Source organism: Meles meles, chromosome 6 (genome assembly GCF_922984935.1).
Source record: "Meles meles chromosome 6, mMelMel3.1 paternal haplotype, whole genome shotgun sequence".
NCBI lineage: Eukaryota > Metazoa > Chordata > Mammalia > Carnivora > Mustelidae > Meles > Meles meles.
This window is the reverse complement of record NC_060071.1, coordinates 152,888,815-152,960,903: the sequence shown is the minus strand read 5'-3', so window position 1 is coordinate 152,960,903 and position 72,089 is coordinate 152,888,815. Positions and strand designations below refer to the sequence as shown.

At 41.6% G+C, this 72,089-nt stretch overlaps 2 long non-coding RNA genes and 1 gene segment (V, D, J or C); all 3 read left to right on the top strand.

Annotated features, from left to right (window-relative positions):
- Positions 1–41,592: 41,592 nt before the first annotated feature.
- On the top strand, positions 41,593–47,340 carry LOC123943820. Its single transcript, XR_006818685.1, has 3 exons — positions 41,593–41,610; positions 44,941–44,943; positions 47,212–47,340. It is a non-coding gene; the product is annotated as an uncharacterized LOC123943820 (long non-coding RNA).
- An 18-nt stretch (positions 47,341–47,358) lies between these two features.
- On the top strand, positions 47,359–69,596 carry LOC123943819. Its single transcript, XR_006818684.1, has 3 exons — positions 47,359–47,476; positions 58,291–58,296; positions 69,585–69,596. It is a non-coding gene; the product is annotated as an uncharacterized LOC123943819 (long non-coding RNA).
- Positions 69,597–70,998: 1,402 nt separating this feature from the next.
- The window catches only part of LOC123943709, a 23,976-nt gene continuing 22,885 nt past the window's right edge, over positions 70,999–72,089 (top strand). Inside the window, 2 exon segments of the V gene segment in view lie at positions 70,999–71,112; positions 71,213–71,523. Coding sequence covers positions 71,067–71,112; positions 71,213–71,523 — 357 coding nt within the window.

Below are 72,089 nucleotides of genomic sequence, written 5' to 3'. Positions count from 1 at the left end.
ATGAATGAAAAGGGAGAGGTCACAACTAACACCAAGGAAATAGAAACAATCATCAGAAATTATTACCAACAGTTATATGCCAATAAGCTAAGCAACTGAGATGAAATGGATGCATTCCTGGAAAACTACAAACTCCCAAAATTGAACCAGGAAGAAACTGACAACTTGAATAGACTGATATCTAGTACCGAGATTGAAGCAGTGATCAAAAACCTCCCAAAAAACAAGAGCCCTGGACCTGACGGATTCCCTGGGGAATTCTACCACACCTTCAAAGAAGAAATAACACCAATTCTCCTAAATCTGTTTCAAAAAATTGAAGCAGAAGTAAAACTTCCAGACTCTTGTTATGAAGCCAGCATTACCCTGATCCCCAAACCAGGCAAAGACCCTACCAAAAAGGAGAATTTCAGACCAATATCACTGATGAATATGGATGCAAAGATTCTCAACAAGATCCTAGCAAAAAGGATCAAGCTGCACACTAAAAAGATTAACCACCATGATCAGGTGGGATTCATCCCTGGGTTGCAAGGTTGGTTCAACATTCGCAAATCAATCAATGTGATAGAACAAATCAATAAGAGAAGAGAGAAGAAACACATGGTCCTCTCAATGGATGCAGAAAAAGCATTTTAAAAATTCCAGCAGCCGTTCTTGATGAAAATGCTTTAAAGTACAGGGATGGAGGGAACATTCCTGAACTTCATAAAATCTATCTATGAAAGAGTCAGAGCAAATATCATCCTCAATGGGAAAAAGCTTGCAGCCTTCCCGTTGAGATCAGGAACATGACAAGGATGCCCACTCTCACCACTCTTGTTCAACATAGTATTAGAAGTTCTAGCAATGGCAATCAGACAACAAAGAGAAATAAAAGGTATCCAAATTGGCAAGGAAGAAGTCAAACTCCTCTCTTTGCAGATGACATGATCCTTTATATGGAAAACCCCAAAGACTCCACCCCCAAACTACTAGAACTCATACAGCAATTCAGTAACATGGCAGGATACAAAGTCAATGTACAGAAATCAGTGGCTTTCTTATACACCAACAATGAAAACACAGAAAGGGAAATTAGAGAATTGATTCCATTTACTATAGCACCAAGAACCATAAGATACCTGGGCATAAACCTAACCAAAGAAGTAAAGGACCTGTACTCGAGGAACTACAGAACACTCATGAAAGAAATTGAAGAAGACACAAAAAGATGGAAGACTCTTCCATGCTCTTGGATTGGAAGAATAAACATTGTTAAAATGTCTATACTACCTAGAGCTATCTATACTTTTAGTCCCATTCCGATCAAAATTCCACCGGTATTTTTCAATGAGCTGGAGCAAATAATCCTAAAATTTGTATGGAATCAGAAGAGACCCCGAATTGCTAAGGAAATGTTGAAAAACAAAAACAAAACTGGCGGCATCACGTTACCCGATTTCAGGCTTTAGTACAAAGCTGTGATCTCCAAGACAGCATGGTACTGGCATAAAAACAGACACATAGACCAGTGGAACAGTGTGGAGAGCCCAGATATGGTCCCTCAACTCTATGGTCAAATAATCTTCGACAAAACAGGAAAAAATATACAATGGATGAAAAGACAGTCTCTTCAATAAATGGTGCTGGGAAAACTGGACAGCAATATTTAGAGGAATGAAACTCGACCATTCTCTTACACCATACACAAAGATAAACTCGAAATGGATAAAAGACCTCAACGTGAGACAGGAATCTATCAGAATCCTAGAGGAGAACATAGGCAGTAACCTCTTCGATATCAGCCACAGCAACTTCTTTCAAGATATGTCTCCAAATGCCAAGGAAACAAAAGCGAAAATGAACTTTTGGGACTTCATCAAGATTAAAAGCTTCTGCACAGCAAAGGAAACAGTCAACAAAACAAAAACGCAACCCACTGAATGGGAGAAGATATTTGCAAATGACAGTACAGACAAAAGGTTGATATCCAGGATCTATAAAGAACCTCTCAATCTCAATACACACAAACCAGATCATCATATGAAAAAATGGGCAGAAGATATGAACAGACACTTCTCCAATGAAGACATACAAATGGCTATCAGTCACATGAAAAAATGTTCATCATCACTAGCCATCAGGGAGTTTCAAATTAAAACAACAGTGAGATACCACCTGACACCAGTTAGAATGGCCAAAATTATCAAGACAGGAAACAATGTGTGTTGGAGAGGATGTGGCGAAAGGGGAACCCTCTTCCACTGTTGGTGGGAATGCAAGTTAGTGCAGCCACATTGGAGAACAGTGTAGAGATTCCTCAAGAAATTAAGAATAGAGCTTCCTTATGACCCTGCAATTGCACTGCTGGGTATTTATCCCAAAGATATAGATGTAGTGAAAAGAAGGGCCATCTGTATCCCAATGTTTATTGCAGCAATGGCTACGGTCGCCAAACTGTGGAAAGAACCAAGATGCCCTTCAACGGATGAATGGATAAGGAAGATGTGGTCCATATACCCAATGGAGTATGATGCCTCCATCAGAAAGGATGAATACCCAACTTTTGTAGCAACATGGACGGGACTGGAATAGATTATGCTGAGCAAAATAAGTCAATCAGAGAGAGTCAAGTATAATATGGTCTCACTTATTTGTGGAGGATAACAAAGAACGTGGAGGACATGGGGAGATGGAGAGGAGAGGTATTTGAGGGAAACTGGAAGGGGAGATGAACCATGAGAGACTATGGACTCTGAAAAACAACCAAAGGGTTTTGAAGGGGCTGGGGGGTGGGAGGTTGAGGAACCAGGTGTTGGGTAATACTGAGGGCACGTACTGCATGGAGCACTGGGTGTAATGTCAAAACAATGAACACTGTTATGCTGTAAATAAACAAATTTAAAAAGTATAACAAAACTTGGGGCCTCACATTGCCTGATTTCAAGCTTTACAACAAAGCTGTGATCACCAAGACAGCATGGGACTGGAACATAAACTGACACATAGACCAGTGGAACAGAGTAGAGAGCCCAAATATGGGCCCTCAACTCTGTGGTCAAATTATATTGGACAACCTGGGAAAAATATCCAGTGGAATAAAGATGGTTTCTTCACAAATGGTGCTGGGAATATTGGACAGCTATGTGTAGAAGAATGAAACTCGACGAACCTCTTTCAGTATATAGAAAGATAAACTCCAAATGGATAAAAGACCTCAGCATGAGAAAGGAATCCATCAGAATCTTAGAGGAGAATATTGGCAGTAACCTCTTCAACTTCGGCCACAACACCTCATTTCAAGATATGTCTCAAAAGCCAAAGGAAATAAAAGCAAAAATGAATTTTTGGAACTTCATCAAGACCAAAAACTTCTGCACAGTGAGCTGGTGGTGGGTATTATGGAGGGCACAAAATGCAAGGAACACTGGATGTGGTACATAAACAACGAATTCCGGCACACTGAAAATTAATTTTAAAAATTTATTATTTTTTAAAGGGTATGTGCTATCGTGAGTGCTGTGAAGTGTGTAAACCTGGTGATTCACAGACCTGTACCCCTGGGGATAAAAATACATTATATGTTTATAAAAAAAAATTGGAAGGAGAGGCAAACCATAAGACTATGGACTCTGAAAAACAACCTGAGGGTTTTGAAGGGGCGAGGGTGGGAGTTTGGGGGAACCAGGTGGTGGGTAATGGGGAGGGCACGTATTGCATGGAGCACTGGGTGTTGTGCAAAAACAATGAATACTGTTATGCTGAAAAAAATAAATAAGTTTAAAAGACAAAAAAAAAAAAAAACTTCTGCACACCAAATTAAACAGTAAACAAACAAAGAGGCAACCCACAGAATGGGAGAAGATATTTGTAAATGAGAATACAGATGATGAGCTGATATCCAGTATTTATAAAGAACTCCTCAAAATCAACACAAACAAAATGGATAATCACATCATATAATGGGTAGAAGACATGAACAGACAATTCTCCAGTGTAGACAAACAAATTCCTATCAGACACAAGAAAAAAATGTTCATCATCACTAGCCATCAGGGAGATTCAGATCAAAACCACATTGAGAAGACACCTTACACCACTTTGAATGGCCAAAATTAACAAACAGTAAACAATGTGTGTTGGAGAGGGTGTGTAGAAAGGGTAACACTCTTGCACTGTTGGTGGGGGTGCAAGTTTTTGCAATCACTTTGGAAAGGAGTGTTGAGATTCCTTCAGAAATTAAAAATGGAGCTTCCCTATGACCCTGGAATTGCACTTCTGGGTATTTACCCCAAAGATACAGAGGTAGTGAGAAGAAGTGCCATCTGTACCCCAATGCTCATAGCAGCAATGGCCACGGTCGCCAAAATTTGGAAAGAACCAAGATGCCCTTCAACATACAATTGGATAAGGAAGATATGGTCCATATGTACTATGGAGTATTATGCCTCCATCAGAAATGGGGAATACCCAACTTTTGTATCAACTTGGATGGGACTGGAAGAGATTATGTGAGTGAAAAAAGTCAAGCAGAGAGAGTCAAGTATCATATGGTTTCACTTACTTGTGGAGCATAAGGAATAACACGGGACATGGAAACTGGAGAGCAGAAGGGAGTTGGGGGAAATCCGATGAACCATGAGAGACTGTGGAATCTGTGAAAAAAACTGAGGGTTTTGGAGGGGTGGGGGTGGAGGGTTGGGTGAGCCTGGTGGTGGGTACTATGGAGGGCACATATTGCATGGAGCACTGGGTGTGGTACAAAGACAATGAATTCTGGAACACTGAAAAGAAGTTTTTGTTACAAGTGGACATATTGTGCTCTGTGTCATCTTTGGAACGCTGCCCATCATAGGAAAAGATAACAAATATCATGGTATTGTCATGTATTTGACTCAGCAATAGAAGCCTTAGAAATAAAGGTACATTTAATACAATTACAAAATTATATATTCTAGAAAATTAAAGCTAGTTTAAGGTAACATGAAGATCAATAGTAATGTGGGGACAGTGTGAAGAGCAAATGAGGAAGGAACAATTGCAAAGAAAATACAGGAAATTTTGTGGAAAACGGAATTGCTTGCTCTGGATAATGCTGATTCTGAATACAGGGTTTACCTACACTGTGTGCACTCATCCTGTGTCAAGTACATGCATCACAGCTATTGCAGATAATCCCAGAGATGACTTGGGAGGAATGTAGAAATAATGAAATATTACAGACTTGAAAATAGAACTGCACAAACACTAATTCTTTATGTATTTTGGAGAAAATCTAAAAGAAGCAAAATCATCTTGTCCCCATCACAGCAGGGGTTCCACCTTCCTCATGAACCTGCCCACTCTGTCCTGTAGGTGATTCAGAGGACAGCAGCTCTGGCGGGGAGGAGCCCAGGCCAATTCCTGGGGCTCGCACCCCACACATGCTCTTGGACACATCACAACCTCTATAATTCTGGGTGTACATTCAAAACTCTGTCTGGCATAATATGAAACAAACCCCAAGATGTGGGTGAATGTGTAAAAAGAGCATCAGAGACCAAGTGTGTACTCTGGAAAATCATATAATAAATAAAATCATTTTTCCCAATTCCTGTCAATGCAAAAAAGTCACAGCAGTCACACCTGCTCTGGTCACTGCCCTCTCCATCAGCTTAAATTCCAAGCTGGATATATAGTCAGAGGTCATACAAATAGGGCCCTCCCTCTGCTGATTAAAACAGCCCAGCCCAGGGGCACCTGGGTGGCTCAGTGGGTTAAAGCCTCTGCCTTTGGCTCGGTTCATGATCTCAGGGTCCTGGGATCGAGCCCCTCATCGGACTCTCTGCTCGGTGGGGAGCCTGTTTCCCCCTCTCTCTCTGCCTGTCTCTCTGCTTACTTGTGATCTCTGTCAAATAAACAAATAAAATATTAAAAAAAAAAAACAGCCCAGTCCAGACCCTGCAGCTGAGACAGGAGCCCCAGCCACAGTATTTCCAGGTGATTGCATTCACTAATCAGGACAGAATAGAGAAAACTCACCATGGAGTTTGTGCTTGTCTGGGTTTTCCTTGTTGCTCTTTTATTTTTTTTTATTTTTTTTAAAGATTTTATTTATTTATTTGACAGAGAGAGATTACAAGTAGGCAGAGAGGCAGGCAGAGAGAGTGAGAGGGAAGCAGGCTCCCTGCGGAGCAGAGAGCCCGATGCGGGACTCGATCCCAGGACCCTGAGATCATGACCTGAGCCGAAGGCAGCGGCTTAAACCACTGAGCCACCCAGGCGCCCCTTTGTTCCTCTTTTAAAAGGTAGTTTATAGGGTGCCTGGGTGGCTCAGTGAGTTAAGCCTCTGCCTTCAGCTCAGGTCATGATCTAGGGTCCTGGTATCGAGCCCTGCATCAGGCTCTCTGCTCAGTGGGGAGCCTGCTTCTCTCTCTCTCTCTCTGCCAAACTCTCTGCCTACCTCTCTGCCTACTTGTGATCTCTGTCTGGTCTGTCTGTCAAATAAATAAATAAAATCTTTAAAAAAATAAATAAAAGGTAGTTTACAGAAAATAAGGGACCTCAAGTGTGAGAGTGGATACGAGAGAAACAGTGGTGTGTGACAGTTTCCTTACCAGGATGTCTTGTGTATGCAGGTGTCCAGTGTGAGGTGCAGCTGGTGGAGTCTGGGGAAGACCGGGTGAAGCCTGGAGGGTCCCTGAGACTCTCCTGTGCAGCCTCTGGATTCACCCTCAGTAGCTGCAGCAGAAAATCTGCCAAAGAACAAAAACCTCCAGATAACAAAAGCCTGAAAAACCAGTTTCCACAGAGCCAAGCCCCTTGATATGTCATAAGGTCACTCACCCCAAGAAAAATTGACTAGAAAAAAAGTGGCAGTCTCCTTTATCAGAAGAGGAGCCAAAAGAAAAAGAGGACAAACACCGGAGGGACTCCATAAAATGTTAAAACCCCAATATCAGGGGGAAACAAGATATTAAGTACCTGGTATTGCCCCCAAACCTGTATATTTCATAGATACAACTTTTCATTAATTTTTTTATTTCTTAATTCGTTCTCACGATTCTTGTTTAACCTGCTTACCATTACAACTAGAGGATTAATATAATATATTCCATAATAACATTTTCTTTAGCTTTATTTTATTTTTTCAGTGTTCCAAGACTCATTGTTTTTGCACCACACCCAGTGCTCCAGGCAATACATACTTTCCTTAATAACCCCCACCAGGCTCAACCAACCTCCCGCCCCCCCCCCCGCCCCTCCAAAAGTCTCAGTTTGTTTCTCCGGGTCCACAATCTCTCATGGTTCATTTGCCTCCCCGATTTTCCCCAATTCACTTTTCCTTTCCTTATCCTAATGTCCTCCAAGTTATTCCTTATGCTTCACAAGTAAGTGAAACCATATAAAAATTGACTCTCTGCTTATTACACTCAGCATAATCTGCTCCAGTCCCATCCTGGTTTATACAAAAGTTTGGTATTCATTCTTATTGATGGAGGTGTAATATTCCATTGGACAAATGGACTATATCTTCTTATTTTTATTTTTATTTATCTTTTTAATTTCTTGACAGTGCTCCAGAATTCATTGTTTATGCACCACACCCAGTGTTCCAATTATGTGCCCTCCATCATACACACCACCATGCTTACCCAACCTCCTACCTCCCTCCCCTCCAAAACCCTCAGTTTGTTTCTCAGAGTCCACAGTTTCTCATGGTACATCTCCCCCTCCAATTTCTCCCAATTCCCTTCTCTTCTCCATCACCCCATGTCCTCCATGTTATTCCTTATGCTCCACAAATAAGTGAAACCATATGATAATTGACTCTGCTTGACATATTTCACTCACAAAATCTCTTCCGGTCCTGTCCATGTTAATACAAAAGTGGGAGATCCATCCTTTCTGTTGGAGGCATAATACTCCATAGTATATATGGACGATATCTTCTTTATCTGTTTGTCCATTTAGGGTATCTTTGTTCTTTCCAAATTTTGGTGACTGTGGCCATTGCTGCTATGAACATTGGGGTACAGGAGGCCCTTCTGTTCACTACCTCTATATCCTTGGGATACATACTCAGTAGTGCAATTGCAGGATCATAGGGAAGATTTATTTTTTAATTTCTTAAGGAATCTCCACACTGTTCTCCAAAGTGGCTGCACCAATTTGCATTCCCACCAACAGTGTAAGAGGATTCCCCTTTCTCCACATCCTCTCCAACACACGTTGTTTCCTGTCTTGTTAATCTTGGCCATTCTGACTGGTGGAAAGTGGTATCTCAATGTGGTTTTAATCTGAATCTCCCAGATGGCTAATGATGATGAACATTTTTTCATGTGTCTGGTAGCCATCTGTATGTCTTCATGGGAGAAGTGTCTGTTCATGGCTTCTGCCCATTTTTTGACATGATTATCTGTTTTCTGTGTGTTGAGTTTGAGGGGTTCTCTGTAGATCTTGGATATCAGCCCTTTGTCTGTACTGTCATTTACAAATATTTTCTCCCATTCCGTGGGTTGCCTTTTTGTTTTGTTGACTGCTTCCCTTGCTGTGCAAAAGATTTTGATCCTGATGAAGTCCCAAAATTTCATTTTCGCTTTTGCTTCCTTTGCCTTTGGAGACATATCTTGAAAACAGTTGTTGTGGCTGATGTTGAATAGGTTACTGCCCATGTTCTTCTCTAGGATTTTGATAGATTCCTGCCTCATGTTGAGGTCTTTTATCCATTTTGAGCTTATCTCTGTGTACGGTGTAAGAGAATGGTCGAGTTTCATTCTTCTACATATAGCTGTCCAGTTTTCCCACCACCGTTTTGTGAAGAGACTGTCTTTTTTCCACTGGATATTTTTTCCTGCTTTGTTGAAAGTTATTCGACCACAGACTTAAGGATCCATATCTGGGCTCTCTACTCTGTTCCACTGGTCTATGTGTCTGTTTTTGTGCCAGTACCATATTGTCTTGGTGATCACAGCTTTGTAGTAAAACTTGACATCAGGCAACGTGATGCCCCCAGTTTTGTTTTCCTTTTTCAACATTTCCTTTTTGATTCATTATCTTTACTGGTTCTGTGTATATTTTAGGATTATTATTCCCAGCACTTTGAAAAATGCTGATGGTATTTAGATCAGGATGGCATTGAAAGTATAGGTTGCTCTTGACAGCGTATTATGACATAGATATATGATATGATATAGATATATAATAGATATATTATATGACATGGATATATTAATGATATTTATTCTTCTGAACCATGAGCATGAAATGATTTTCTATTTCTCCTTTCTCCAATTTCTTTCATTAGTGTTCTGTATTTCCTTGAGTAGGGATCCTTTACCTCTTTTGTTGGATTTATACCAAGGTACCTTATGATCCTTGGTGCTATTTTTAATGGAATCGATTCTCTAATTTCTTTTTCCACGGATTCATTGTTAGTTTATATAAAAGCAACTGATTTCTATGTATTGAGTTTGTATCCTGTCACATTACTGAATTACTGTATGAGTTCTAACAGTTTGGGGGTGGAGTCTTTTTGGTTTTCCACATAAAGTCATGTCATCTGCAAAAAGAGAGAGCTTAACTCTTTGACCATTTATTTTTTTCTTTTTGTGGTCTGATTTCTGTTGCTAGACTTCTAGTACTATGTTGAACAATAGTGGCGAGAGGGGGCATCCTTGTCATGTTCCTGATCTTGAGGGGAAATTTCTCAGCTTTCCCCCATTAAGGATGACATTTGTTGTGGGTTTTTCATAGATGGAATTTATGGAATTGAGGAATGTTCCCTGTATCCCTACACCCTGAAGAGTTTTAATCAGGAAAGGATGTTGTATTTTACCGAATGCTATTTCTGCAACAATTGAGAGGAACACATTGTTATTCTCTTTTGCTAATTTGTTCTATCACATTGACTGATTTGGAAGTGTTGATCTTGCAGCTCAGGAAAAATACCACTTGTTGTCATGGATAATCCCTTTAATGTATTATTGTATGTTATTAGCTAGGAACTTGTTGAGAATCTTGGCACCTATATTCATTAGGGTTATTTGTCTGAAATTCTCCCCTTTGATAGAGTCTTTGCCTGGTTTTGGTCTCAAGGTAATGCTGGCCTCATAGAATGAGTCTGGAACATTTCCATCTCTTTTTATTTCTTGAAAAAAATGTTCAGGAGAATAGGCATTATTTCTTTTTTGAATATTGGTAGAATTCCCCACAGAATCCAGCATGTCCTGGACTCCTGTTTTGGGGAGGTTTGTCATCATTGCTGCAATCTTGTTACTGGTTATTCATCTATTCATGTTGTCAGTTTCTTCCTGATTCAGTCTAGGAAGTTTATAGGTTGCCAGGAATGCATCCATTTCTTCTAGGTTGCTTACCTTATTGACATATAGCTGATGATAATAATTTCTGACGATTGTTTCTATTTCCTTGGTGTTAGTCATGATCTCTCCCCTTTCATTCACAATGTAATAATTTGGATCCTTTCTCTTTTCCTTTGGATAAGTCTGGCCAGTGTTTTATTGATCTTATTCTTTCAGTGAACAAGTTTCTACTTTCATTGATATGTTCTACTGATTTTCTGGTTTCTAATTCATTGATCTTTGCTCTAATCTTAATTGTTCCCCTTCCCGTGCATAGGTTAGGCTTAATTTGTTGTTGATTCTCCAGTTCCTCAAGGTGCAAACGTAGTTGGTGTATTTAGGATTTCCCTCTCTTTTTTTTTTTTTTGAGTGAGGCTTAAATGGCTAATTATTTCCCCATTCTGACCACCTTTACCATGTCCCATAGGCTTTGGACTGATGTGTTTTCATTCTCATGGGTTTCCATGAATTGTTTAAGTTCTTCTTTGACTGCCTGCTTGATCCAAACATTCTTGAGTAGAATGATCTTTATCTTCCAGGATTTTGAATTCCTTTCAAACTTTTCCTTGTGTTTGCACTCCTTTTGAATATATTATGGTCTGAGAATATGCAGGGAGTATTCTCAGCCTTTTGGTATCCACTGAGACCTGATTTGTGACTCAGTATGTGGACAGTTCTGGAGAAACATCCATGAATGCTTGAGAAGAATAAGTATTCTGTTGTTTTAGGGTGGAATGATCTGTGTATGTCTATGAGGTCCAACTGGTCTAGTGGGTCATTCAAAGCTCTTGTTTGTTGATTTTATGCTTAGATGATGAGTCTATTGTTGATACTGGGGTGTTGAGGTCTCCTAAAATTAGGGTATTACTAACAATATGTCTTTTTGTTGTTGTTTAGGTTGGCTTATGTTGTTGACTGCTCCCATGTTGGGGGTATAGATGTTTACAACTGTTAGATCTTCTTTGTGGATAGACACTTTTAGCATGACGTGATGTCCCTCTGCATCTATTATTACAGTCTAGCTTAAAATCTAATTTGTCTGATATGAGAATGGCTACCCCAGCTTTCTTTGCACTCATTGTCATGAAAGGTGGCTCTCCATCCCTTCACTTTCAGTCTGGATGTATGTTTAGGTTCAGAATGAGTCTCTTGTAGATAGCATGAGGATGAGTCCTGTCTTCTTATCCAATCTGCAACCCTGTGCCATTTTATGGGATATTTAGGTCGTTCATGTTGAGAGTGATTATTGAAAGATATGATTTTACTGTCATCATGTTGCTTGTGAAGGCCTTGTATCCATAGATCATCTCTATAAACTTCTGTTCTATAACACTCTTGGCATCTTTCTCATATTTTGGACCCCTCCCCAAATTTTTCCTGTAGTTCCTCTTAGTGGTTACGTATTCTTTCAGTCTCTATCAGTCTTGGAAGTTCCTTGATTCTCCATCCATTCTAAGTGAGAACCATGCCAGATAAAGTATTCTTGGCTGCACATTCTTCACATTTATGCCCTGAATATATCCTACCAGCACTTTCTGGTTTGCCAGGACTCTCTGGACAGGTCTGAAATTATTCTGCTTCTCTTCCATCTGTACATAAGATTCCTTATGTACATAATTTCCCTTAAGATGGTTTCCTTGATTTTAGAGATTTGCGTATTTTACTACTACATGCTGTAGCACTGGTTTATTTTCCTTGATCTTGGGAGGGGTCTTCTACGTCTCTAGGACATGAGTGCTTATATCATTCCCCAGATTAGGGATGTTCTCAGCTAGTATTGGCTCAAATATATATTCTAGTCCTCTCTCTCTCTCTACACCCTAAGACATCCCAATAACTCTGACATAGGTATGTTTTGGGGTCATTTTTTTCTTGAACTCTGTTTTCATGGATTCTAAGCTATGTTTTCCATGCCTCCTCCTCATCCTTCTTTTCTATCAGTTTGTCGTCTACATCAATAATCCATTCTTCTGCCTCATTTACCCTGCCTTTTAGAGTATCTAGATTAGAATGGATCTTACTGATAGCATTTATATTTTTTATTTTTTTATTTTTTTATTTACAGCATAACAGTGTTCATTGTTTTGGCATCACACCCAGTGCTCCATGCAGTACGTGCCCTCCCTATTACCCACCACCTGGTTTCTCAACCTCCCAACCCCCCGCCCCTTCAAAACCCTTTGGTTGTTTTTCAGAGTCCATAGTCTCTCATGGTTCATCTCCCCTTCCAGTTTCCCTCAACTCCCTCTCCTCTCCATCTCTCCATGTCCTCCATGTTCTTTGTTATGCTCCACAAATAAGTGAGACCATATGATACTTGATGCTCTCTGCTTGACTTATTTCGCTCAGCATAATCTCTTCCAGTCCCATCCATGTTGCTACAAAAGTTGGGTATTCATCCTTTCTGAGGGAGGCATAATACTCCATTGTGTATATGTACTACATCTTCCTTATCCATTCATCTGTTGAAGGGCATCTTGGTTCTTTCCACAGTTTGGCGACCGTAGCCATTGCTGCAATAAACCTTGGGGTACAGATGGCTCTTCTTTTCACTACATCTGTATCTTTGGGGTAAATACCCAGCAGTGCAATTGCAGGGTCATAAGGAAGCTCTATTCTTAATTTCTTGAGGAATCTCCACACTGTTCTCCAAAGTGGCTGCACTAACTTGCATTCCCACCAACAGTGTAAGAGGGTTCCCCTTTCTCCACATCCTCTCCAACACTTTTCCTGTCTGGCTAATTTTGGCCATTCTCACTGGTGTCAGGTGGTATCTCACTGTTGTTTTAATTTGAATCTCCCTGATGACTAATGATGATGAACATTTTTTCATGTGTCTGATAGCCATTTGTATGTTTTCGTTGGAGAAGTGTCTGTTCATATCTTCTGCCCATTTTTTGGTATGATTATCTGTTTTGTGTGTGTTGAGTTTGAGAAGTTCTTTATAGATTGTGGATATCAGCCTTTTGTCTGTACTTTCATTTGCAAATATCTTCTCCCATTCCGTGGGTTGCCTTTTTGTTTTGTTGACTGTTTCCTTTGCTGTGCAGAAGCTTTTGATCTCGATGAAGCCCCAAAAGTTCATTTTCGCTTCTGTTTCCTTGGCCTTTGGAGACATACTGATAGCATTTTTAAGTTCTGGCAGATCATCTATCACTTATGTCCTTAGAGAATCTATGTTGCCATTAATGGTTCTCTCCAACCTAGCCATTGTCTGTATAACTGTTACACTGAACTGTATTTCTGACATGCTGCTTATATCCATATCCATTAGTTCTTTGGCAGAGGTCACAGTCTCCAAATTTTTCCTCTGTTGGGTACTCCTCCTCCTAGTCATTCTGTTGAGGAGTGGTAGAGGGAATATACAAAGCCCAGGTTATTGACCACAACCCAAGCAAAATGCACCTGTTTTATAGGGACCTTAGGGTTGTAGGCTTCTGGTTCTTTCACCCTGTCTTATAGGGAAGGGGTCCTCTGCAATTTTACTCAGGCAAATCTTATGGGTCAGGGTTGTTCTGCCCCTTGTGGGTGGATGGACTCAATGAAAGCTCGTTTTGGGGGGCTTTTGTTCTCTCAAAATTTTCTGTGATGGCTTTCTGTTTCACTTCGGAGAGTCAGCAGAAATAATTGTATTCAGGCTTCTATATCAGAACTGAGAGATCAAAATCTGTTCTCCAGAAAGTCCTCAGGCCACACTGACTCCATTTTTGTCTGTGCTGCTAAAAAACACAATGTCCTGGATTGTGCAATCCACAGCAGCATTCCCAACACTTGCTACAATGTCCAGGCACATCTCTGCCCTTTGTGCTTCTAAAACAACCAGCCACCCCAAGTTTGCATGCAAGACACTGCAGATCCATGTTTCAGAGAGGGGGCTACGCTAAAGTCCTTTCTCTGTTGCTACTGGTCTGTAAGTCTGCGTGCAACGAGCAGCACAGGAAAATTTTGCACTCCAGGTTCGCAGGAGTTTGGACGCTTCCTCCCTCTTCCATTTACCTTCTGTTCTCTACCCACAGAATAATGGCTCAACACTTCATATCCCAAAACTGGCAACCAGAGATATCCTGTAGGTATAGATCCTGATATATCTTCTTACATCTCAGATTGATTTTGTGGGTTTTCAGAGTTCTCTAGTATGTCTCCAACTCAATTCAGGGGACCAATTTAAATAAGGTCCCCTATTCCTCTGACATCTTGTCCACTTCTAGAATCAACATTTTAAAAAACAAGTATGTAGAGCACTAAATCCCCTTCTTACTGAGTTCAGTAGATGTTGTCCAGGACCATTCAAATCTTAGGAAAAGTTGAGATTTATTTTCTGGGGATGTTCTAAACTTCAAAATACCAGGCACTTGCCCTGAGCCCTAACCCTTAGTCCCTAAACCCTAATCATTAAATCTAAACATAACTCTAACACTAATACTTAAACATAACACTCTGAAGGAAATGAATAATTAAATACAAATTCCCATCTGTGAAACTGAGCTTCTGAAAGCAACTAAATAACCCCAGTCTTCATAGCAGCAATGGCCACAGTTGCCAAACTGTGGAAAGTACCGAGATGCCATTCAACAGACAAATGGATAAAGATGATGTGGTCCATATATACTATGGAGTATGATGCCTCCATCAGAAAGGAAGAATACCCAACTATTGTATCAACATGGAAGGACTGGAGGAGATTATGTTGGTGAAATAAGTCAAGCAGAGAGAATAAATTATCATATGGTTTCACTTATTTTTGGAACATAAGGAAAAACTTGGAGGTCATTAGGAGATGGAATGGAAAAGTAAATTGGGGAAAATAAGAGGAGAACATGAACCATGAGAGACTGTGCATTCTGAGAAAAAAAAATGAGGGTTTGGGAACGGAGTGGGTGGGAGGTTAGGTGAATCTGATGCTGGGTATTAAGGAGGGCATATATTGCATGAAGCTATGAGTGCGATGCATAAACAATGAATTCTGGAACACTGAAAAAATTTAATTTAATTTTAATTTTAATTTATTTTATTTTTTTATTGGTTTATTTACAGCATAACAGTGTTCATTGTTTTGGTATCACACCCAGTGCTCCGTGCAGTACGTGCCCTCCCTATTACCCACCACCTGGTTCCTCAACCTCACAACTCCCTTCCCTTCAAAACCCTCTGGTGTTTTTCAGAGTCCATAGTCTCTCATGGTTCATCTCCCCATCCAGTTTCCCTCAACTCCTTCGCCTCTTCATCTCCCCATGTCCTCCATGTTATTGGTTATGCTCCACAAATAAGTGAGACCATATGATACTTGACGCTCTCTGCTTGACTTATTTCCTTAAGCATGATTTCTTCCAGTCCCATCCATGTTGCTACAAAAGTTGGGTATTCATCCTTTCTGATGGAGGCATCATACTCCATTGGGTATATGGACCACATCTTCCTTATCCATTCATCCGTTGAAGGGCATCTTGGTTCTTTCCACAGTTTGGCGAACATAGCCATTGCTGCAATAAACATTGGGGTACAGACGGCTCTTCTTTTCACTACATCTGTATCTTTGGGATAAATACCCAGCAGTGCAATTGCAGGGTCATAGGGAAGCTCTATTATTAATTTCTTGAGGAATCTCTACACTGTTCTCCAAAGTGGCTGCACTAACTTGCATTCCCACCAACAGTGGAAGAGGGTTCCCCTTTCTCCACATCCTCTCCAACACACGTTGATTCCTGTCTTGCTAATTTTGGCCATTCTAACTGGTGTTAGGTGGTATCTCAATGTTGTTTCAATTTGAATCTCCCTGATGGCTAGTGATGATGAACATTTTTCCATGTGTCTGATAGCCATTTGTATGTCTTCATTGGAAAAGTGTCTGTTCATATCTTGCACCCATTGTTTGATATGATTATCTGTTTTGTGTGTATTGAGTTTGAAGTGTTCTTTATAGATCCTGGATATCAACCTTTTGTCTGTACTGTCATTTGCAAATATCTTCTCCCATTCCGTGGGTTGCCTTTTTGTTTTGTTGACTGTTTCCTTTGCTGTGCAGAAGCTTTTGATCTTGAGGAAGTCCCAAAAGTTCCTTTTTGATTTTGTTTCCTTGGCCTTTAGAGACATATCTTGAAAGAAGTTGCTGTGGCTGATATCGAAGAGGTTACTGCCTTTGTTCTCCTCTAGGGTTCTGATAGATTCCAATCTCACGTTGAGGTCTTTTATCCATTTCGAGTTTATCTTTGTGTACGGTGTAAGAGAATGGTCGAGTTTCATTCCTCTACATATCGCTATCCAGTTTTCCCAGCACCATTTGTTGAAGAGACTGTCTTTTTCCATTGAATATTTTTTCCTGTTTTGTCGAAGTTTATTTCACCATAGAGTTGAGGGTCCATATCTGGGCTCTCCACTCTGTTCCACTCGTCTATGTGTTTGTTTTTATGCCAGTACCATGCTGTCTTGGTGATCACAGCTTTGAAGTAAAGCTTGAAATCGGGTAACGTGATGCCGCCAGTTTTGTTTTTGTTTTTCAACATTTCCTTAGCAATTTGTGGTCTCTTCTGATTCCATACAAATTTTAGGATTATTTGCTCCAGCTCTTTGAAAAATACCGGTGGAATTTTGATCAGAATGGCATTAAAAGTATAGATTGCTCTAGGCAGTATAGACATTTTAACAATGTTTATTCTTCCAGTCCAAGAGCATGGAAGAGTCTTCCATCTTTTTGTGTCTTCTTCAATTTCTTTCATGAGTGCTCTGTAGTTCCTCGAGTACCGGTCCTTTACCTCTTTGGTTAGGTTTATTTCCAGGTATCTTATGGTTCTTGGTGCTATAGTAAATGGAATCGATTCTCTAATTTCCCTTTCTGTATTTTCATTGTTCGTGTATAAGAAAGCCGCTGATTTCTGTACATTGACGTTGTGTCCTGCCACGTTACTGAATTGCTGCATGAGTTCTAGTAGTTTGGGGGTGGAGTCTTTGGGGTTTTCCATATAAAGAATCATGTCATCTGCGAAGAGAGAGTTTGACTTCTTCCTTGCCAATTTGGATACCTTTTATTTCTCTTTGTTGTCTGATTGCCATTGCTAGAACTTCTAATACTATGTTGAACAAGAGTGGTGAGTGTGGGCATCCTTGTCGTGTTCCTGATCTCAATGGGAAGGCTGCAAGCTTTTTCCCATTGAGGATGATATTTGCTGTGGGTCTTTCATAGATAGATTTTATGAAGTTCAGGAATGTTCCCTCCATCCCTACACTTTGAAGCGTTTTCATCAGAAACGGATGGAGAGGACCATGTGGTTCTTCTCTCTTCTCTTATTGATTTAATCTATCATATTGATTGATTTGAAAATGTTGAACCAACCTTGCAACCCAGGGATGAATCCCACCTGGTAGTGGATAAACTTTTGAATGTGCTGCTGGACCCTGTTTGCTAGGATCTTGTTGAGAATCTTTGCATTCATATCCATCAGTGATATTGGTCTGAAATTCTCCTTTTCGGTAGGGTCTTTGCCTGGTTGGGGATCAGGGTAATGCTGGCTTCATAAAAAGAGTCTAGAAGTTTTCCTTCTGCTTCAATTTTTTGGAACAGCTTCAGGAGAATTGGTTTTATTTCTTCTTTGAAAGTTTGGTAGAATTCCCCAGGGAATCCGTCAGGCCCTGGGCTCTTGTTTTTTGGGAGGTTTTTGATCACTGCTTCAATCTCATTACTAGATACCTGTCTATTCAGGTTGTCAATTTCTTCCTGGTTCAATTTTGGGAGTTTGTAGTTTTCCAGGAATTCATCCATTTCATCTAGGTTGCTTAGCTTATTGGCATATAACTGTTGGTAATAATTTCTGATGATTGTTTCTATTTCCTTGGTGTTGGTTTTGATCTCTACCTTCTGGGCTTTCTCTCTTTTCTTTTGGATTAGTGTGGACAATAGTTTATCGATCTTATTATTCTTTCAAAACCCAGCTTCTAGTTCCATTGATACATTCTACTGTATCTCTGGTTTCTACCTCATTGATCTCTGCTCTAATCTTGGTTATTTCCCTTCTTACATGTGGAGTTGGTTTTGGTTTGTTGTTGATTCTCCATTTCTTTAAGGAGTAGAGACAGCTGGTGTATTCTGGATTTTTCAATGATTTTGAGGGAGGCTTGGATGGCTATGTATTTCTCGCTTAGAACTGCCTTTGCCGTATCCCATAAGTTTTGGACCGAAGTGTCTTCTTTCTCATTGGTTTCCATGAATTGTTTAAGTTCATCTTTGATCTCCTGGTTGATCCAAGCATTCTTAAGCAAGGTGGTCTTTAGCTTCCAGGTGATTGAGTTCCTTCTGAACTTTTCCTTGTGATTGAGTTCCAGTTTCAAAGCATTGTGATCTGAGAATATGCAGGGAATAATGTCAATCTTTTGGTATTGGTTGAGTCTTGCTTTTAACCCAGTATGTGGTCTATTCTGGAGAGGGTTCCATGTGCACTTGAGAAGAATGAGTATTCTGTTGTTTTAGGTTGGAATATTCTGTATATGTCTATGTGGTCCATCTGGTCCAATGTTTCATTCAATGCACTTATTTCTTTTTTTTATTCGTTTATTTGTTTATTTACAGCATAACAGTGTTCATTGTTTTGGCATCACACCCAGTGCTCCATGCATGCAATGCTCTTATTTCTTTATTAATTTTCTGCTTCGATGATCTGTCTATTTCTGAGAGAGGCACATTAAGATCTCCTACTATTATTGTATTCATATTAGTATGACCCTTTATATTGATTAATAGTTTTCTTATGTAATTGGGTGCTCCCATATTGGGGGCATATATATTCACAATTGTTAGATCATCTTGGCGGATAGTCCCTTTAAGAATGATGTAGTGCCCTTCCTTATCTCTGACTAAAGTCTTTAGTTTAAAATCTAATTTATCTGATAAGAGAATCGCTACCCCGGTCTTCTTTTGAAGCCCATTGGCATGAAAGATGCTTCTCCATCCCTTCACTTTTGAAACTCGACCATTCTCTTACACCATACACAAAGATAAACTCGAAATGGATAAAAGACCTCAACGTGAGACAAGAATCTATCAGAATCCTAGAGGAGAATATAGGCAGTAACCTCTTCGATATCAGCCACAGCAACTTCTTTCAAGATATGTCTCCAAAGTCCAAGGAAACAAAGTTGAAAATGAACTTTTGGGACTTCATCAAGATCAAAAGCTTCTGCACAGCAAAGGAAACAGTCAACAAAACAAAAAGGCAACCCACGGAATGGGAGAAGATATTTGCAAATGACAGTACAGACAAAAGGATGATATCCAGGATCTATAAAGAACTTCTCAGACTCAACACACACAAAAGAGATAATCATATCAAAAAATGGGCAGAAGATATGAACAGACACTTCTCCAACGAAGACATACAAATGGCTATCAGACACATGGAAAAATGTTCATCATCACTAGCCATCAGGGAGATTCATATTAAAACAACATTGAGATACCACCTGACACCAGTTAGAATGGCCAAATTAGCAAGAAAGGAAACAACGTGTGTTGGAGAAGATGTGGAGAAAGGGGAACCCTCTTCCACTGTTGGTGGGAATGCAAGTTAGTGCAGCCACTTTGGAGAACAGTATGGAGATTCCTGAAGAAATTAAAAATAGAGCTTCCTTATGACCCTGCAATTGTACTGCTGGATATTTATCCCAAAGATACAGATGTAGTGAAAAGAAGAGCCATCTGTACCCCAATGTTTATTGCAGCAATGGCTACGGTCGCCAAACTGTGGAAAAAACCAAGATGCCCTTCAACGGATGAATGGATAAGGAAGATGTGGTACATACACACGATGAAGTATTATGCCTCCATCAGAAAGGTTGAATATCCAACTTTTGTAGCAACATGGACGGGACTGGAAGAGATTATGCTGAGCGAAATAAGTTAAGCAGAAGAGTCAAGTATCATATGGTCTCACTTATTTGTGGAGCATAACAAATAACATGGAGGACATGGGTAGATGGAGAGGAGAGGGAGTTGAGGGAAACTGGATGGGGAGATGAACCATGAGAGACTTTGGACTCATAAAAACAACCAGAGGGTTTTGAAGTGGCGGGGGTGGGAGGTTGGGGAACCAGGTGGTGGGTAATAGGGAGGGCAAGTACTGCATGGAGCACTGGGTGTGATGCCAAAACAATGAACACTGTTATGCTGTAAATAAACAACAACAACAAAAAATTCTCGGTGTCGGTGAGGAAGGTTATTTTGATTCTTCCTGAATGTATCTTGATGTGTTTGTTAAGGGACTCAACTTTCCTAAGTTACAGGGGTTTAGAAACTGGTTTGCCTATATGGTTAGCATTGATTGGGGTAAGGGGATTACCTTGAAGTTTAACTCTATATTTATAGCAGAAAATAAAAATTAAAAAAATAAACTAGACTAAACTAAGTTAAAATTTAAAAAGAATTTAAAAAATAGAAAAGCAAAAGAAAAACACGGGTGTATGTATCAAAAAGTTCAGGTTAGAAGGTTATTAAAGAATTTGATGTACTGGACATCTCAGTGTGGTGGTAAATAGGTTAAAAATTATCTGTATGTATAAAAAAAAAGAACCAGAATATTGGTAAAGATTTAAAAGTAAAAGTTGTATTTATGAAGTAGTGGTGGTTGTTCTCTTGTAGTCTTCTTTTTTTTTTTCTTCCTTCCTGGTTGGTTTTCTGGGGGAGGGGCCTGCCACGTGTGTTTTCAGGCAATGATGTTCCTTGAGTTAGGTCCTCCTGCTCCCCTCAAAGGGGTGGGCTCTGAGGAAACTGTTCTTTTCAGGCTTTTGTTCCCTGGGGGTTTTTATGTTCTGTCTTCTGCTTTCTCTCTCCTTGACAGCTTTTGATGGTGTTTGGAGTTTTAGAGGAGAACAAACTGCACCCCGACCTCCCTCTCAGAGAGAAGCCTCAGAATGTTTTGCAAGAGCTGCTAGCCGAGTGGGTTCTGAGTCACTGTCCCTGGGGTTGCAGGAGCTCCTCATTGTACCCAAAACCAGGGCAGTGGTGGCTGTCTGGGCAGCTCCAGACCGCCAGAGAGGTTCCAAGCAGAGACCACACACTGAGATTTTCCCGCTGTCCAGGGCTAGGAATGTCTGTTTTTTCCGGATGCCAGAGCTCCATGCTAGTGCCTATGAGCACCTCTCCCAAGGGAGGGTGTGGGACGCGGGTGTTTCAGGATTGCCATCTGGCCAGGTTCCCAGCCCCTCATGGGAGCCATACCCCACTTGTTCTCGGGCGCACTATCATTCAGGAGCACTGGGGGCTCTGGGATGGAGACCTGATTTCTCTGCCGCACTCTCTCTGGCTCAGCACCAGTGGAGTCTCTCCTGGGTCCAGGGACTTATGTCCCTGACCCTAACCGCCCAGGTTCCCACTATTTCCCCCTGTGATCCTTTGCTCTTTGTTTTTTGAGTGCTTTCAACCAGACTCCATTTAATGCTGGTCCCCAGACGCAGGGCACTCTTGTATTGGGGTATTACTTTCCAATTGGTCACCTCTGGTGGCTCCCTCCCACTTTTGTTTATCTTCAGATGTCAGTCTGACGCTCCCAGTCTGTTTTACCTGCCACTGGCATCTTCTGCTTCTGTAGAGATCCAGACGTGTTAATTCTGATCTCAGGCTGATTTCATGGGTGGTCGGAGTTCTTTGGTAGGTAATCAGCTCACTTTAGGGTACAGGTTGAAAGGGTGCCTCCTCCTGCTTCCCTGCCATCTTGACTCCCCCCTATAATTTTTATTCTTTTAAACATTTTATTTATTTATTTGACAGATCACAAGTAGGCAGACAGAGACAGAGAAGGGAGGAAGCAGGTTCCCTGCTGAGCAGGGAGCCTGATGCGGGGCTAGATCCCAGGACCCTTAGATCATGACCTGAGCAGAAGGTAGAGGCTTTAACCACTAAGCCACCCAGGCGCCCCTTAATTCAATTTTTAAAAAAAAATCAATTACATAATAACAAAACCCTCCCACGTCGGATGAACTCCCACTTTGATGCAAATGTGCTCATCTGAACTATTTCTGGTTAGTTGTTGTTGTGGAAAGTGTATAAATAATACATTCTCTGAACACTACACTTTCAAGTCCAGGCTAGGAAGCAAAATTATTGAAATACCTGAAACTGGAAATGATCTCAATCCTAAAAAAAACTACTAAAAAATAAAATTATCCTGTGTTCATTGTCTGAAATGCTGCCAATAAATAAAACTGATGAGTTTTGCTACACATAACCACATGGATATTTTCCCAAGGATTGATGCTGTGAAAAATAAGTCCTAAAAATAAAAGGACATACAGTAAAATTAGCATTTGTACATTCAAGAAAATTGAACCTAGTGTAAGGTAACATGAGAAAGATCAATAGATATGTGGGCACAGGGTGAAGAAAGGAAGAGAATAAGGAGGAATTGCTGGGAAAATACAGGAAAATCTAAGGGGACACGACCTTCTCACTCTTGAGAATCTTGACTTACACCGCAGTGTTTCCCATATCACACACTGCACACGTTTGAACTTCATCCTGTGTCACATACACACACCACAGCTATTAGAGATAATCCCAGAGATGACTCAGGAGGAATGCAGAGATAATGCAATGTCAGAGACTTGAAAACACACCTCAGAACCCTGATTCACTCTGTGAAACTCAGGGAAACTCTCGAGTCTCTGTGTAGATGAGATCTCACCAGTCCCTGGGGAACTTTCCTTCATCAACCTCATCCATATCCTGTTTTTCTTTCTCCAAAAAGGACCTGCAGGAATTCTCATCATCCCTGAGAAGTACCTGCACAGCCCAGATCTCTAAGAGCTTTGTTCCTGTTTTCTGCCCTCAGCGGGCACACACTGCCTCCACATGGTTATGAAAATACCCCCAGAACATCTGCCCAACTCGGTCCTCGTCCTCCTAGCTACAGTTTATCCTTTGGCTCATTATCTATGTGGGTGGACACTAGTGATCAGGAACTTCCCCTCTTTAGTCACCGCTCCATCTCTTGGGTGGAAAAGCAGCCCACCTGATGGGATATGCTCTCCAATTTCTCCAATGAAACAGGCAGGATGACAAGCCTGAGAGAAAAACCCATCACAGTACTGCTGGGTCCTGTTCTGCTGGGAGTCTACCAGAGCAAACTTCGGGGCTGTGTCTGGAAGTGTTTTCTGGCTTCCACACAGGAAAACCACATTAATACTCAGATCTGAGCGGTAGAGCCTGGATCCCTGTCCATCTTGTGCTGTCCCTCAAGTATCCCCCAGAGAGCCACCATGACATCACTCTGCCCTGCTGTAACTTCTCCCTCAACCTATCCTCGACCCTGAGTCTCATGGGACTGGAGTCCTGTCCACTCTTTCTGGATCCCCACCAGGTGGCATTTGTACAGTGAGGCTCAAGAATGAATGTCTACCATGATGACAGAACCCGAAAATGAGGCTGAAATGGAACTCATAGCCTAAAATATGATTCAGAAGAAAAATAATGTATCAACTACTAACACGACAACACTGATATTTGCTCTCATGTCCCTGCTTTTATCTCATTTGGATCTAGATTTACATGTAGAATTCAAAAATAACACCCAGTTTTCTAGCTCTCTTCAAATTTTCTTCTGTTGCTATTATTATAGAAGATCCCTATCATAGGGGGATATGGTGTGGGTATAGACAGGTGTTTGTAGTTTATGGTTGGTCTTTCTATCCCTGGCCTGAGACCATTGATGTCGTCCTCACAAGAAAATCTCAGATTACACCTCACTGAGGTGACACAGGAAGGCCTAAGGGGAGGGAAGAGGAGGGGGTGCTTCCCTTATCCCACGCAGAAATATAGATTTCTGGATTTGGGGATTTACTGTCCCCCATGTCTTGATTTATTTGGCAAGTTTCTCAAGGGATCTTTCCCCAGCTCTGAAGAACAATGAATGTTCATACTTTCTTTCCTTGTGGAATGAGTTGGGACTTCTGGACCTAAAACACAAACTTGTAGGACAACGCTAAGGTTGGCACCAATTCCATAGAAGCCTCAACTCGGACATCTCCACACTGAACCTTCATCAATTCACCATCTGTCTTTCAATTTTACCATTTTTTTGTGGGTCCTGTGGATATTTCTGTGGGTGGCTTCTGCCCTAATAAGTTGTGATTCCTTGCATATGCCCACTTATAAACTCAACTTTGGGTCACAGTTTTCCCTGCACTATGATCTGAATATATGTGTCCCCTGCAAATTCAAGTGTTCTAACATAATGTCCACTGAGATAGCAAAGGAGTAAGGGCTTCTGGGAGAGTGTTAATTTATGAATGGAACCAGAGCTGTTATGATCCCACAGAATCCTCAAAACCGTCCACTTGCCATATGAAGATGCAGTTTAAAGACACACCCAATGATCCAGATGGAGACAGTCACTACACAATGAATATGCCAGTACCTTGAGCATGCACTTTGAAGACTCCAGAAGTGTGAGAAATTTATTTATAACCAACCAATTTGTACTCTCTGTTATACCATCCTGAGAAGTGTGGTGCTGCTGTAACAAAGACCTTAATCATGGAAGTGGTTTGTATCTGAGTAATGGGGAAAGGCTGTTAGCCTTCTGAGATGTGTGCAAAAGAAGCCTACATTGTTAGGAAGGGGTCATAAAGGGTGATTTATTGGAGACCCCAGAAGGAGAGGAGCGACCTACAGTGGAAGCCCCAAGATTCCTAGAGAGTATCTAAATGTTTGTGAACTGTATGTGGTTAGACATGAACAGTACATGACACTCTGATGATGTCACAGACCAGGTGAGGAGTGTGCCTTTGCGAAATGGAGGGGAGGTGACCTATGCTGTAGATGGTAGAGAGCTTGCTTGCATTGAGATCTGAAAGGAAGAACATGGGAGAGGTGCAACTTGGTAAGAGGCTGAGGGAAATTCTGAGAAAAGGCTTAAAGCATCAAAAGGTTTCTCTTGAATTCTTATGGTAAAGTGTGGGAAGAACAAATGATATGAAGACACAATCATTAATCAATATGAAGCAGAACTGAAAATTTTGGAAAATTCTCAGCCTGCTCCTACTGGAGCGAAGGAGAGATCTTGTTCCAGAGAAATCAGGCAGGATGTGGAAATACTTGACGAGGCGGGGGTTATGGGTTGACCATCTCTACATGATGCAGGAGATACTCATCAAGACCCTTAGAGCATTATGAGACTCTAAAGAGAAGCCTGGACCTACTGTCCACAACATTTTGGAGATCACTGGGACTGACCCCCTCCCAGCACAGGTTGAGTGAGGGAGCCTTGATGTGCTGCATGACTTGACCTTGGGCGTGCAAGCTTTGCCAGATATGAGAAAAAACAAGATTCTTCATGTCACACGTAAATAATGGGAGTTTGGTTTGTTGTTACATACTTAGTACTTGTTACTTTGCTTCTCCAACTGAAATTTATTTTATTTAATTTAAATTCACTTGATTAACATATAGTGTATCATTAGTTTTGGAGGTAAATTCAGTTACTCATCGGTTGCATATAACACCCAGTGCTCATTACACCACATATCCTTCTTAATTTCCATCACCCGCTTATGCCAGACACCAGCCCCACCCCTCTAGCAACCCTCAGTTTGTTTCCTAGACTTAAGAGTCTCTCATGGTTTGTCTCGCTCTCTGATTTCGTCTTATTTTATTTTCCCTCCCTTTCCCCATTATCGTGTTTTGTTTCTTAAATTCAACATATGAGTGAAATTATATGATAGTTGTCTCTCCCTGGTTGACTTATTTCACTCTACCATAATACCTTCTAGTTCCATCCATGTCTTTGCAATTCTTTTATGACAAAGTAAATTCCATTGTATATATATACCATATCTCCTTTATCCATGAAAATGTTGATACAGGAGATCATGGAGACTTGTCTGCCTTGTTCATGGCTTCCAAGGAAATGATTTAATCATTCACCATTAAATGAGACATCGGTTATTAATTATATCATTTTTAGTTTGATGATAATGACTTTTTATGTTAAATAGGGAGATGACTTCTTGATGTTTAGATTTGAACACATTACCTGACTAGAAGAGACTCTGTGAGAGTATGTAATTTTAATACACATAGTTATGTTAGGCTTACCAGTATTTCATTACAATATGTGCATTTGAGTCTATCAGACACATCATCCAGGTGACCTGAATCAGGTTCAGGTGTTTCTCTACCCAGACCCCATTACTCCACCTGAGAAGGGAGGTGCACAGGCATCACAGACACAGGTTCACAAGGAATGACATGTCAGGCTTGCCATCTTTGGTCCCCTCTTCCCAGATCAGCACCCGTTTCTGCTCCTAAGGAAACTGCCTTACCCAGTGGCCTCCACAGCTCTGTAATTGGGCTCATTCTCAGTGGAAAGAGCCCTAGTAACACAGAGTCCGGGATGTGGCAAGGGTGTATATCCTCAAACAGAGGTTCAAATGTGGGACCTCAGAGTCCCAGGAATGTGTTTCCCCTCTGATGTGTCTTCTCTGAATGAGCCATTTCCTGATATGAAATATTCTGTTTTTTGAATATGCAAATGAGCCAAGGTGTAGCAAATTACATACACACATTTCTGGGCCCTGGGAACATCATCCAACAGCTGCATACAATTCTTTGTAGATACCGTGAGAGCACAGCACCTAACCATGGACTAGAGCTGAGAATACTCTTCCTGGTGGTATTGGCTACAGGTAAGGGATTCCCCCAGTCCTTTGTCAGAGGAGGGGAAAAGGGCCGGTCAGCATGACTTCATTCCCCCATATTCCCTCTCCACAGGTGTCCACTCCCAGGTGCAGCTGGTGCAGTCTGAGGCTGAGGTGAGGAAACCCAGGGAATCTGTGAAGGTCTCCTGCAAGGCATCTGGACACATCTTCACCATCTATGCAATGAGCTGGGTATGACAGGCACCAGGAAAAAGGCTGTAGTACATGGGATGAACCAACACAAACACTGGGAATCCAACATATACTCAGGGCTTCTCCAGTCGATTTGTTTTCTCCATAGACACCTCTGTCAGCATAGCCTATCCACAGATCAGCAGCCTGAACTCCGAGGACATGGCCTTGTATTACTGTGCAAGAGGCACAGTGTGAGAACCCACATCCTGCCTGTGCCAGATACCCCATGGAAGGCTCGTCTGTATTGGGTTGAGGAGGTTACAGGGATAACAAAGCTTATAGACACTCTATGACTGAGGATCATGCACTTATTTTTTTTTTGTTTATTTTTATTGTTATGTTATTTTAGTCACCATACAGCACATTATTAGTTTTTGATGTAGTGCTCCAAGATTCATTGTTTCCATATAACATCCAGTGCTCCATGCAATACATGCCCTCCTTAATGTCCATGCCGGGCTGACCCAACACCCACCATGCTCCCCTCTAAAACCCTCACTTTATTTCTTAGTGTCCATAGTCTCTCATGGTTCATTTCCCCCTCTCATTCACACCCATTAATTTTTCCCTTTCTTCTCCTAATTTCCTCCATAATCTTCCTTACCTACCAAAAATAAGGGAAACCTATGATAATTGTCTTTCTCTCCTTAACTTATTTCACTCAGTACCGTCCATGTTAATACAAAAGTTGTGTATTCATACTTTGCGAAGGCTGAGTAGTATTCGGTTGTGCATATTCCTTATCAATTCCTCTGTTGAAGGACATTTCAGCTGTTTCCACAGTTTGGCTATTGTGGACTTTGCTGCTATGAACACTGGTGTACCGGAGGCCATTCTTTTCACTACATCTGTATCTCTTGTGTAAATACCCAGTAGTGCAATTTCTGGGTCATAAGATAGTTCTGTTTTCTTTCTTTTCTTTTTTTTTTAAGATTTTATTTATTTATTTGACAGAGAGAGAGACAGATCACAGATAGGCAGGGAGGCAGACAGAGAGAGGAGGAAGCAGGCTCTCTGAGGAGCAGAGATCCAGATGTGGGGCTCGATCCCAGGACCCCGGGATCATGACCTGAGCCGAAGGCAGAGGCTTTAACCCACTGAGCCACCCAGGTGCCCCGATAGTTCTGTTTTCAACTTCTTGAGGAACCTCCACACTTTTTTCCTATGTGGCTGTATCAACTTGCATTCCTACCAACAGTGTAAGAGGGTTCTCCTCTTTCCACAACTTCTCCAACATCTCTTGTTTATTGCCTTCTCACTTTTTAAATCTTACATTATAGTTTCAGTGTTCCAAGATTCATTGTTTATGCATTGTCACTTTTGCCATTCTAACTGTTGTAAGGTGTTATCTTAATGTGTTTTTGTGTGTGTGTCTCTTAATTTTTATGTATGTATGTATGTATTTTCGCTTTTAAAATTCTTCTTTTATTTCTTTTCAGCATAACAGAATTCATTGTTTTTGCACAACACTCAGTGCTCCATGCAATACGTGCAATCCTTCATACCCACCACCATGCTCCCCCAACCTCCCAGCCTCCGCTCCTTCAAAACCCTCAGATTGTTTTTCAGAGTCCATAGTCTCTCATGGTTCACCTCCCCTTCCAATTTTCCTCATCTCTCTTCTCCTCTCCATCTCCCTGTGTCCTCTTTTCAGTGTAACAGATTCATTGTTTATGCACCACAATGAGTAAAATAAGTCAAGCAGAGAGAGTCCATTATAATATAGTTTTACTTATTTGTGGAGCATAAGAAGTAATATTTATTTATTTTTTTAAACTTCTTTTCAGTGTTCCAGAATTAATTGTTTATGCACCACACACAGTGTTCCATACAATATGCACCCTCCTCAGTACCCACCACCAGGCTCACCCAAACTTCCATCCTTCTTCCCCCCAAAACCATCAGTTTGTTTCTCAGTCCAGTGTCTCTACGGTTTCCTCCCTCACAAAATTACCCCATCTCCCTTCTCTCCATCTCCCCATGTTCTCCATGTTATTCCTTATGCTCCACAAGTAAGAAAAACCATATGATAATTGACTCTCTCCTTCACTTATTTCACTCAGCATAATCTTCTCCAGTCCCGTCCATGTTGATACAAAAGTTGGTTTTCATCATTTCTGATGGAGACATAATACTGTATAGTATATATGGACCACATCTTCCTTATCCATTTGTCCATTCAAGGGCATCTTGGTTCTTTCCACAGTTTTGAGCCCCTGGCCATTGCTGCTATGAGCATTGGGGTAGAGATGGCCCTTCTTTTCACTACATCTGTATCTTTGGAGTAAATACCCAGTAGTGCAATTTAAGGGTCATAAGGTAGCTCCATTTTTAGTTTCTTAAGGAATCTCCACACTGTTTTCCAAAGTGGCTGCACCAACTTGCATTCCCACCAACAGTGAAGAGGGTTCCCCTTTATCCACATCCTCTCCAACACACATTTTTTACTGTTGTTAATTTTGGCCATTCTAGCTGGTGTAAGGGGTATCTCAATGTGGTTTTGATATGAATTTCCCCGAAGGCTAATGATGAGGAAAAATTTTTCATGCCCCTGTACCTATTCGTGTGTCTCCTTTGGAGAAGCGTCTGTTCATGTCTTCTGCCCATTTATTGACTTGATTATCTGTTTTTTAGAGTGTTGAGGAGTCCTTCTACATCTTGGATACTAGCCCTTTGTCTGTAGAGTCATTTGAAAATATCTTCTCCCATCTGTGGGTTGCTGCTCTGGTTTGTTGACAGTTTTCTTTTTTTAATATTTTTTATTTATTTGACAGAGAGAAATCACAACTAGGCAGAGAGGCAGGCAGAAAGAGAGGAGGAAGCATGTTCCCCGCAGAGCAGAGAGCCCGATGCAGGGGCTCGATCCCAGGACCCCGGGATCATGACCTGAGCTGAAGGCAGAGGCTTAAACCCACTGAACCACCCAGGTGCCCCTGTTGACAGTTTTCTTTGTGTGCAGAAACTTTTAATCTTGACGAAATCCCAAAAGATCGTTTTTCCTTTTGTTTCCTTTGGCTTTGGAGACATGTCTTGGAAGAAGTTGCTTGGCCAGTGTCAAAGAGGTTACTGTCTATGTTCTCCTCTAGGATTTGGATCTATTCCTGTCTCACATTGAGGTCTTTCATCCATCTTGAGTTTATATTTGTGTGTGGTGTAATCGAATGGTTGTTTCATTCTTCTGTATAGAGGTACTTTCCCCAGCACCACTTATTGAAGAGACTGTCTTTTTTCTTTGGATATTTTTTCCTGCTTTGTTAATTACTTGAACATAGAGTCGAGAGTCCATATCTGGGCTCTCTACTCTGTTCCATGGGTCTATGTTTCTGTTTTTGTCCCATTACCATGCTGTCTTGGTGATCTCTACTCTGTAATATAGCTTGAAATCAGGCAACATCATGCTCCCAGCTTTGTTATCCTTTTTCAATGTTTCCTTGTTGATTCCAGATCTTTTCTGGTTCCATGCAAATTTTAGGATTGTTTGTTCCAGCATTAATCAGGAAGACAGTGAAATTACAGGTTTTTCTTGGCAACATAGATATATTAACAATATTTATTCTTTACAAACGATGAGCATGAAATTTTTTTTCCATCTATTTGAGTCTTCCTCCATTTATTTCATAAATGTTCTGGAATATAGATCTTTACTTCTTTGGTTAAGTTTATTTCAATGTATCTTATTGATTTTTGTGCTATTGTAAATGGAATTGTTTCTCTAATTTTCTTTCCAGAGATTCATCGTTAGCTGATATGAAAGCAAATGAATTATGTGTATTGGTTTTTTATCCTGCAACATTACTGAATCACTGCATGAGTTCTAGTTGCTTTGGGGAGAAGTCTTTTTGGTTTTCCACATAAAGTAGCATGTCTTCTTTGAAGAGAGAGAGTTTGATTCCTTCTTTGCTCATTTGAATACCTTTTATTTCTTTTTGTTGTCTGATTGCTGTTGCTAGAACATCTAATACTCTGATGAACAATAGTGGCTAAAGGGGGCAAACTTGTCATGTTCCTGATCTTAAGGGTATGATATTCGCTGTGGGCTTTTCATAGATGGAATTTATGAAACTGAGACATGTTCCCTCTATCCCACACTCTGAAGAGTTTTAATCAGGAAAGGATGCTGTATTCTATCAAATGCTATTTCTGCATCCATTGCAAGGACCATGTTGTTCTTCTCTCTTCTCTTATTAATTTGTTCTATCACATTGACTGATTTGTAAATGTTGAATGGACCTTGCAGCCCAGGGAAAAATCTCACTTGGTCGTGATGGATAATCCTTTTAATGTACTATTGTGTGCAATTATCTATAGGATTGACTTGACACTTTTGGCCTCCATAGTTATCAGGGATATTGGACTGAAATTCTAATATATGGGGTCTTTGCCTAGTTTGGGTTCAAAGAAATGCTGGCCTAATAGAATGAGTCTGGAAGTTTTCCATCTGTTTCTACTTTTTGAAAAATTTCAGGAGAATAGGAATTATTTCTTCTTTGAATATTTGGTAGAATTCCACAGAGTGCAGCATATCCTGGACTCCTGTTTTTGGGAGGTTTCTGATCATTGTCCCAATCTCATTACTGGTTATTGGTCTATTCAGGTTATAAATTTCTTCCTGTTTCAGTCTTGGAAGCTTACAGGTTTCCAGGAATGCATCCATTTCTTTTCGGTTGCTTAAATTATTCACATATAGCAGTTTATAATCATTTCTGATGGTTATTTCTATTTCTTTGTTGTTAGACATGATCTCTCCCCTTTAATTAATAATTTAATAACTTGGGTCCTTTATATTTACTTTTGGATAAGTCTGTTCAGTGGCTTATTGATATTACTAATTCTTTCAAATAACCAGCTTCTAGTTTTATTGATGTGATCTACTCTATTTCTGGTTTCTAATTCATTGATCGCTACTCTGATCTTAATTGTTCCCCTTCTAGTGCGTATGTTAGGCTTAATTTGTTGTTCATACTCTAGTTCCTTAAGGTGTAAACACAGTTGATGTACTCAAGATTTTTTTTTTAAATGAGGCTTGGGTGGCTATGTGTTTCCCCTTTAGGAACACCTTTGTCATACTGCATAGGCTTTGAACAGATTTCTCTTCATTCTCATTAGTTTCCATGAATTGCATAAGGTCTTCTTTGATTTCCTTGTTGACCCAAACATTCTTGAGAAGATGGTCTTTAGTAGCTACCAAATGTTTTAATTTCCTCCAAACTTTTTCCTGTTCATTTGAAAATATTATGGTCTGAAATATGCAGGGAATAATCTCAATCTTTTGGTATCAGTTGAACCTTGGTTTGTGACCCAGTATGTGGTCTATTCTGGAGAAGGTTCTGAATGCACATGAGAAGAATGAGTATTCTGTTGTTTTAGGGTGGAAATTTCTATATATATCTATGAGGTCCAACTGGTCCATTGGGTCATTCAAAGCTCTTGTTTCTTTGTTTATTTTTTCTTAAATGATACTCCATTGCTGAAACTGGACTGTTAAGGTCTCCTACAATTAACCACTATCAACATGTCTCTTCTTTTTATGTAACAGTTGCCTTATGTAGTTGACTGTTTTCTTGTTGGGAACATAGATATTACAATTCTTAGAGCTTCTTGGTGGATAGACCCTTTTACCATGAGAGTTACCTTCTATAACTCTGACTACAGTCTTTAGCTTAAAATCTAATTTGTCTGATATGAGAATGGCTACCCGAGCCCTCTTTTGTGACCTGTTTTCATGAAAGATGCTTCTCCATCCTTTCTCTTTCAGTCTGGATTTATCTTTAGGTTGAAAAGGTGTCTCTTGTAGACAGCATATGGATGGGTCCTGTTTCTTATCCAATCTGCATCCCTTTGCCATTTTATGGGATCATTTAGGACATTTATGTTGAGATTGATTATTGAAAGATATAATTTTATTGTCATCATATTGCCTGTGAGGATCTTGTTTCTGTAGATTGTCCCTGTAAATTTCTGTTCTAAAACACTCTTAGGGTCTTTCTCTTTTTAAGGAACCCCCCTTCATATTTCTTGCAGAGATGGCTTAGGAGTCACATATTGTTTCAGTCTTGGAAGCTTCTGAACTCTCCATCCATTCTAAATGAGAGCCTTGGCAGATAAAGTATTCTTGGTTGTATATTCTTCTCATTTAGTAGTGTCAGTGTCTCTTGCCAACACTTTCTCACTCGCCAGGATTCTATGGACAGGTCTGACATTATTTTGATGTTCCTCCCTCTGTACATAAGGGATCTCTCCCTCCTAACTGCCCTTAAGTTGGCTCCCTTGGATTTAAGCTTTGCTGTTTTACTACTACATGCCGGGACATTGGTTTATTTTCCTTGATCTTGGATCTCTCTGCCTCTCCGACAGGAATGCTTGCTTCACCCAGATATCAGGGATATTCTCAGGTAGGATTTGTTCAAATATATCTTCTAGTCTTCTCTCTCTCTCCATCCCCTGTGGTATCTTAATAATTCTGACACTGGTATGTTTCATGACGTCTTTTATTTCTCAAATTCTGTTTTCATGGATTCTAACCTATTAGTTTCATCTCTCCTCCAGATCCTTCTTTTCTATCAGTTTGTCTTCTAGATCACTAATGTGTTCTTCTGCCTCATTTACCCTGACTGTTAGAGTATATAGATTATAATGGATTTAATGATAGCATTTTTAAGTTCTGCAAGATCATCTCTCACTTATGCCCTTAGAAAATCTATGTTGCCATTAATGGTTCTCTCCAACCTAGTTATTGTTTGTATAACGGTTTCCCTGAAGTCTATTTCTGATATCTTGCTTACATCCATATCAATCAGTTCTGTGGCAGAGGTCAGAGTCTCTGAATTTTTCCTGTGTAAGGGATTTCCCTTCCTAGCCATTATGCTGAGGGATTGTTGAGGGAATGTATAAAGTCCAAATTATTGACCACAATCCAAGGAAAATGTACCTGTCTTATAGGGACCTTAGGGTTGAAGGTCTCTTGTTCTTTCAGCCTGTCTTCTGGGGGAGGATACTGTGGTGGTGTTACTCAGGCAACCCAGTTTGGGCCCAACCCTGCACTCTAGGGTGGGGAATGGGCTCATCTGGGTTTGGGGGACTTTTGTTCTCTGAAATCTTTCGCTGGTGAATTTCTGGGTCTCTTATGAGAGTCAGAGCAGAACTGCCCGTATTCAGACTTCTGTCTCAGTACAGAGCAATCACAGTCTGTTCTCCAGAAAGCCCTCCAGGTTAGAGCCCTACCAATAAAAGAACATATATAATAATTAACATTTACACATTCTAGAAAATTAAACCTAGTCTAAGGTAACATGAGAAAAGCCAATAGTTATGTGTGAACGAGGTAAAAAGGAAGAGAGGAAGGAGGAATTTCAGGGAAAATGCAGGAAAATCTAAGGGGATGTGATCTTCTCACTCTTGAGAATGTTAACTCCGATCCCGTGTTTCCCATATTATACACTCCACATGTGAACTCCATCGTGTGTCAAGTACACACACCACAGCTATTACAGAAAATCCCAGAGATGACTCAGGAGGAAGGCAGAGATAGTACAATGTCAGAGACTTGGAAATACACTTCAGACCCTGATTCTCTCTGTATTGCAGGTAAACGCTAGAATAAGAAAACCACCCTGTCCCCATTACAGGATGGGTTCCACATTCCTCAAGAGCCTGTTCATTCTGTTTTCCAAGTGATTCAGGAAGGCAGTATGACCCATGGGGAGGAGCACAGATACACATCCTGGAGCTCACTCTCACACCATGTGTGTTCTTTGACATCTCGCAAATGCTCTACAATTCTGGATGTATGTGCACAACTCTTTATGTGGTAACATGATGCCTATGCCCCCAAGATTTGTGTGAATACGTAAAAACGATGTAGCACATGGAACCCAAGTGTATACTCTGGAAAATCTTCTGGTCAAGAATCCTATCTTCCAGGGTATCAAGGTGACTCAGTCATTAAACTTCTGCCTTCAGCTCAGGTCATGACCCTGGAGTCCTGGGATTGAGCCTGCATTGGGCTTTCTTGTTTTTTTTTTTTTTTTGTTGTTGTTTGTTTGTTTGTTTTGTTTTGTTTATTTATTTACAGCATAACAGTGTTCATTGTTTTGGCATCACACCCAGTGCTCCATGCAGTACGTGCCCTCCCTATTACCCACCACCTGGTATCTCAAATTTCCACCCCCCCTTCAAAACCCTCTGGTTGTTTTCAGAGTCCATAGTCTCTCATGGTTCATCTCCCCTTCCAGTTTCCCTCAAATACCTCTCCTCTCCATCTCCCCACTTTCTTCAGGATATTTGTTATGCTCCACAAATAAGTGAGACCATATGATACTTGACTCTCTCTGCTTGACTTATTTCACTCAGCATAATCTCTTCCAGTCCTGTTCATGTTGCTACAAAAGTTGGGTATTCAACCTTTCTGATGGAGGCATAATACTTCATCGTGTGTATGTACCACATCTTCCTTATCCATTCATCCGTTGAAGGGCATCTTGGTTCTTTCCACAGTTTGGCGACCGTAGCCAATGCTGCAATAAACATTGGGGTACAGATGGCCCTTCTTTTCACTACATCTGTATCTTTGGGGTAAACACCCAGCAGTGCAATTGCAGGGTCATAGGGAAGCTCTATTCTTAATTTCTTGAGGAATCTCCACACTGATCTCCAAAGTGGCTGCACTACCTTGCATTCCCACCAACAGTGGAAGAGGGTTCCCCTTTCTCCACATCCTCTCCAACATACGTTGTTTCCTGTCTTGCTAATTTTGGCCATTCTAACTGGTGTTAGGTGGTATCTCAATGTGGTTTTAATTTGAAACTCCCTGATGGCTAGTGATGATGAACATTTTTTCATGTGTCTGATAGCCATTTGTATGTCTTCATTGGAGAAGTGTGTGTTCATATCTTCTGCCCATTTTTTGATATGATTATCTGTTTTGTGTGTGTTGAGTTTGAGAAGTTCTTTATAGATCCTGGATATCATCCTTTTGTCTGTACTGTCTATTGCAAATATCTTCTCCTATTCCGTGGGTGGCCTTTTTGTTTTGTTGACTGTTTCCTTTGCTGTGCAGAAGCTTTTGATCTTGATGAAGTCCCAAAAGTTCATTTTCGATTTTGTTTCCTTGGCCTTTGGAGACATATCTTGAAAGAAGTTGCTGTGGCTGATATTGAAGAGGTCACTTCCTATGTTCTCCTCTAGGATTCCGATGGATTCCTGTCTCACGTTGAGGTCTTTTATCCATTTCGAGTTTATCTTTGTGTATGGTGTAAGAGAATAATCGAGTTTCATTCTTCTACATATCACTGTCCAGTTTCCCCAGCATCATTTATTGAAGAGACTGTCTTTTTTCCAATGAATATTTTTCCCTGTTTTGTCGAAGATTATTTCACCATAGAGTTGAGGGTCCATATCTGGGCTCTCCACTCTGTTCCACCGGTCTATGTGTCTGTTTTTATGCCAGTACCACACTGTCTTGGTCATCACAGCTTTGTAGTAAAGCTTGAAATCGGGTAACGTGATACCGCCAGTTTTGTTTTTGTTTTTCAAAATTTCCTTAGCAATTTGGGGTCTCTTTTGATTCCATACAAATTTTAGGATTATTTGCTCCAGCTCTTTGAAAAATACCGGTGGAATTTTGTTCAGAATAGCATTAAAAGTATAGATTGCTCTAGGCAGTAAAGATATTTTACAATGTTTATTCTTCCAATCCAAGAGCATGGAACGGTCTTCCATCTTCTTGTGTCTTCTTCAATTTCTTTAATGAGTGTTCTGTAGTTCCTCGAGTACAGGTCCTTTACCTCTTTGGTTAGGTTTATTCCCAGGTATCTTATGGTTATTGGTGCTATAGTAAATGGAATCGATTCTCTAATTTCCCTTTCTGTATTTTCATTTTTAGTGTATAAGAAAGCCACTGATTTCTGTACATTGACTTTGTGTCCTGCCACGTTACTGAATTGCTGTATGAGTTCTAGTAGTTTGGGGGTGGAGTCTTTTGGATTTTCCATATAAAGAATCATGTCATCTGCAAAGAGAGGAGTTTGACTTCTTCCTTGCCAATTTGGATACCTTTTATTTCTCTTTGTTGTCTGATTGCCATTGCTAGAACTTCTAATACTATGTTGAACAAGAGTGGTGAGAGTGGGCATCCTTGTCGTGTTCCTGATCTCAATGGGAAGGCTGCAAGCTTTTTCCCAATGAGGATGATATTTGCTGTGGGTCTTTCATAGATAGATTTTATGAAGTTCAGGAATGTTCCCTCTATCCCTATACTTTGAAGAGTTTTCAACAGGAACGGCTGCTGGAATTTTTAAAATGCTTTTTCTGCATCAATTGAGAGGACCATGTGGTTCTTCTCTCTTCTCTTATTGATTTGTTCTATCACACTGATTGATTTGAGAATGTTGAACCAACCTTGCAAACCAGGGATGAATCCCACCTGGTCATGGTGGATAATCTTTTTAATGTGCTGCTGGATCCTGTTTGCAAGGATCTTGTTGAGAATCATAGCATCCATATTCATCAGTGATATTGGTCTGAAATTCTCCTTTTTGGTAGGGTCTTTGCCTGGTTTGGGGATCAGGGTAATGCTGGCTTCATAAAAAGAGTCTGGAAGTTTTCCTTCTGCTTCAATTTTTTGGAACAGCTTCAGGAGAATTGGTGTTATTTCTTCTTTGAAAGTGTGGTAGAATTCCCCGGGGAATCCGTCAGGTCCTGGGCTCTTGTTTTTTGGGAGGTTTTTGATCACTACTTCAGTCTCAACACTAGATATCAGTCTATTCAGGTTGTCAATTTTTTCCTGATTCAATTTTGGGAGTTTGTAGTTTTCCAGGAATGCATCCATTTCATCTAGTTTGCTTAGCTTATTGGCATATAACTGTTGGTAATAATTTCTGACGATTGTTTCTATTTCCTTGGTGTTAGTTGTGATCTCTCCCTTTTCATTCATAATTTTATTAATTTGGGCTTTCTCTCTTTTCTTTTGGATTAGTGTGGACAATGGTTTATCGATCTTATTGATTCTTTCAAACAACCAGCTTCTAGTTTCATTGATACGTTCTACTGTATCTCTGGTTTCTACCTCATTGATCTCTGCTCTAATCTTGATTATTTCCCTTCTTGCGTGTGGAGTTGGTTTGATTTGTTGTTGATTCTCCAGTTCTTTAAGGTGTAGAGACAGCTGGTGTATTCTGGATTTTTCAATGTTTTTGAGGGGGGCTTGGATGGCTATGTATTTCCCCCTTAGAACCACCTTTGCTGTATCCCATAGGTTTTGGACCGAGGTGTCTTCATTCTCATTGGTTTCCATGAAGTGTTTAAGTTCATATTTGATCTCCTGATTGATCCAAGTATTCTTAAGCAAGGTGGTCTTTAGCTTCCAGGTGTTTGAGTTCCTTCTGAACTTTTCCTTGTGATTGAGTTCCAGTTTCAAAGCATTGTGATCTGAAAATATGCAGGGAATAATGTCAGTCTTTTGGTATTGGTTGAGTCCTGCTTTGTGCCCCAGTATGTGGTCTCTTCTGGAGAAGGTTCCATGTGCACTTGAGAAGAATGAGAATTCTGTTGTTTTAGGGTTGAATGTTCTGTATGTATCTATGAGGTCCATCTGGTAAAATGTTTCATTCAATGCTCTTATTTCTTTATTAATTTTCTGCTTCGATGATCTGTCTATTTCTGAGAGAGGCATATTAAGATCTCCTACTATTATTGTATTCATATCAATATGACCCATCATCTTGATTAATAGTTTTCTTATGTAATTGGGTGGTCCCATATTGGGGGCATAGATATTCACAATTGTTAGATCATCTTGGAGGATAGTCCCTTTAAGAAGTATGTAGTGTCCTTTTGTATCTCTGACTACAGTCTTTAGTTTAAAATCTAATTTATCTGATATGAGAATCGCTACTCCGGCCTTCTTTTGAGGCCCATTGGCATGAAAGATGCTTCTCCATCCCTTCACTTTCAGTCTGGGTGTATCCTTAGGTTCAAAATGGGTCTCTTGTAGACAACATATGGATGGGTCCTGTCGTTTTATCCAATCTGCAACCCTGTGTTATTTTATGGGCGCATTTAGGCCATTCACATTGAGAGTGATTATTGAAAGATACGTTTTTATTGACATCGTGTTGCCTTTGGAGTCTTTCTGTCTGTAGATTGTTTTTCTAATTCTGTTAAATGATATTCTTAGGATTTTTTTCTCTTTTATAGGACCCCTCTTAATATTTCCTGTAGTGTCAGCTTGGTGGTTGCATAGTCTTTTACGCCTTGCCAGTCTTGGAAACTCTTTATCTCTCCATCAATTTTAAATGTCAGTCTTGCTGGATAGAGTATTCTTGGTTGCATGTTCTTCTCATTTAGTACTCTGAATATATTTTGCCAGCCCTTCCTGGCTTGCCAGGTCTCTGTGGCAAGGTCTGACGTTATTCTAATGGGATATCCTCTGTATTTAAGGAGCTTCTTTGTCCTAGCTGCTTTTAAGAGGGTCTGTCATGAAACATAATTCCTCATTATAACTATAATGTGTCGTGAGGACTTTCTAGAAAATTAAAAAAGAATATACTAGAGAAAATTTAGTTAAAATTAAAAAAGAATTTTAAAAAAAATAGAAAAGCAAAAGAAAATCATGGGTGTATATATCAAAAACTTCAGGTTAGAAGTTTATTAAAGAATTTGATGTACTGGACATCTCAGTATGATGGTAAATAGGTTAAAAATTATCTGTATGTATAAAAAAAGAACTAGAATATTGGTAAAGAGTTAAAAATAAAAGTTGTATTTTTGAAGTAGTGATGGTTGTTCTCTTGTAGTCTTTTTTTTTTCTTCCTTCCTGGTTGGTTTTCTGGGGGAGGGGCCTGCCACGTGGGTTTTCAGACAATGATGTTCTCTGAGTTAGGTCCTCCCGCTCCCCTCTAGGGGGTCAGCTCTGAGGAAACTGTTTTTTTCAGCCTTTTGTTCTCTGGTGGTTTTTATGTTCTTTCATCTGTTTTCTCTCGCCTTGACAGCTTTTGATGGTTTTTGGAGTTTTAGAGGAGAGCAAACTGCACCCCGACCTCCCTCTCAGAGAGAAGCCTCAGAATGTTTTGCAGGAGCTGCTGGCTGAGTCGGTTCTGGGTCACTGTCCCTGGGGATGCAGGAGCTCCTCATTGTACCCAATACCAGGGCAGCGACGGCTGTCTAGGTGGCTCCAGACCGCCAGAGATGTAGCAAGCAGAGATCCCACACTGAGATTTTCCCGCTGTCCAGAGCTGGGAATGTCTGTTTTTTCTGGATTCCAGACCTCCAGGCTAGCACCTATGAGCACCTCTCCCAAGGGAGGGTGTGGGACGCGGGTGTTTCAGGATTGCCTTCTGGCCAGGCTCCCAGCCCCTCATGGGAGCCAGTCTCCACTTGTTCTCAGGCGCGCTGGCAGGTCAGGTGTACTGGCGGCTCAGGGATGGAGACTTGATTTCTCCGCCCGCACTCTCTCTGGCTCAGCACCAGGGGAGGCTGTCCTGGGTCGAGGACTTAGGTCCTGGACCCTAACCGCCCAGATTCCCACTATTTCCCTCCCCCACAATCCTTTGCTCTTTGTTTTTTGAGTGCTTTCAACCAGACTCCAAGTTAATGCTGGTCCCCAGACGCAGGGCACTCTCGTATTGGGGTATTACTTTCCAATTGGTCACCTCTCGTGGCTCCCTCCCCCTTTTGTATATCTTCTGATATCAGTCCGATGCTCCCAGTCTGCTTTACCTGCCACTGGCGTCCTCTGCTCCTGTAGAGATCCAGACGTGTGTAATTCTGATCTCAGGCTGATTTCATGGGTGGTCAGAGTTCTTTGGTAGGTAATCAGCTCACTTTAGGGTACAGGTTGAAATGGTGCCTCCTCCTACTTCCCCCCATCTTGACTCCAATCCTGCATTGGGCTTTCTGATCAGCGGGAAGCCTGATTTTCTTTCTTTCATTCTGCCTGCTTCTGTTCCCTCTCTCACTATGTCTCCTTTAATTAAATCTTTAAACAACAACAATAACAACTACAAAACATTCTTTTCCCAAATGTTGTCAATACCACTGAAACAAAAACAGTCACATATGAACTGTAACTGCCTTCTCTGTCAACATATATCCCAAGCTAGCTGCATAGGCAGAGGACAAGCAATGAGGGCCCTCCTTATGCTGATAGAACCTCCCAGTCCTGACCCTAGATATGAGAGAAGAGCCCCAGGCCCAGGAATCCCAGGTATCCCAATGCACAGATCAGGACAGAACACAAACAACTCAACATGGAATTTGTGCTTGGCTGGGTTTCACTGGTTACTATTCTAAAAAGCAATTTGTGGTGAACAAGAAACATTCATTATGTGAGTAGATATGAATGAGAGAATCAGTGTGGAGTTGTGACAATTTCCTGACAAGGATGTCTTGTGTCTGCTGGTGTCTATGTGAGGTGCAGCTGGTGGTGTCTGGAGGACACCTGGTGAAACCTTGGGGGTCATTAAACATTCCTGTGCAGCCTGTGGGTTCACCTTCAGAATCTACTGGATGATCTGGCTCAGCCAGGTTCTAGGGAAATGGTTGCAGGTGTCTAATGTACTAGCTTGGATGGAAGAAACATACATTGGGGGATGTGGAGACCTGAATGGTAACTGTCAACAAAGGCACGAGGACAGGAATGTTCCAGATCAAGCATACAGGAAGGAAGAATGAGGAAATTCTTCCTCCTTCTGCATTTCATTCTTTCAAAACGGTAATAGATTGGATGATGCCCACTGTCCCAGAGACCATGGCTACAAAAAAAAAAAAAAAAAAATTTTTTTTTTTTTAGAGGGACAGAGAAAGAGGGAGAGGTCTTGGAAGTTTGGGGTCTTTGTGTGGTTTATGAGATGTGAAGCTGAGCGCTAGGGCTCTTCCTGTCTCTGGCATCTGTATTGATCGAGCCCAGCTGGCTTTGAAGGTTTGGGGCAGACAGGAGCAAGGCTTGCGTCTTCTGGAGGGCCCTCACCCTCCCTCGCAGGAGATCAAAGGTCTGGTCCCAGCAAGACTCCCAACCCCAGCCTCCAGGTGACTCCCCTCTTCAGCAGACCTGTGAAGACTGGGGGAAGCCTTGATGTCCCGAGCAAGCATGTTCCATCAGCTCCCCCCCATCTTAGCCCCTTACTGGCCTGGCATGGCACCCCTTTTCTCTCTTCACAGTCTCCCTTCAAGAGACTGAATACGCCTGCAGTCACCTTGCTCTCACAATGCAGAAAGGCGACTTGGTGGTTTGTAACAACGGCAGCAAAAGAAAAAGCTGTTTGTAGCCCATGTGTATGCATATCAGAGTTATGAACCTATGAGGTTGGGAATAAAGCCCAACTGTCCACCCATCCTGAGGCTGGGAGGTGGGCATCGTCCCTTATCATGCACACGTCGCTCTCTCCATGGGAGCGGGACAGGTAAACCGAACACTACCTGGGAGGGCTCTGGCACTGGGCAGCAGGACTTCCTCCGTGGCCCCTGCACTCTCCCCACTTCCCCCAAGTCCAGGGAAATGCTTCGAGCCCAGAGCTTGCTGGGGTACCTGTAAGAAGAGACTGGTACCCCAGTGTCTTCTGAAACAGTATTACAGGTCCCACAGAAGCAACATTTGATCTGGGCACCCATGGCCCAGTCACTTTGACACATAGAGATTACCATCACGCATCAGCCTTCTGTAAACATGAGCATCAACATGCATCTCCTTAAATCACACTCATTCTGAATATAGAGAAAAGAACATAGTCATAATTTCACCTTATGTGATATAAATATCCTGCATACAATCAAATGCACAAAACCCCTTTCCAGAGGAGGAGTGATGTTTACTCTTCTCAATAAACTGTAACTGAGCTATTTTGATATACAATTCAGAATCCTTATATCCACTGATTAAGCAAGAAGGTGAAAGAGTAGGAGACCTCATTTCATCTGCTTCCTTGAATTTAGCTACATAAGTATCTAAATACTCTCAACACCTATGAATTCAAGCTGAGACATAAGAAAAGAAATGCTGAAATTCTACAAATAGAAAAAGAAACACTTTTTTGCAAGGAAGGAGTGCTGAGAAGTGAAAAAGAGGAGATATATCAGAAGAAAAATATCAGGGGAAGGAGCCTCAGAAACCTGGCCATCATAATTGACATAGCCCTGGAAAGAAAACAGACCCTTTAGAAATCTGCTCCAGTGAGAGGCATTCCTGCCTAAAAAGTTCTATTTGGTGAAGGGGAGAGCAGAATCTTAGGTGGGACTGTGTGATCTCAGGATCATGGAGACACAGAGAAAATGGGAATGACTGACCCTGCAGAGTTCCTCATCACTGGAGTGGGGAAAGTGGTTGTCTCAGAACTTTTGACAGGCTCTTGGCTCAGTTCTCTATAAACCCCAAACCCTGCAGGCTGTGGTGCAGATCTCTGTGAGGGAGGTGTGATGCAAATGCCAAAAAAACCGTGGTCCACAGCCATCCCACAGGAAATATGGCTTGGGAGTGCACATGACCAGGGGACCACTGTCCATGGGAGAGTCCTTAGAAGGACAGAAAGGCACAAACTTCCACATACCCAGGAGGATTGGTGCAGGTGCACACCACAGGACTCTGTATATGGTGGCACACACAAAAGGGAAGACCTCTTATCTCTGAGTGTTTAGTGAAGAGAGGGGCTAGGATCATTCTGTTCCCAGCATAGAGATCACCATATGGCCATTTTTATTCTCATCCTCTAAAGAGACTCAAATGCCTTCAAGGAACCAAAGCCACATAGAAAAACTAGAAACAGTTTACACTGACCCCGACCCCTGGCAAGAGGTGGTACAACTCCACTGGCACAGAGACACATGAGAATCAGTACATCAGGCCCCTCCCCAAAAAGAACAGCGGGAAGAACATAGAACACCACGTGTACAGAGCTCTCAGCACTGCACAACTCCAGCCCTAAGGGAAAATACTACACAGAATTTGAGGTTGATTCTCATGATTCCTTGCTATTTCAGTTGAAAATTTTCTTTCTCCTTTCTCCTTTTTTTTCTTTTCAGTGACTTTGTTATTTTAACAACTCTGTTTTGAAGTCTTTTTAAACTAGAATATGAACACGTACTTTTTATACATATATTCTTCATTTTTGGCTTACTTTCATTGTATTCAATTATTTTGTATATAGATAAGCTTTGCTTTCTTTACAATTTTGGGATTTCGTTTCTTCTAACATGCAGACCGAAATATATGCAGGATCAAGTGGATCCCCCTGTTTTGTCCACGTGGGAAATTATATTCTCTCTTCCACACCCAGCATTTTTTTGTTTGATTCTGACCTCTTCTTAATTCTCTACTGTGTATTTTGTTTGAGTTTGGGTTGATATTTGTATGTTTGTTCACTCATTCATCATCCTTCTCTGGGCAAAATGACTAGAGAGAGGAATTCAAAGCAGAAGAAAGATCCAGAGGTAAAATTCTCTGTCACAGATGTAATCTGTAAAATAAAATTGAAAATTTTTAAACAAATAAATAATTTAAAATACTATAAAGTTGGAAAGCCACATACAGAGGAAAGAAATTGGACAATTTCCTTACACCACACACAAAAATAGACTCAAAGTGGATGAAAGACCTCAATGTGATACAGAAATCCATCAAAATCCTTGAGAAGAACACAGGAAGCAAACTCTTCAACCTCAGCCACAGCCATTTCATCCTAGAAACATCAGCAAAGACAAGGGAAGCAAGGACAAAACTGAGCTATTGGGATTTCATCAAGATCAAAATTTTTGGACAGCAAAGGAAGTAGTCAACAAAACCAAAAGACAACTGACAGAATGGGAGAGATATTCACAAATAAAAATCAGATAAAGGGCTAGTATTCAAAATCTATAAAGAAGTTACCAAATTCAACACCTAAATAACAAATAAGTCAATCCAGAAATGGGTAGAAGACATGAACGGACATTTCTGCAAAGAAGACATCCAGGTGGCCAACAGTCACATGAAAGAGTGCTCTACATCACTTGGCGTCAGGGAAATACAAATCAAAACCACAATGAGATACCACCTCACACCAGTCAGAATGACTAAAATTAACAAGTCAGGTAATGGCAAATGCTGGTGAGGATGCAGAGAAAGGGGAGCCTCCTACACTGTCGGTGGGAATGCAAGTTGGTGCAACAACTCTGGAAAACAGCATGAACATTACTCAAAAAGTTGGAAATAGAGCTACCTATGACCCAGCAATCGCACTACTACCCTCTGATCCACCAATCACACTAGTGGGTATTTACCCTAAGGATACAAATACAGTGATCTGAAGCGGCATGTGCACCCAAATATTTATAGCAGCAATTTCCACAATAGCCAAACTATGGGAAGAACGTAGATGTCCATCAACAGATGAATGGATAAAGAAGATGTGGTATATATACACAATGGAATACCATGCAGCCATGAAAAGAAATGAAATCTTGCCATTTCCAATGATGTGGATGGAACTGAAAGGTATTATGCTGAATGAAATCAGTCAATCAGAGAAAGACAATCATCATACGATCTCCCTGATATGAGGAATCTGAAAGGCATGACAGGGAGTCGTTGTGGGTAGGGAGGGAAAAATGAAACAAGATGGGATCAGGAGGGAGACAAGCCATAAGGTACTCTCAATCACACAAAACAAACAGGGTTGCTGGGGGATGTGGGATAGGGATAGGGTGGTTGGGTTATGGATTTTGGAGAGGGTATGTGCTATGGTGAGTGCTGTGAAATGTGTAAGCCTGATGATTCACAATCCTGTACCACAGGGGCAAATAATAAATGTTAATTAAAATAATTTTAAAAATAAAAAATACAGTAAAATGAAATTATGCTATGTTCACTTCTTGGGTGACTGCCAAACATTAAAATAAATGATTCTTGCTACAGACAGCAGCATGGTTGAATTTTTAAAAATTTGTGCAGAGCAAAAAAAAAAAAAAAAAAGTCCTACAAAAAAAGTTACATACAATATAAATTCTTCAAAACTAAAACTAGTCTAAGTAACATGAGAAAAGCCCATAGTTGTGTGGGTACTTAGTTAAGGGAAGTGGAAGGAGAAATTCCAGAGAAAATAAGGGAAGTTTTATGGAGAATTGATTTGTTCACTCTGGATAATGTTGATAATGACACCCATGTTTATTCTGTCACACACTCTGCCTATATGCTGTTCATTCCGTTCAAGCACACTCACCAAAATTCTTACAAATGATCCCAGAGATGACTTGGGAGGAAAACATAAACATTGAAATGTTAGACATACACCTGCACAAACCCTCATGCTATTCCAGGGCAACATAAAGGAGGTAAAGTCATCCCATCCCCATTACAGGAGGTGTTCCACATTCCTCACCAGCCTGCCCACTCTGTCCTCCAGGGGGTTCAGGGGACAGTCTGTCCTGTGGGGATGAGCACAGGTCCACGTACTGGGGCTCACTCTTACCCTGTGTGTGCTCCTGGACACCTCATGAAACCTTCTAAAGTTCTGGGTGTAGGTTTACATTTCTGGGTGTAGTTTTACATTACATTATGGCATAACATGACATCAATCCCAAAACGTTTCTGTGAATATGTAAAAGAAAGCACATATCCAAGTGTATACTCTGGGACGTTATATAATGAAAACCATATTCTATTCTTAAGTGTTCAATACCCCCAAAACAAAGGCAGTCACATCTCTTCTAGCCATTGCCCTCTATGGTAACATAGATCCCAAGCTGAATATATACTCAGAGAACATGCAAATAGGGCCCTCCATCTGCTGGTTAAAAGCAGCCCAAACCTGACTCCGCAGCTGGGAGAGGAGCCCCAGCCCCAGGATTCCCAGGTGTTCCAGTCAGCACTCAGGACAGGACACAGACAACTCACAATGGAATTTGTGCTTGGCTGGGTTTTCCTTGTTGATCTTTTAAAAGGTAATTCATGGTGAACAAGAGATGTTGAAGTTGTGAGTGGATATGAGTGAAAGAAACCATGGGTGTGTGACAGTTTCCTGACCAGGATGTCTTGTGTCTGCAGGTATCCAATGTGGAGTCTGGGGGAGACCTGGTGAAGCCTGGGGGGTCCCTGAGACTCTCCTGTGCAGCCTCTGGATTCACCTTCAACAGCTACTACATGAGCTGGTTCCGCCAGGCTCCAGGGAAGGGGCTGCGGTGGGTCACATATATTAGCCGTGGTGGAAGCACATACTATGCAGACTCTGTGAAGGGCCGATTCACCATCTCCAGAGGCAACGGCAAGAATATGCTGTATCTGCAGATGAACAGCCTGAGAGCCGAGGACATGGCCCTGTATTACTGTGCGAAGGACACAGTGAGGGGACATCAGTGTGAGCCCAGACACAAACCTCACTGTAGGACAGGATCTGGACCACCAGGGGGTGCACACCACTCACCAATTCTGTCCTTCAGCCCCAGGAGCAGATGCAGATGAAGATAATGGGCAGGTTTCTTGACAGGATCTAGGGATTCCTCTCCAGAGAACACTTTCCCTCAGGGACCTTCTCTGCACACATGATTCTGTGCTTACCTCTTCATTCTCTGACTTTGAAAATTTGTTCTAATGGGAAAACAATTATACTAAAATGCACAACATACAGAGTCACTCACTGTGTTCATTGCTGTCCCCAAATACCAAAGAAACACAAATATCCTGGTGCTCATCAGGTGAGCCTTTACAGGACTCCCAGTTGCTCTCACTGTGCATCACAGGTCCACCCTGCTCAACATGCAAACTCCCTAGAAGCAGCATAAATTGCATGCTGGACAGGAGACCACAGAGGCATCAACAATCGAAAGCAAGGGAGACAAGATAGCAGGGAAGTAGGAGGAGACGCCTTTTCAACCTGTACCCTAAAGTGAGCTGATTACCTACCAAAGAACTCCGATTACCCATGAAATCAGCCTGAGAGCAGAAGTACACACGTCTGGATCTCTATGGGGGCAGAAGATGCCAGTGGGCAGGTAAAGCGGAGTGGGAACATCTGACTGATATCGGAAGATGAACAAAAGTGGGAGGGAGCCACCAGAGGCGACCAATTGGAAAGTAATACCCGAATACGAGAGTGCCCTGCAACTGGGGACCAATATTAACTTGGGGTCTGGTTGAAAGCACTCAAAAAGCACAAAGAATTGCAGGGGGAAATTGTGGGAATTAGGGTGGCTAGGGACAGGGGCTTAAGTCCCTGGACCCAGGAAAGCCTCCCCTGGTGCTGATCCAGAGAGAGTGCAGCAGAGAAACCAGGTCTTGGTCCCTGAGCCACCAGCGCGCCTGAGAACGCATGGGGTTCAGCTATCATGAGGGGCTGGGAGTCACACCAAATGGCAGAATGCCAGACCCTGCCATCAGAGCACGAGATGCATGCACCCCACACCCTCCCTTGAAAGAGGTGTATGCTGGCACCAGCCCAGTGCTTGCTCTTAGACCCGTGCCATGCCATCAGAGACTGAGAAGGGAATGCCCCACACCCTCCCCTGGGAGAGCGCACACAGGCGCCAGCAGGGAGCTCTTGGACCCAGAAAGACCAGGCACTCCCAACCCAGGCCAGTGGGAAAATCCCAGTGTGTGATCACTGCTTAGAACTTCTCTGGCGGTCTGGAGCTGCCCAGCCAGCCGCCACTGTCATGCTTTTGGATACAAGCAGAAGATCCTGCATCCCCAGGGACCGTGACACAGAACCCACTCTGACAGTGGCCAAGGGGGAATTTATGCACTCTCCAACACCCAAAGGGGATCAGGCTGAGGCTTCTTTCTGAGAGGGAGGTGTGCAGTTTGCTTTCCTCTAAACCTCCAAAAACCATCAAAAGCTGTCAAGATGAGAGAAAACAGAAGAACATGAAAACCTCCAGAGAACAAAAGCCTGAAAAAACCGGTTTCCTCAGAGCCCACCACCTTCAGGGGGGCGGGAGGACTTAACTCAGGGAACATCATTGACTGAAAACCCATGTGGCAGGCCCCTCCCCCAGAAGACCAACTGGGAAAGAAAAAAAAAAAAAGACGACAAGAGAACAACCACCACTACTTCATAGATACAAATTTTATTTTTAACTCGTTCCCACTATTCTGGTTCACTTTATATAGATAATTTTTAACCTATTTATCATCAAAGTGAGATGTCCAGTACATCAAATTCCATAATAACCTTCTAACCTGAAATATTTGATACATGCACCGTGTTTTTCTTTTGCTTTTCTATTTTTTTAACTTTTTAAAAAAATTTAGTTTGGTTCTGCCTAGTTTATTCTTCTTTTATTTTTATTTTGTAATATTCATATAGAGTTAAACTTCAAGGTAATCCCCTTTCCCCAGTCAATGCTACCACTATAGGTAAACCAATTTTTAATTCCACTTTATCTTAGGAAAGCTGAGTCCTTTAACAAAGATATGAAGATATACCCAGGAAGAACCAAAATAACCTTCCTCACGCACATTGAGAATTTATAACCACTCTACCACCTTTTTCTTCTGCCAGTGTTTCTCTGTATTTGTGTTTGTCCTGATATATATAAATCTTATACTTGGGGCTCTTTTTGATGAGCCTATTCCTTTTTTTTTTTTTGCTTTTATATATATATATATATTTCCCTCTTGTCATATACTTTTATCAGTGTTTTTGTTTGTCTGTTTTTGTTTGTATACATCATAAATCTTACCTTGGGCCCATTAGGGTTGAGCTTTCTCTTTTATCTTACCTTTTTTTCCTCTCTCTCTCTCTCTTTCCTTTTTTTTCTTTTTCTTTTGTTTTTTCTCTCCTTTGGGTGGGGAATCCTGAGTGCACAAAAGTGTTCCAGGGTGCACCTTGAACTGACCACGGTCGATACATCCAGATACATCCGGTCAGTCATCTCTCACCAAAATGACTAGGAGGAAGAATGCCTAACAGAAGAAAAATGCAGAGGATGGGCCTTCTATAACAGAGCTAATGGCTATCGACATAGACAATATGGCTGAAAGGGAATTCTGCCTAACAATGATCCAGGCAATAGCTAGGTTGGAGAAAGCCATGGATGACCAAATTGAATTGATTAGGGCAGAACTGAAAGCGACCAGGGATGATGTTCAAAATGCTCTCAATGAGTTCCAATCTAATCTAAACTCTCTAAAAACTAGGATAACTTAGACAGAAGATAAAATTAGTGATATGGAGGACAAACAGATAGAGAGAAGCCATCAGGAGGAAGCCTGGAACAAAGAGCTCAGAAGCCACAAAAACAGAATCAGGAAAATAAATGCCATGAAATGTTCCAACGTCAGAATTATTGGATCCCTGAAGGGGAGGAGAAAGAAAGAAGTCTAGAAGATATAGTGGTACAAGTTGTCTATGAAAATTTTCCCAATCTCATGAATGGAACCAGCGTTCATGTTCTAGAGGCAGAAAGGTTCCCCCCCAAGATTATAGATTCTCAAAGTCCTCGAGACACTTGATAGTAAGAATGAAGAATTATAACTGTAGGCAGACCCTCTTGAAAGCATCTAGGAAAAAGAAGCTCCTTACCTACAGAGGAAAACTCATTAGAATAACATCAGACCTGTCCACAGAGACCTGGCAATCCAGGAAGGGCTGGCAAAATATATTCAGGGCACTAAATGAGAAGACCATGCAGCCAAGAATACTTTATCCAGAGAGACTGACATTCAAAATGGATGGAGAGATAAAGAGTTTCCAAGACTGGCAAGGCGTAAAAGACTATGCAACCACCAAGCTGGCACTGCAGGAAATATTAAAGGGGGTTTTATAAAAGAGAAAAAATCCCAAGAATATCATTGAACAGAAATATAGTGACAATCTACAGACAGAAAGACTTCAAAGGTAACACAAAGCAATACAAACCTATCTCTCAATAATCACTCTCAATGTGAATGGCCTAAATGCGCCCATAAAACAACACAGGGTTGCAGATTAAATAAAACGACAGGACCCATCCATATGTTGTCTACAAGAGACCTATTTTGAACCTAAGGATACACCCAGACTGAAAGTGAAGGGATGGAGAAGCATCTTTCACACCAATGGGCATCAAAAGTAGGCGGGGATAGCAATTCTCATATCAGATAAATTAGATTTTAAAGTAAAGACTGTAGTCGGAGATAAAGAATGACATTACATCATTCTTAAAGGGACTATCCACCAAGATGATCTAACAATTGTAAATATCTATGCCCACAATATGGGAGCAGGGAATTACATAAGAAAACTATTAATCAAGATAAAGAGTCATAGTAGATCTTAACATGCCTCTCTCATTAATAGACAGATCATCAAAGCAGAAACTCAATAAAGAAACAAGAGCATTGAATGAAACATTGGACCAGATGAACCTCATAGAAATATACAGAACATTCCACCCTAAAACAACAGAATACTCATTCTTCTTAAGTGCACATGGAAACTTCCCCAGAATAGACCACATACTGGGTCACAAATCAAGGCTCAACTGATACCAAAAGCCGGAGATAATTCCCTGTATATTCTCAGATCACAATGTCTTGAAACTGGAGCTCAATCACAAGGAAAAGTTAGGAAGGAACTCAAACACCTGGAATCTAAAGACCATCTTGCTTAAGAATGCTTGGATCAACCAGGAGATCAAAGAAGAACTTTAACAATTCATGGAAAACAATGAGAGTGAAGACACTTTGGTCCAATACATATGGGATACAGCAAAGGCCTTCCTAAGGGGGAAATACATAGCCATCCAGGTCTCCCTCAAAAAAATTGAAAAATCCAGAAAACATCAGCTATCTCTACACCTTAAAGAACTGGAGAATCAACAACAAATCAAACCAACTCCACACACAAGAAGGGAAATAATCAAGATTAGAGCAGAGATCAATGAGGTAGAAATCAGAGATACAGCAACTGTGTCATCCAGCAGAAACATGTAACACTGTGTGTCAGTGATACTTAAGTAAAATAGCAGAACTTCTTTTCTGGAGAATCTGGGTGGTTCCTATTGTCATGTCAAATTTTCTTATGAGAGGCAAATGGTGCTGGGAAAATTGGACAGCCACATGCAGAAAAATGAAATTGGACCACTTCCTTACACCACACACGAAAATAGACTCCAAATGGATGAAGGACCTCAATGTGAGAAAGGAATCCATCAAAATCCTTGAGGAGAATGCAGGCAGCAACCTCTTCGACTTCAGCCGTAGCAACATCTTCCTAGGAAAAACGGCAAAGGCAAGGGAAGCAAGGGCAAAAATGAACTATTGGGATTTCATCAAGATCAAAAGCTTTTGCACAGCAAAGGAAACAGTTAACAAAACCAAAAGACAATTTACAGAATGGGAGAAGATATTTGCAAATGACATATCAGATAAAAGGCTAGTATCCAAAATCTATAAAGAACTTATAGAACTGAACACCCAAAGAACAAATAATCCAATCAAGAAATGGGCAGAGGACATGAACAGACATTTCTGCAAAGAAGACATCCAGATGGACACATGAAAAAGTGCTAGAGATCACTCAGCATCAGGCAAATACAAATCAAAACCACAATGAGATATCACCTCACACCAGTCAGAATGGCTAAAATTAACAAGTCAGGAAATGACAGATGCTGGAGAGGATGTGGAGAAAGGGGAACCCTCCTCCACTGTTGGTGGGAATGCAAGCTGGTGCAACCACTCTGGAAAGCAGCATGGAGGTTCCTCAAAATGTTGAAAATAGAACTACCCTATGACCCAGCAATTGCACTACTGAGTATTTACCCTAAAGATACAAACATAGTGATCCGAAGGGGCACGTGTACCCGAATGTTTATAGCAGCAATGTCTACAATAGCCAGACTATGGAAAGAACCTAGATGTCCATCAACAGATGAATGGATAAAGAAGATGTGGTATATATACACAATGGAATACTATGCAGCCATCAAAAGAAATGAAATCTTGCCATTTGCGACGACGTGGATGGAACTAGAGTGTATCATGCTTAGTGAAATAAGTCAATCGGAGAAAGGCAACTATCATATGATCTCCCTGATATGAGGACATGGAGAAGCAACATGGGGGGGTAGGGGGATAGGAGAAGAATAAATGAAACAAGATGGGATTGGGAGGGAGACAAACCATAAATGACTCTTAATCTCACAAAACAAACTGGGGGTTGCTAGGGGGAGGTGGGATTGGGAGAGGGGGAGAGGCCTATGGACATTGGGGAGGGGAGGCGAACCATAAGAGACTATGGACTCTGAAAAACAACCTGAGGGCTTTGAAGGGTCAGGGGTGGGAGGTTGGGGCAACCTGAGGGTTTTGAAGGGTCAGGGGTGGGAGGTTGGGGGAACAGGTGGTGGGTAATGGGGAGGGCACGTTTTGCATGGAGCACTGGGTGTTGTGCAAAAAGAATGAATACTGTTATGCTGAAAAAATAAATAAAATGGAAAAAAAATTTCTTATGAGAGGCAACAGAGGGAGGTTAGGCTCCAGTAGAGGAATTGAATCATGTGACCAGAGATCATCAATGTTCTTCTTGCTGGTAGGTTGGAGAAAGGAGTCATGATTCTGAAAATGCAAGGGGTGAAGCGCTAGAAATCCAGAGGAATAGACTCAACCCCAGAGCTCCTACAGGGGTGTAGTCCTCCCAGCACTGAGTGTAGCCTAGTGGATTTGATTTCTTGTAGACCTTCAGGCAGTAGAACATCGAACATGTGTAGACCTGAACCCTGTGTGTGGTACCAGGATCCAGTGACCACAGGAAATTCTGCAGGGCAGGTAGTGAATCTTACGAATTTCTGCTCCTGGGCCCCTGTTCTGTGGAACTTCCCCAGGGACAGGGACACTTTCAGGCAGCAGTCCATGGGGAGGAGCCTCTGCAGGAACTCAGCTCTGAAAGGGTGACTGCAAGCTGTCACTGTAGAGTGAACCTGAACTTGGCACATCTGTCAGACCAGGACTTGTGACCATGAGTTCATGAGTCTCCTACCAGAATGTAATGTATGTGATGCTCAATCTGAGTTGGGTCATAGACATTTATCCATAGAAATCCCACCATTTCATATCATTTCTTTTCACCAAGCACATGCTCATATTTCAAAAATAGAGGAAGAATTTCAGAACTTGTTAGGGACTGAGCTACAGTCCTGAAATCTGCAGTCTGACTCCTCCCAATCTTCCCAAATGATGCCTCAACAGACATTCCCTACATCCACATAGAGGTTGCAAATATTCCTCCAAAAAATCAAATAAAGAAAAAATCTAGATGCAAATTATTTAACCGTTATCTTTCCACACCATTTCTGGACTCTTCAAATCTTTCTACAGAGATTGGTGTGCACATGAAAGCAGTATTTTTGTCCCAAACTTCTGACTCATTTGTACGAGGAAGTCAGGCGTATTTTGTCCCTTTCCTCCTCAACCCACCAACAATGCCATCCTTTCTCATTGTTTCTGACACATGCAGGATGTGGGTTCTCACACTGTGTCTTGCCCAGTAATAAACAGCCATGTCCTCAGACCTCAGACTGCTAAGTTCAATGTAGGCCGTGCTTGTGGATGTGTCTGCCATAAGCGTGACTCTAGCCTGGAATTTCTGTGAAATTTTATGGCACCATCTTCAGGGTCAATTCGTCCCATCCACTCAAGCCCTCGTTCTGGGGCCTGTAGTACCCAGTGCATGTAGTATTCAGTGAATGTGTACCCAGATGCCTTGCAGGAGACCTTCACGGATGATCCAGGATTCCTCACCTCAGCCTCAGACTGTAACAGATGCACCTAGGAGTACACACATGTGGAGCGACAGCAGGTGGGGATGAATTAAACTTTGATTGGCCTTTTTCTCCTTCTCAGCCCAGAGACTGGGAGTCACTTACCTGAAGCAAGTGTCACCAAGAAGAGGATTCTCCAGCTCCAGGTCATGGTGACCGGCTGTTCTCTCAGAGGATTCTGTAGTGGAGGGTGCAGTTGTGGGGTGATGCTCTCAGTGCACAGATATTCCCATACTTAACATGATGCAGCTTGGACTATTTGCATATTCATAAGGAATAGTATTTCATACTCAAGACCAGACCCATCAAAAGAAGAAGCAGATAGACATCACAGGGACTGAGCTCAGTCACACGGTGAGGACCCATGTCCTAATCCTTGCTTGAGGACATGTGTACCCTGCAGCTCCCTGAACCATGTTTAGACAGAGCTTCTCCACTGAAGGAAAAAAAAAATCCCAGGAAGTGCTCCTCATGCAACCCCACCTAGGAATGACAGAGAGACAACCTGAACTTGTTCTTGGCTCTACTATCTGAATAACTTACTCGTGGATAGTGTGTCTCCAAAGTGCTGCATCCATGAGCTTATAAGTGCATTCGTTCCTCCATCTCTTTACAATTAAAACATCTAAAAGTCCTAGAATATCATCCTCTTCAAAGATGCTTCCCATTGCCTTGAGTTTGGTAAATACTACCGATAGAACAGGATATCTACACACCCTTTAGCTTTCCCTGTCCTAGTTATATGTTACATTGCTTTCTGCAAAAGGAAACCCTGAATTCTGAGAACAAAGATGTCCCCAGAGCCCTGGGTACCCGTTCCTGGGTCAGCATCCCTGTGCTGGGTGGTCATGAGCACCCCATGCAGTCCAGACCCTGAACTGCAGGGAGAACACTGTCTGGGCTCATGGAATATTTAGTGCAGTGTCTCTACTCCAGCATTACATGGCAAAGGGAAGCAGAATATGTCACCCCACATGTGCCTCTGGAATTTAAGGTACTTGAGATATAGCCCATGCACCCTGTCAGGTCCCCATCACCCTGAAACCTGAAGATGAGTGTCCACTGGGAAAGGCTCTCTCTCTGTACCAGAAAGAGAGAGATGTCCTTAGCACCAGAATTAGCAATTTAAGACCCCGGATGCTTTACAAACAACCCTGATTTCTTTAAAAATTTATTTCCACAAACCCAGGCTGCTTTTTATTATCATTCTTCACAAATTTACTGCTGATCTTTTCAAAGGTTTAAGAGTTTTCTGCTTTGTTCACATCTTTGTGTCTTACATTTTTATGGACTCTTATTGCACTGCTAGGTATTTACACCAAAGATACAGATGTAGTAAAAAGAAGGGGCATATGCACCCCAGTGTTCATAACAGCAATGTCCACAGGAGCCAAACTGTGAAAAGAGACGAGATGTATGGATAAAGAAGATGTGGTCCATGTATACAATGGGGTATTACTCAACCATCAGAAAGGATGAATACCCAACTTTTGTGTCAATGTGGACGGGACTGAAGGAGATTATACTGTGTGAAATAAGTCAAGAAGAGAAAGTCAATTATTGTATGGTTTAACTGACTTGTGGAACATCATGAAAGTCATTGTGGACATTAGGAGAAGGGATGGACAAGTGAAGGAGGCACGAATTGGAAAGGGAGATGAACCATGAGACCTGTGGACTTTGGGAAACAATCTGAGGGTTTTATAGGGGAGGGGGTTAAGGGAATGGCTCAGTCTGATGAAGAGCATGAAGGAGGTCATGTATTGCATGGAACCCTGGGTGTTATATGTAAACAATGAGTGTTGGAACACTGCGTCAAAACTAATTATGGACCACATGGTGACTAAAATAACATAATGAAAAACTGAAAAGAAATTTAAAAAATAAATAAAATTTAAAAAAAAACAAGTCTGCTTTTGAATGAAAAAATAATAAAAAATAAAAATAACAATAAAAATAAAATAAATGCAAAATTAAATTCATTTTTCTACTGGTTTTCTTATATCAATTTAATTTTTAAAACAGCTAAATATCCTAGAAGGAAATATGGTAAAATTTCTGCCCCTACACTGTGTGTGCTGTGCCTTCAGGGAGCTCTTCCAGTGACACCATGTACTCTGATAGCATCTCCCATAATAGTGAGATGGCCTTACTAGACCTGCACACTCTACAGGGAGACCCCAAGCAAGAGATCTCAGAACCCACCCGGGAGCCCCTTCCCTGGATCCCCCAGTTGCATTGACACAGTCCGTACTCTTTGGGAGTCCATAAACTCTGGGGGATATCAGGGTGGGGCCTCTTATCTCCTTTAGGTTCCTGAGATTGAAAGTTACGTCTGAACGTATGTGCTCAGGCACATGCATGTAGCTCACAGTCCACTCCACACCGACTATCCAATAACATGCACCAATGCTGTAGCTGATATCAGCAGTAGGGATCCAAATTTCCCTTTTCCTTGTACTCAGCACATGGACAGTGCCCTCCGCACTGATGCTGGGACCAGGTGTATGTCTTCATTCATGACGACAAAACAAAAGCAAATAATTCAAGCAGAGACTGGGAAGTGCATGCACGTCGTGTGTTTTTTTGTTTGTTTGTTCGTTTGTTTTTATTGTTTTTTTGTGTGTGTTCTTCCAGCACCTGGGACCCTGAAGATGTTGTGGACAGGAAAGTCCATGTTTGATCCTCAGAGTGTCATTGCTGGGTTGACCCGCCCTGTCATTGCTGCCATCACTGAGCCCTAGGCATCTGGAGAAGGCCCCAGTAGATCTGAAGCCTGAGGAGCTCCCTGTTCCCAGTGGGCACAGCCAGGATACTAAGGACAGGACTCTGGAGGTCACTGGACAGGACAGTCTTTCCAAAACAAAGGCAGGTGCTGATGCAGGGACAGGTGATCTGGAATGCTATCTTGTTGGGTCAGGGTCCCCTGCTTGAGTGACAGTGAAGAATCTCTGAGATAGGGATGTTCCTCCCAGAATTCAGTCAACTTCTCATCTGTGCAGATGGGCTCCATGAAGAGCTGCCCTGTCTGGATAACATTTCTAGAACAGCTGGTAATTCACATAAGAAGCCACAGTTTAGGAGACACATTTGCTTCTGGTTTGGATAAACTGTCTCATCACAAGTGCTTGATGTTGTATGTAGAAAGTCTTCGTGATTCTTCTTCAGGGACAGCTGTGCTTCTGGGTATCGGGAGGATTGTGGTGACTGCAAGAGTATCCCATCCTCCAGCCTATACATTGGGCTTGTACAGTTGGGCTGCACACACCACACTGGAGGATCAGTGGTGTGTGTCCTTCAGACCTGGCTGGATACTTGGTTCATGGCTACCAAACAAGAGGTTTGGTTAGTGAATGTACTGTGGAATATGCTTGCTCCTGCTGGACAGTGTGGACACCAGCAGGTGTGAGTCTGGTTCTGGGACTGAGGACAGGCATGAGAAGTCATCCCCTGACTATCTTGTACCTGTAATCTTGTACCTGTAACTGGGAGCCCTGGTGACCCCATGCCTGTGGGAGAGATAATCCTGAGAACTCGGGTGGAGGAAAAGCAGCGCCAAGTAGCTGACTCAGCTGATGCTGCTCCACATCTCCTAGTGGGCAGGGAAGTAGAGCAACAGGTGAGTGGGGTCAGTGCTCAAAGAGCTTCCCCAGATTCCACACAATCACTCTTCACCAGACAGCTTTCATTCTTTCCATTCATGGGGCTGCGTGCTGCTGGTCATTCCCTCTCCTGACATCTTCCCCTTTTACCTCAAGCAACACTTTCTCCTGTGATTGTGCCAGAAGCCTCATAGATGTTCCTGGAAAATCCAGTGAAAAATAGAGAGAGGAACTGGACAAGACCACAAGGACACAGTGAAAAATGTGTGAGGCCCATGATGGTGGATCCAGGATTTGGTCTGGAAAGTGTTGTAGGGTCCTTGTCCTCTACCTGGTATCACTGTTGTCTCTGAGTGTCCCTTTATTGTCCTCAGAGATATCTGTAATCTGTAGCCCCTCAGTTTTAAACCCCTCCTGTGTCTGTTGTGTGGGTTTTTTTTTCTGTTAGGGGGGGCATGATTTTCAATATGAGGCCTTACCCTCCTGACGCACCCTTCTCAAAGTTTCTACATCCTCGCCCCATAACATGTTAGGTTTCACATGGGGATGGTAAAGGACACATACATGGAAATTATATCTGCAACTGAAGGATCAGTTAGTTATGATGGAAGGCTTCTCCCATCCAGCACCTCAATCTGATCATTCTCATGGACTTACTGGAAGCTTCTTGTCACTGTGTGCACAGAGCAAATACAAGATATTCAGAACCAGCTGATGACCGTGGGGATGGAGAAATTTCACCTGAGATCTTGGGTAAGCCCTCTTCCTACTTCTAATAGTTTTATTAACATCATGTTCTAGATATTTCCATTCCCATTGTCCAGGGACTCTGTTTATTCCTTATACCTATTGGTCACTTATTTTCTCTTTCACTAATTTTTATAGTTCTTGCAGGAATTAGTCATCAGTCTTTATAGCCCATTGATTCATTACTTACAACTATAAGGCTCATTCCTTCATCTTCTACTATACAAATGGAAAGCCTTATTAAAAAGACTAATTCTTTGCCTTTGACTTGGCAGAGCTGTCACAAATTTTCAATTGACCCACAATAAAATCTCCGATTTAGTGTCTTTTCTTGAGATTATTAAAGCATTTAAAATTTTATTTATTTTTTAAATTTCTTTTCAGTGTTCCAGAGTTCATTGTTTATGCACCACATCCAGTGTTCCATGAAATACGTGCCCTCCATAATACCCACCATCAGCTTAACCCAACCTCCCATCCGCCTCCTCTGCAAAACCCTCAGTTTGTTTTTCAGAGTCCACATTCTCTCATGATTTGTCTCCCCCCCCCAATTTCCCACAACTCAATTCTCCTCTCCATTTCCCCATGTCCTCTGTGTTATTCCTTATGCTCCACAAATAAGTGAAACTATATGATAATTGATTCTCTCTGCTTGTATTATTTCACTCAGCATAACTCCTCCAGTTCCGTCCGTGTTGATACAAAAGTTGAGTATTCATCCTTTCTGATGGAGGCATAATACTTCATATATCTCCCTTATCCTTTGTATGTTGTAGAGCATCTTGGTTCTTTCCACAGATTGGGGACAGTGGCCATTGCTGCAATAAACATTGGGGTACAAATGGCCCTTCTTTTCACTACATCTGTATCTTTGGGGTAAATAACCAGCAGTGCAATTGCAGGGTCATTGGTACGCTCTATTCTTAATTTCTTGAGGAATCTCCACACTGCTCTCCAAAGTGGTTACACCAACTTGCATTCCCACCAACAGTCTAAGAGGGTTTCCTTTTCTCCAAATCCTCTCCAACACACATTGTTTCCTGTCTTGTCAATTTTGGCCATTCTAACTGGTGACAGGTGGTATCTCAATGTGGTTTTGATTTGAATATCCCTGACGGTTAATAATGATGGACATTTTTTCCCTTAATTTAAAGATATTTTATTGCTAAAAAATGCTTTCAGTGAATCATCATCTTTTTGCTGTTGGAAGGTCCTGCCTCCATGAGGATGACTGCTGACCCATCAGGGTGGTGACTGCTGAAGGCTGGGGTGACTGTGGCAGTTCCTTAATGTAAGACAGAAATGGCGTTTGCCACATTGATTGCCTCTTCCTTTCAGAAATGCTTCTTCTGTAGCATGTGATGTTGTTTGATAGCCTTTTCCCCACACCAGGACTTCTTTCCAAATTGAACACAATCCTCTCAGACCCTGCCGTTGCCCTATCAACTGTGTGTGTGTGTGTGTGTGTGTGATGTTCTAACTCATTTGTTGTCATTTCAAAAATCTTCATGACATCTTTTCCAGGAGCAGATTCCGTCTCAAGGAACCACTTTCTCCACTCATTCTCTAAGAAACAATGCCTCATCCATCCAAGTTTTATCATGAGATGGTAACAATTCAGTCCTGTCTTCAGGCTCCACTTCTTTTTTTAAAAATTTATTTATTTTCAGCGTAACAGTACTCATTGTTTTTGCACCACACCCAGGGCTCCATGCAATACGTGCCCTCCCTATTACCCTCCACCTGGTTCCCCAACCTCCCACCCCCGCCCCTTCAAAACCCTCAGGTTGTTTTTCAGAGTCCATAATCTCTCATGGTTCATCTCCCCTTCCAATTTCCCTCAACTCCCTTCTCCTCTCCATCTCCCCATGTCCTCTATGTTATTTGTTATGCTCCACAAATAAGTGAAACCATATGATACTTGACTCTCTCTGCTTGACCTATTTTGCTCAGCATAATCTCTTCCAGTCCCGTCCGTGTTGTTACAAAAGTTGGGTATTCATCCTTTCTGCTGGAGGCATAATACTCCATTGTGTATATGGACCACATCTTCCTTATCCATTCATCCGTTGAAGGGCATCTTGGTTCTTTCCACAGTTTGGCGACCGTAGCCATTGCTGCAATAAACATTGGGGTACAGATGGACCTTCTTTTCACTACATCTGTATCTTTGGGGTAAATACCCAGGCAGGGCAATTGCAGGGTCATGATGGACATTTTTCATGTGTCTGTTAGCCATTTGAATGTCTTCTTTGTAGAAGAGTCTGTTCATCCTTTCATTTTTTCCAGAAAATAAGATAAGATAAGGGAAATAATTAAGACATATAAATTGAGGATTCATCATAGTAAATGCTTCTTAAATAGAATATAGATCACAATAAATAAAATATAAATTATGAAATGAAAAATAGAAAAATTAAATATGTGTATTTATAAAAACTAAACTTAAAAAGAAAATATAAGGAGAAAGAAATATTAAAAGTAAAGAAAGATGAATCAGAAAATATATCAAAAATAAAAATAAAATCTTCAGAATAAAAAAAAGAAAAAAGAAAGCTAAGCCTACTTCCCCGGGAACTGAAAGTGTGCCACACTCTATGATCATTGTACTTGCTAGGATGGAATTGTTCTGTGGATCTTCTTGGGAAGGTGTCTGTTGTGGTTATTCTCAGGGTTTTGCCCTAGTGGAAATGCACATCTTGGGAGCAGGGGACAGGGCTTGGTGTAAGCATGTAAGCCCTCCACTAGGTGCCACTGTTTTGCTTCCTGATGGCACTGATGGGTAGGTTGAATATGGCATCTGCTCTGTAGGCAGGGATTCAAATTTCACATACATCCCACTCTTCAGTGAGCCCTCACAGAAAAGCATTCAACCCCTTTCTCTCCAGTGTTTCCAGCTGAAACCCATGTTCACCCTACCTGTGTCTCAGCTGCTGTACCTCAGGCGCATGATTGAGTATCAAAACTTTTAGGGACTCGTATGGTGTGGTCCCATGCTATTCTTCCAGGGGAGAGTCTCATACCTTTTTCCACTTGCCCACAGGTCTCAGGAAAGAGATTACATGACCAGATTGTGGTTCATTGTTTATGGCAAATCAGAGCAGAAAGCCCACACTTAGACACACTGTTCAACCGGGTTCCAGGCTCTTTACCTGTGAATCTGTGCATCACAATGGTGTCACACATCCTTCCTGTGACTCAGCAGACCTCAGACCCTGGAATTTTTCACCACTTTGCCACTTCAGCACCTTTATGCCGGCCACATCCCCACAGTAGCACACTTCTAAAAGTTCAGATTTTGTGCTTCATCCCTGATGTCACCCCCACAACTCTATTTGTCCCAAGACAACTCTCTGCACCTCCTACATAACAAAAGGAGATCGATTTTCCATTTGAAGACTTGCAGTTTTTGTTCTCTCAGACCTCTAATTGTCTTCTTAAATGCTCTAAATGACTTGATGACTACCTAGCTGTGTTCCAGAATTCCAAACTAGGTACCCCTTCTACTCCGCCATCCTAACTACTCCATCACACATTTTCTTTCTTTTTTTTTTTTTTTAATTTTTTTAATTTAAATTTTAATGAATATATAGTGTAATGTAAGCTCAGGAATAGAATTTATTGATTCATCACTTATATATAACAACCAGTGCTCAACACAAGTGCCCTCGTCAATACCCATTTAGACCAACACCTGCTGACCTTCCCCCCCATTAACCCTCAGTTTGTTCTCAATGGTTAACAATGTGCAATTCCATTAAATATTATGCAACTGTTGCATTACTTTGAAGTAATGGTTGACGTATGTTGTCCACCTACATAACCTCACTCACTAGGAGACTTAGAAAGAATGCATCTCCTGGATGCAGAGCCCAGGGCTATGAGCAAGTAGTGAGGGGTGCTCCCCAAGGACAAGAATTGCAGAAATATTACTAGCACCACTCCATGTCTCTGAGCAGTGAACACAGGTGCTCTCTCTGTGGATGGCATGGGCAGTTTGCATTCTTCCATATGCACGAGATCCACTCATGGATGGAAATTGCAGGGTGTGGAGACAGAGCAGAAGTCCTGTATTCATCCAGCAAGGTCAAAGGGACTGAGCTGAGAAAACCAAAACAGACATAGATCATATTTGCAACCTGAAATTGAATTGGAATTGAATTTCCCTACCGCGTTTGTTATCAAAAGTCCCTGTAGTGGTGCCTGGGTGGCTCAGTTGGTTGGACGACTGCTTTCAGCTCAGGTCATGATCCTCGAGTCCGGGATGGAATCCCACATCAGGATCCAAGCTCCATGCGGAGTCTGCTTCTTCCTCTGACCTTCTCCCCTCTCAAGCTCTCTCTCATTCTCTCTCTCTCAAATAAATAAATAAAATCTTTTTAAAAAAATTCCCTGTAAATCCTTGAAAGAGGTTGAAGGATAGCATTTATTTATTTATTTATTGCTCTCCCTTAGGTTGAATTTACTAATTGAAAGTCAATGGACTTGAAACACTGAAAAAATTATAAAATTAAAGAAGAAAGTCAAAAGAATCCATCAAAACTTACAATGGACAGGCAGATTGACATTTTTAGTTTATGAGGGATATGATGCATGAATCCTTTTTAAATGTCTGCACAGCAGAATGCAATAGGGCAGAGACTAGAATTGGAGGAAATATTCCTAAATTCATGGCCTCACAAGGACCCATGTCACAGGGAGATCAGGAATGTGCTCTTGAGTCCATTGACCACTAACAATCAGTGCCAGTGGGAGTATCTTTGGACAAAAAGTCCATGCATCTCTGAGGGTTTGTGTAAATTTACTTTAATGCTGATCTTTTCTCATCCTTTCCAGAGACTGTGGATATGATGATCTTGTGGTATCTGACTCTGAACCATACCATGAGCCATTGTCCCACCATGACAGCTGTCAGGTGTGAACCTCAGCCATTGGATATAAAAGCTGGCATCACCCAACATGGACACACAAATCAAAAATACTTTCATCTGAGGGAAGGGAATGAAACTTTTCTTCAGGAATGACTTCACAACGTGCGAAAGTGCACATACAAGAAGTAAAACATATGCACATGACTGGAGGGTGGACATGGGATTAATCCATCTACCTCTGTTCTATGGGCCCCTGAAGTCTGGTTTCTTGCAATGTCCCACCTCCCATGTTCCCCAGGACTTTACTGCTGATGATATAACACGAGAAGGAAATATTCTGACTCTCTTTCTGAGTTTCCTACCAAGTACTGAATCAAGGTTGTAACCAGTTGGCCTCTACACTGCACTTTGCTACAACAGAACATTTAACTAACAGACGTTGACATCACCTGGTGACTCCAAAGAGCTAGAGACAGCAGATGATCTTAAGGAAGTGACAGCCAGACTGCTTCTAGTAACTTGATGTAAAGTCAATTATATGGCACTTCCAAACCCCAGGTAACCCCCATCATGGGGGGACATAATGGCAGCTTTCCAAAAGATGACAGGCAGACCCAAACAGGGACTGGGAGAAGGGAGAATTTCTTCTGAAAGTAACTTCTGGAGAAGCAGGAATGTCCCAACAGAACTCCTCCCGTCTCCCTGGCCAGAACCGTCTCATTGTGGGGGTATAGCTCAGTGGTAGAGCATTTGACTGCAGAATTGTCTCATTGCCACAGAGACACAGATCAGAAATAAGATTGTGTCTAAAAGGCTGATATTTCCACATAAAATTAGACTCACCAACTCCCTTAATGGACAGGGATTTGATTATATTCTGATTCTTTAATCCATTACTATAAATGATACTCTGGATTTCTGCTCCATGGTTACCCCCTAGTATAGTTATGGACATCAAGCTTTTCCATAAATGAATTAAACTTATTACATAAACATATTACACATGTCCTTATAGCATCTTCACAGAAACTTCCTAATTTTAATTATGTTTCAATTATATTGCCATGATTGACATTGAGCTGTCAAAACACCTTTGAAAAGTAGGAACTTAACAAAGCAGAGAAATCCCCATATTGATCCAAAATTTTTCTTCTGCATCTTCTTCAGGTTCATAGTCGTTGTGGAAAGTATATAAATAATAAATTTTCTGAGGTCCTCAGCTACATATCTAGGGGGAGAAGGAACTTTATTGTAATATCAGACACCAGAAACAATTCCACCCCATCCAACTACTTTAAAAAAAAATAAAATCCTGCTATGTTCATTCTTTGGAGAGCTGCTAATCATTAAAAGTAGTGATTCTTATTTAAGGTCTGTATCATATTAATTGTTTCAAAATGACATTGTACCTCTTACCTTGTTAGTTTTTACTTAAAAAAGAAAGAATTGAAATCTCATCTTCAACAGGAATCTCTACACTCCCCCAGTACTTTTCCTGTCTCACATTAGTCAGTCATATCTTATCTTTTTTTTTGCAATGAGGTGTCCATGTCTCCTATCCATTCAAAAATGGAGTAGCTCCCGTGGAGACTTGTTTTTCAAGCAAAGCTCCACTTTGCAGGGACACACTGTGGGGAACCTCTGGATAGAATAAAACAGCAGTAAAGGTCGCAACAAGCCATCACATAAGGAGAAAAGAACCAACCAATAAGAATGCACAGTCATCCTACAAGGATGTTAATGAACACAACCCCATTAACAAGGGGAAACCATTACCAAGTTGCAGCAATGGCTACGGTCGCCAAACTGTGGAAAGAACCAAGATGCCCTTCAACGGATGAATGGATAAGGAAGATGTGGTCCATATACACAATGGAGTATTATGCCTCCATCAGAAAGGATGAATACCCAACTTTTGTAGCAACATGGACGGGACTGGAAGAGATTATGCTGAGTGAAATAAGTCAAGCAGAGAGAGTCAAGTATCATATGATCTCACTTATTTGTGGAGCATAAAAAATAACATGGAGGACATGGGGAGATGGAGAGGAGAGAGAGTTGAGGGAAACTGGAAGGGGAGATGAACCATGAGAGACTATGGACGCTGAAAAACAACCTGAGGGTTTTGAAGGGGCGGGAGGGGGGAGGTTGAGGAACCAGGTGGTGGGTAATAGGGAGGGCACGTACTGCATGGAGCACTGGGTGTGATGCCAAAACAATGAACACTGTTATGCTGTAAATAAACAAATAAAAAAAATACTTAGAAAAAAAAACAACATTGAAAACAGAGGTTCCTTCCCAGAAATTATGGAAATCCTAACAATCTACATATGTTCATGAACTATAAGCTTTGCAAAATGGCCAAGCATAGAGTGACAGCCATTGTTCTCAGGAAAAGTCAGTAAATTCTTATCAGAGGACGTTTTCATTGCTCAGAAAACTTTCAGAGTGACCTATGAGTGTGCCAAGACAGGCTCCCTCTCAGATATGGCCTCAAGGGACAAGACCCTGACAGTTTCTGGTAGATAAAGTCTTATTCTGAGTTTCTGAATGAAGAGGAGGCTGCACTATAAATGAAGGTAATGCGAGGTGGGCCTTAGAGACAACATAATTCTAGGCAGACCACGATGGGGACATAGATGGCCACTCAGAAGCATAAGAACACTGGGAAGCAGGAGGCAAAGGATATTGTGTCTCAAATCTAAGCTATTTGTTCTGAAGTAATGTAAACCATCTGGACTGTCACACATGTCCACCTCATCATGGTTGTGTCTGTAGGGGGTAGTTTGGAATGGAAAAAATGGGGTAGAAGTATCCTCTCCATCGATACTTCTCAAGGACACTATTTCCAGAACCCTCAACATAAGGACTGCATTTATTCTCCTACCTGAATGAAGCAAAAATAAAAAAGTGGGCAAAATATATTACAAAAATTAATCCAGATGGAAATACATGAATGATAGTGACACATCAGAGAACTGCTAATACAATTTGTAGGGTAGGGACTAGAATGCTAGACAGGACAGACAAACAGAAGGGACCAAAATATGGAAAGAAGGAGAAACAGCAAAGCCAGGGATAATGAGACACAATGAACAAACCCTCCAGGAATCCATAAGAGATACGAGGACTGGGATCGAAAAGGGCTTCTCACAGAATGAAGGATGGAGACCTCAAACTCTGGGGCTGATAGCTGGGTGCTCTTCTTAACTGTCTCTTTCTCTCACTCCATGGCTAATTAGTCAGCAAGTCTTGCCAGTTACAAATTCAAACACACTCAGAATCCAACCAATTCCCACCCCTTCACTGGTGCCACCCTGGACTGAGCTCCTATCAGTTTTCACTTGGATGCCAACAAGCATATCTTCAACCTCCTGATTCCAAGGTCCCATGTCCCTATCCCACTTATAACTATTCTCCACACCATAGTCAGTCAGAGAATCTTTACCATGTGTATAAAGAAAGAATTGTTGCTGGATTATGGTTTGTCTTCCCCCCTCAAATGTAAGCCCCATGAAGCCAAGTTCTTCTATTTCTGTTCATTGCTGTATTCACAGAGACCAGGCAGGGCTACAGTTTATGCAGTTAGAACCAAATAAATAGTCTTTAATGAATTACACAAACAGGTATGGAACTGTACACTAGACTTCTGGGTAAATAATAAAGGATCTGCATTTTGTATTCATTTGTGGGTCATCAGAATGGTCGGGATCTAGAAATCGTGTTTTTTTTTTTTTTTTTTTTTTTTTTGTCATCATTACTGAGACTACAATGGACTCTTCATCATGTTCACTCCATGAACTAGTGGAAAGAATGTCAAAAAGATTTACTACTTTACATGGTGCCTAGAACCAGCCTGGGCAGAATATGGATGCTGTTCTGTCCCCACGCACAGGATCAGGTACATGTAAAGAGTAGAGCTCTTAAGAAATGACCAGTCTGCAGGAAAACCACTATTCAGCATGGCTGAATGAATTCTGCACCAGTGACACACAGTGCAGAGGTGACGAAGATAACTGTTGTCTTCGAGGACTAAGAAAATTGTGGGCATTTCTGCTTCTACCTACTTGTGAACAAGTACCAAGTTGGTATATGTGTTCTGAGGGAGATGCACACAGGGAACATTGGGAGCCACGAAGAAGTAAGTGATCATCTTACCTGAGGAGACCACGTGGTCAAGGAAGGACTTATGAAAAAGATTTTACTGGAGCTGAACCAAGGCTTAGGGCGATGTCTAGAAGATGATAAAAAGCACATTGAGGGAAGAAGGCAGAGGCTGTATGAAGGCCTAGCACACATGGTTGCCTTCCCGAGTGGATCCTGGGAAGAAGTTAACAAAATGGGGAAGGAGAGGAAACCCTTTTAGCACATTCCTCTAAGGACAGAGACTGTGCTTTCCAACACTCATAGACACTCCTCCTCTAAAACTACCCATTTCCCCCCTAGAAAGGTGACCAATAAATGGGCTTAACAGAGTTAAAAACATTGCAAGATAAAATCAGAGAAGGGAATCAACTATCTGGCTTCCACTCCAGTTTATGGGAGGACTAATGCATGTGTGTAGTGCATGGTGTTCCCTGTGATTTTCACACTTATAAGGGAAGAAAGTGTCTTCACACCAGCTCTGTCCCAAAGCATGACATAGCTTCTGGGAGGGTCCATGTGAGGCAACACAGTCTTCTTCCTGGTTGTGCAGTTCCTGAGGCATTCCCACTGGAGTCCTACTCATTTGTTCTAAATACAATTTGTACAAAGAAAATGACAGAATCTAAAACAGAGATCACATTTTCAGGAAAGCATATTGGCTCTTATTTTCTGATTTAAATAGAATAAACACACAACACACACACACACACACACACACACACACACACACACACACACACACACAAACACGCAGTATTATGCCTCCATAAGAAAGGGTGAATACCCAACTTTTGTATCAACATGGACTGGAATGGAAGAGATTATGCTGAGTGAAATAAGTCAAGCACAGTCATTTATCATATGGTTTTGCTTATTTGTGGAGCATTAGGAATAACATGGAAGACACGGGGTTATGAGGAGAAGAAGGGAATTGGGGGAATTTGGAGGGGGAGATGAACCATGAGGGAAACAACCGGGAAGGGAAGGGAGGGAAGGGAGATGGGTGGTTGGGTGAGCCTGGTGGTGGGTATTGTGGAGGGCATGTATTGCATGGAGCACTGGGTGTGGTGCATAAAAAATGAATTCTGGAACACTGAAAAGAAATTTAAAAATAAATTTAAAAATTTAAAAATAGAAAACCAGGAGGGTAGTAGAGTGGCAACAAATTTGCATTCTTTTGATATAGAGGCTACATTCTAGTCACAGTTAATACCCACAGTCAAGGTCCACAATGGCTCAAAGTAAGTTAAGTACTTGGAGTCTGTAGGAGACACATGTGTCAAGCCTCCTAATAAGCCTCAGTAATGCAGGAAAACAATTCTCAACAAAAGGAGATTCCACACATGTCAGGTACACTCTGTGTGCATGTGGTCAGGTTTAGAGGCAGAAATGGGTCCTCTCCATGCACTGGTGACAAGGAAATAAGGCTCCTCGTTTGAGGCCAACAAACAGCAGCTGCTGTTCCCAGGTGGTGCCTGAAGCTCACAGCTGAGGTTAGCAGTGGAACTAGTGGAGCATGTGGGAGTTATGGGAATATCAGAGGCCGGCCACTTGACAAAGCATCCACAGCCTGGTGCCTGAGTGTCGGATTTGTTTGTGCACAGGATTCTTCTGCAGCAGGACAGCTCCTCCCATGCTGTTCTTCATCCTGGTGCCTCGCATCTACCATTGACAGGTCTTTCTGAGATTCTAACTCAACCTTCTCTGGTCCACCTCTTTCTGTCTTTCGTTCTCTTCTCCACAGCCAGGAGAAATTGTTCCTGAACAACAAGGGAGTTCTTCTCTTTTTGGAACAAAGAACTCCTGGGTCAAGAAGGTGTGCGGATGAGGCTTGAAGCAAGAGGCTTCTTTCTGCTCTTCAGATCTTCCTCCAACTGGTGCTTTCAACTGCTGCCTTCAGAGCTGTCTGTCATCAAAACCAGTGATTCCTGATACAGACAGCAACATGGCTGTATCCACAAGGATTGATTCTGGGGCAAAGATGCCACAAAGAAAGTACATAGAGTACAGTGACCCATTTATGATTTCTACAAAATTAAAGTTAGTATAAGGTGACATGAGAAAGAAAAATAGTTATGTGGGGACAGGATAAACAAGGGAAAGGGAAGGAGGAATTCCAGGATCATGCCGAAAATTTTAGCAAGTATTGGTATGCTCACAGTCAATAATGTTGATTGTGACAACTATGTTTGTTATATCACACACTCCGTATTTGGGCCATTCATCTTGTGTTGAATATACACATCAAACTTATTATAGGTAATAACAAATGTGATTCTGGAGGAAAGAAGAGAGAATGGAAAGTTAAAGATATGAAAATACACCTACGAGATACTGATTTACTCTGTATTTATGGTAAACTATAAAATAAGCAAAATCAATCCATCCCCATTACAAGAGGGGTTCCACATTCCTCATAGCATGACACTCTGTCCTGCATTGATTTGGCGTGACGGGCAGCAGCTCCTGTGGTGGTAGCACTGACCATGATCCTGGGGTCAATCTCACCCCATATGTGTTTATGGACACCTTACAAACCCAAGTATACACACTGGAAAGTTATATAATAAAAAAAAAATTTTTCAGAATTGGTCATTAGCACTAAATTAAAGGTATTCACAACTGCGTGGGTCACTGCCTCTTTGTCAGAATAGATACCCAAGATGAATATATAGCCAGAGGACATGCAAATAGGGCCTACCATCTGCTGATTTAATCAGCACAGCCAAGATCCTGCAGCTGGGAGAGGAGCCCCAGACCCGGGATACCGAGGAGTTCATTCAGTGATCAGGACAGAATACAGACAACACACTATGGAGTTTGTGCTTGTCTGGCTTTTCCTTCTTGCTCTTTCAAAAGGTAATTTATGGAGAAAAAAAATTAAGTATGTGAGTGGATATGAGTGAGAGAAACATTGGCTGTGTGACATTTTCCTGACCAGGATGTCTTGTGTCCTCAGGTATCCAGTGTGAGGTGCAGCTGGTGGAGTCTGGGGGAGACCTGGTGAAGCCTGGAGGGTCCCTTAGACTCTCCTGTGCAGCCTCTGGATTCACCTTCAGCAGCTACAACATGAACTGGTTCCGCCAAGTTCCAGGGAAGGAGCTGCAGTGGGTCACATGGATTAGATATGATGGAAGTAGTACAAGTTACGCAGACTCTGTGAAGGGCCGATTCACCATCTCCAGAGACAATGGCAAGAACACGCTGTATCTGCAGATGAACAGCCTGAGAACTGAGGACATGGCTGTGTATTACTGTGTGAAAGACACAGTGAGGGTCCCTCAGTGTGAGCCAGGACAGAAACCTCCTTGTTCACACAGGAAGCACTGAGCTGCAGGGGCACTCAGGGGACCAGAGAGTGCTCAGGATCCACAGAGCAGGGACCATACCCAGTAGCAGGTGCAGTTGGGTAGGGCTTCCTTTTGAGATCAGGGATTTCCTCTCTAGTCTCTCAGATGTCCACAAGGATATTTAATTTTTTTTCTCCCATTTGTAATACCTTGTTTTCTCCGTGAAGTCAACCACAAGAATATAACTTTGCCTATGAATTACCAATTACCAATGAATTACAAACATCTCCATGTATATCATCTGAACCTTAAAGAAGTCCCAACTACTCTCTCTGTTCATCAGAGGACCACCGAGCTCAGTGTGCAAGCTTGTCAAAACCAGTGTAAAGTGCATGCTGGATGTCAGCCTACAGAGGCATCAACAATGCAAAGCAAGAGAATTAACAACCCTGGTAGAGTCTCAATCTTGAACTATACTCACAGTATCAATGTTAATGACAATGTGGGAAAGAAGAGGAAACCTGCACCAGGATGTTGTGTGGGTAC